General features: G+C 36.3%; 1 pseudogene; it reads left to right on the top strand.

The window, feature by feature from the left end:
• Positions 1-34,340: 34,340 nt before the first annotated feature.
• LOC140858022 (zinc finger BED domain-containing protein RICESLEEPER 1-like) lies at positions 34,341-36,353 on the top strand (annotated as a pseudogene).
• The last annotated feature ends 22,760 nt before the right edge of the window (positions 36,354-59,113 follow it).

The raw sequence follows: 59,113 nt of genomic DNA, 5'->3' as shown, positions 1-59,113 counted from the left end.
CCTGATCAAATCAGAGACTAACCCACCTTAGCGATTAGGTCAACATTTAACCTAATCGGGTCAATCCAAACTGAATCCAATTCAATTGGACTTGATCCAAAAATAATTACTCAATCAAATTGAGTTAATTAGTGATTAAATCACTAATTAAATCTCTCATAAATATTGAGTCCAAATTCGATGGGCAATCAGGCATCAGAGACCATCGATATGAAACCCTGATCAAAGAGTTCAAATTTCAAATTCAAAATTTGAAATTCAAAATTTTGACCCCGGTACCCAAAATGTGTGGAACTCATGATTAGAGAATCCTAATTCTCAATCATAGAGTCCTAGATAGATAAGACTCATAATCAACCATCAGATCAGAAAGGAACCTCTAATGTGTGTGACCCCGCAGGTTCGAACCTAAGCCGGTAGCACAGGAACCAATTTCTGTACTAATCGAAGTGACCAGCTAGCAATGGTACCCGACGATCGGATAGGTCGAATAATCGTAATCGCAATATTCAGAACCTACGTGAATATGGTTACCGTATAATTCATCCCTTTTGACCCCTGTGTTTAGGATGACTCAGGGTTAAACTGTCAACCCTGATGATACATCCGAATCGTGCTCAACTCAATTAGTCCTGTGACTCCTCACTAGGACTACCCTGGTCAAGGTTTTGCTAAATTGAAACACGACTGTACACAGCTCCTAAACTGAAGTGGTCAATCCCATCTTGACACACGCACCGACAAGTCAAGTACTTGACTACACCCAGCAACCTTCCGTCACTGAATTAGAAATTCAGGTAGTCCAGTGCCTAAGTGCAGTGAGTTGCTTGTAAGTCACCGTGGCGGTCTCAAGTCGGAGGGACATTTATACCCATATCCCATCGGAGCAAATCTTGACAGCAGAAATAGCTCCAGAGTTGGTCACGTTCAGTGCAGATGTACCATTACATTTCACCTGTATGCCATACCAGTGTCTCCACACTCTTTGGTTATGAGGACAACCAATCCATATGGCACACAATGACCTATGCTCGATAAACATTGTCATCCTTGGTAACAACGTATCATTTGATCACGAACATGTTTAAGGACTAAGCGACAAATCCTCCTTTGTCGAGTCTAAATAGTCCTAAGGACTTCACCACAACACAGGAGTTCATTAGAAGATGAAACATTTGTGATGAAAAAATACCAAAATAACTTTTATTTATTTATAATTCATGTACTAATACAAAAAGGAGCACAACCGTCAACACACTGACGATTGGCTTTGGGACACTATTCCCAACAATCTCCCACTTGGCCTAAAGCCTATCGGTGCAGTATCTAATACCCATCTTCGACTTGTAGTCGTTGAACTCCTTCACCGCAATGGCTTTAGTGAATGGGTCGGCCAGGTTCTCCTTCCCGTCGATCTTCTGAAGGTCGACGTCACCTCGATCCACGATCTCCCGGATGAGATGGTAGCGGCGCAGAATATGCTTCATCCGCTGGTGTGCCTTTGGTTCCTTCGCCTGAGCAATGGCTTCAGAGCTGTCGCAGTAGAGCAGAACTGGACCAACAAGGGAGGGTGCTACTCCGAGCTCAGTGATGAATTTCCTCAGCCACACCGCTTCTTTGACAGCATCTGACGCAGCAATATACTCCACCTCACATACTGAATCAGCCACAGTGTGCTGCTTGGAACTCTTCCAGCAGACAGTCCCACCATAAAGGGTAAAAATAAATCCTGACACACTCTTGCTATCATCGCGATCAGACTGGAAACTAGAGTCTGTAAACCCTATAAGTCTCAAGTCTGATTCACCATATATAAGCCACTGGTCCTTAGTATTTCTTAAATACTTCAGGATGGTTTTAACAACCTTCCAGTGATTCTCTCCTGGATCAGATTGGTTTTTACTCACTACCCCTAGTGAGTATGCCACATCTGGTCGTGTACATGTCATGACGTACATGATAGATCCCACTGTCGAAGCATATGGAATCTTACCCATACGCTCTCTCTCTTGAGGTGTTGTCGGACAATCCCTCTTCGAGAGAGAAATTCCATGGCCTATCGGTAGATAGCCTTTCTTAGAATTTTCCATGCTGAACCTTTTCAGCATAGTATCAATGTACGTGGACTGGGATAAGCCAAGCAACTTTTTGGATCTATCCCTATAGATCCTCATCCCTAGGATGTAGGAAGCTTCTCCCAGATCCTTCATGGAGAACTGTGACGATAGCCAAATCTTTATTCCCTGTAATGCAGGGACATCATTCCCGATTAAGAGAATGTCATCCACATACAATACAAGAAATACTACTACTGGACCATTAGCCCACTTATAAATGCAGGGCTCTTCTCCGTTCTTAACGAAGCCATACGTTTTGATCGTCCTATCAAAACGTATGTTCCAACTCCAAGATGCTTGCTTAAGTCCATAAATGGACCTCTGTAGCTTGCACACCTTAGACTCATCTGTGGATGTGAACCCTTCAGGTTGTATCATATACACCTCTTCGTCCAGCTCTCCGTTTAGGAAAGCTGTCTTCACATCCATCTGCCAGATTTTATAGTCCAGATGGGCAGCTATCGCAAGCATAATCCGAATGGATTTGAGCATTGCTACAGGAGAAAATATCTCGTCATAGTCTATACCATAACGTTGGCGATATCCCTTGGCAACCAGACGAGCTTTATAGGTCTCCACCTTTCCGTCTGCGCCCCTCTTCCTTTTGAAGACCCACTTACATCCTATGAGTTTTACTCCTTCGGGTGGGTCAACCAATGTCTACACATCGTTGACCTTCATGGACTCCATTTCGGATTTCATGGCCTCTAGCCATTTCTCAGAGTCAGGTCTCTGCATTGCATCCATGTAGGTGATCGGATCCTCATCGTTTACATCAAGTTCGACAGGATCACCATTCCGGACCAAGAAACCATAGTATCTGTCCGGTTGATGTGGTACTCTACCAGACCGCCTTAAGGGTGCATAATCAATGGGCTCCGGATCTGATCTAATCAAATCCGGTTCAGGTTCAGTAACATGTGTCGGTTTTTCCACCTGTCGAACTTCGTCAAGTTCGACTTTAGAGGCAACAGTTCCTTCACTAAGGAACTCTTTTTCTAAAAAGATTGTCTTAAGGCTGACAAACACTTTTTGCTCATCAGCAAGGTAGAAATAATACCCTTTGGTCTCTTTTGGGTACCCTATAAAATTACACTTGTTAGACCTAGGTCCAAGCTTGTCTGTAATTAAACATTTAACATAAGCCGGACACCCCCAAACCCTAAGGTGCGAGAGTACTGGCTTACGTCCTATCCATATCTCATATGGCATTTTGGCTACAGACTTACTCGGAACTCTATTTAGAAGGTAACAAGCCGATTCGAGCGCATATCCCCAGAGGGAGATCGACAGACCAGCAAACCCCATCATGGATCGAACCATGTCTAACAGGGTCCGATTCCTCCTTTCAGACACACCATTATGCTGTGGTGTTCCAGGAGGAGTCCACTGAGAAAGAATCCCATTCTCCCCTAGATACGTCAGAAACTCATTGGAAAGGTATTCACCTCCTCGATCAGATCGAAGAGTTTTAATACACTTCCCAGTTTATTTTTCTACCTCATTTCGGAATAGTTTGAACATTTCAAATGATTCCGACTTATGCTTCATTAAATAGACATACCCATACCTAGATAGGTCGTCTATGAAGGTTATGAAGTAGAAAAATCCACCTCTTGCACTTGAGCTCATGGGTCCACATACATCAGAATGTACCAAACCTAAGACTTCATTGGCTCACTCACCTTTTCCAGTAAAAGGTGACTTGGTCATCTTCCCAAGAAGATAGGACTCACAGGTTGGAAGTGATTCACAATCACTAACTTCAAGAATTTCTTCTTGAGCCAACCTGTTTATCCTGTTCTTATTGATATGACCTAGCCTACAGTGCCAAAGGTAGACTTCTGACACATTATCTATTCTAGAGCGTTTACCGAATTTTTGAACCACATTAACAAGCTGTGATAGTAAGTAAATTCCATTATTTAATTATCCAACAAATATTGTAACACCATTCAAAATGATATTGCAAATATTTCCTTTTATTAAAAAATCATAACCGTACATGACCAAAAGGCCTACAGAAATAATATTTAATAAAAAACTTGGACAATAGTGACATTCACTCAGAATTACATTACGAGAATTGATTATAAGACTCATGATTCCTAAAGCTAGAACTGGAACTTTGCTTCCATCTCCAACATTCAAGAACCTCTCGCCTTCATCAAATCTCCTACTGACCTGCAGACCCTGCATCGAATTACAAATATGATAAGGGCTTCCGGTATCCAATACCCAGGCAGTAGTATCACAAATCGAAAAGTTGCAAGGAGTTATCATATAATTACCTTGCTTCTTTTTTGGCCTGTTCGGGTCCAGGGAGGCAATGTATTGAGGACAGTTCCTTTTCCAATGCCCGTGCTTCTTGCAAAAGAAGCACTCCGCCTGGCTCTGGTCGTGCTTGCGCTTCTTGGTCTGACCCCGTGCTACTGTCCCAGCATGAGATTGCACCTTCTTATTTTTCTTCTTCTTATTCTTCTTCCCCTTCCCAAAGGGTTGACGACGAGAAGAAGACCCTCCCACTACATTCACCGACTCCTTATGGAGTTGGTGATCCTTCTCAAAGTTCTGCAGCAACCCCAATAATCCATGGTAGTTTACTGCAGGCTTTGTCATTCGAAAATGAGTAAGGAATGGGAGGAAGGACTTGGGCAAAGAATTAAGGATCGCATCCTTACCGAGCTACTCGTGCAGAGGAAAGCCCAATTTGCTTAGGCGCTCAATCATCTCGATCATGTACAGTACATGATCAGTGACTGAGGCCCCATCCCTCATCCAAGCATTGAAAATGGCACAACTAGTTTTGTTCCTTTCAACGTCGTCAGGCGTGCCAAAGGAGTCGTTCAACATTTGAAGCATCTCCTGTGGTTGGGCGTTCTCAAACCTTCGACTGAACTCGTCATTCATTGCTGCCAGCATAATACATCGAACGATGGTGCGGTCATTGAGCCACTTCAAGTAAGTGTCTCAGATCGCCTTACTAGCGTTCGGAGCTGGCTCCTCAGGTGCTGGATCTGTTACTACATAAAGGATCCGCTCATGCTCAAGGACGATTTTCAATTTTCGATATCAGCTATCGAAATGGGGTCCCATGAGCTTGTCATTATCTAATAATGACCAGAGCGACAGGGTAGTGGCCATAGCTGCTTAAAAAAAAACGAGACCTCTATTAGTACATAAATTAATACTAAAGACTTGGATTTTAGTCTAAAGTTTTTTCCAATAATTTTACGAACTGGTAGCCTCATCCTGCAATTCGAGTAATTACTTTAATTCCTTAATGGGTACTAGAATCCACACAGACTACACACGAGCCCAACTTTGGTTGGTCAACCCATGTGCATCTATGGGTAGGTTCTTAACCAGTTGTTTCTCTAAACAACTTCTAGTAATTGATTTTGCCCCAGAACCTAATCAGTAGGCTTTGGCCTCCACTGAAAAGATCTGGTAAGGTCCAACCATTAACATGACTTAATTTAGTGAATCGGACCAATAAATGATCAAGCCCGACTTTGGCCGACCAACCTAACCACCATCAGAAAGACTCAATCAAATTATCATATTATGAATAATAATTCCATTAGCCAATGAGCACCAGGCCTTTGGGCCTCCAATGATCATTGAACTAATGGACTCATTGTCACTCACTTAATGGGAGGCTATGACTTAATTATCATTATAACTTAATCATTTTAGGGACCTAATAATTTTGAGGATTTTATTAAAGAATAGTAGAGAAGAAATCATCCAGCCAATTTCAATCCTCCCACTGACTTCACCAAGTCAGATTAAAAAAAGATTTAATTAAAGCTGGCATTAGGAGCACTTAAATCAGTCACACTGATTTACCTAATGACATGGGTGAGCTCTAATCACCAAGTGATCTAATCAAAATCTAACTTACCAGATTGGCCAGGTAAGTGAGATCAGTGGTGGGGATTTGCCATTAACTCGTCAATGATCGAATCAATGCGAGTAGCTCCCGCTTAAGAACCACTGGTCAAAACTACCGAACTTACCTTAGACACCAACCGGTTCATTAGTTTTAATTTTGATCAACTTAGTAAATAGGGCTCCACCGCGTAGCCATGAATTAAGTCCATCTTGGTCTAGTTAAAGACATGGACCCATTCAACTACAACTATTGAAGTTGAGTCTAGAGTATCCTTGACCTAATCTAATTCAACTTTTGATTAGATTTGACCAATTACTCCATTTAGTCCATTTTTTAAACTAACCTTAGGTCTAACCCAATTATGGACCTAATTCATCTAACCCATTGACCCACAAGTTTATGCAATTATCTTAGGTCTTAATTCATAATTCTAGACCTACTAGACAACACTTAATTCTTTTAATTAAGTACTTGGGCTGATGGGTCAGGGTTTGGTATTTCGAAAATAATTTTTAAATTTGAAAGATTTTATTTTCTGTTCACCAAATGTGTTAACTCATTTCACAAACGGATCAGCACATTTCATAAACAGCAATTCTATTGCTCATTTCATAACAGAAAATAACTCAAAATAAATCATAAATTTTCTTTTAGATCTAATCTAACATATTCATGATAAATTTTTTAATTAAATCTTTTCGCTGCTTCATCGGCATGGGATATAATTGCATCGGCACCCCTACCGCCATAGGAGACCCCATCGAATGGGAAGAGAGGGCCTTTAAACCCTACTTTTCTCCTATGACCGGACGGCCATGGCAACCAACCCAATTAGATTACTTGCTACTTGGATCAAGTATATCTAAATATACCAATTTTAAAATTTAAATTTTGAATTTCAAATTTCAAATTTTAAATTTTAAATTTTAAATTTCAAATTTGAGATTTCAACCAAATTTCGAATTTTCAATCTTTGAATTTTAAATTTTGAATTTTGAATTTCAAATTTCGAATTTCGAATTTCAAATTTTAAATTTCAAATTTGAGATTTCAACCAAATTTCAAATTTTAAATTTTGAATTTCAAATTTCAAATTTCGAATTTCAAATTTCAAATTTTAAATTTAAGATTTCAACCAAATTTCAAATTTCAAATTTTGAATTTCAAATTTGAAACTTCTAACAAATTTTAAATTTCAAATTTTAAATCTTTTTGAATTTCAAATTTTGAATTTTAAATTTAAACTTATAGATTACACCTTAATCTACGCATGCATATGTATATCATATTCTAGAACCATGCTCTGATACCATTTGAAGCGAAAATTTAGTGCAGGGGCAAAATGGTAATTTTAAAACTTTTTCAAAATTACTATTTTATAATGGAATTATTAATTAATCTTATTAATTAATACTAATTAACCCTACACTAGAATCTTAATATGATACAACAGCATGCATTTAAATTTAAAATTCAAATTTGAATCAGTAAACGTTTTACAGTACTGTGTTCAGAACACATCACCTTTTAGCGGGTAGTCGATCACCGCAATCTGATCACCGTCGGGGGGCTTTGATCGTCACATCACAGCCACATAAATATCTGGCCTCTGCGGATCAACCACACGAAGCTCCCATCTGATCAGCTCCTCACGAATGCTAGTTCGTGATTTCACCCTTTTGATGGCAGATGTTGATCGAACTCCTTCGATCGATGTGTACCAACTTCTTGGATGCTCTGGATCATCTGTATAGTTGCTTGAGAGGTTGATGGATCTCTCCCTAAAATTTGGTGGACTCACGACACTCGTGGCACACCAATCTCACTTCCCGAACCCTAGGTAGAAACCCTAGGGTACACACCAAAAACCCTGCGCCTAATTTTCTCTCTTTTCTTTCTTTTTCTCTCGGAAGGTTTTGGACCTTCACCTTATGTAGAAGCCTTCCTCACGCCCCAAAGTTTCTCTCCTAAAATTTCTATGCACGTCCCACCTTTTTTCTCTTTTTAAAACAACGTCGAACGTGTCTTATCCGCATGAGAGGATAAAGACAAGAGGTTACACGTTTGAATTCAAATCAAATTTGAATTCAAACGAAAACCAACTTATCCCTATCCTTTTGGGCGTGAGAAGAGAAGGGGCATGGCTCTTTGTGCGTGGAAAATGTTTCATGAGAAACCTTTTCTCGTGTAAGTAATGTGGCGCACAAAATGGATAAGGATGAAAGGGCAAGTGATAAGTTATCCATTCAAATTCAAACATGCTTTGAATTTGAATGGCTAACTAATTATTTTATCCATCCATATGGCGCACAAATGAGGATGTGGAGAAAGGTTTTGCGTGAGAAAAATTTCACGAGAAGTTTCTTCTCGTGAATTCAAATGGGTGCAAGGAAGTTGGGTGTCGCAGGAAATTTAAAACAAGGTGGTTTGATTCAAATTGAGCCAACCTAGTTTAAAATAGGTTAAGCACAATTAGATCAGATTAAACCCAACATAATTAGGCTTAATTAGGCTCAATAAAATCCTAATCAAATCAGGAATTAACTAAACCTAACCCCTGATCAAATCAGGGACTAAACCACCTTAGCGATTAGGTCAACATTTAACCTAATCGGGTCAATCCAAACTGAATCCAATTCAATTGGACTTGATCCAAAAATAATTACTCAATCAAATTGAGTTAATTAGTGAGTAAATCACTAATTAAACCTCTCATAAATATTAAGTCCAAATTCGATGGGCAATCAGGCATCAGAGACCATCGATATGAAACCCTGATCAAAGAGTTTAAATTTCAAATTCAAAATTTGAAATTCAAAATTTTGATCCCGGTACCCAAAATGTGTGGAACTCATGATTAGAGAATCCTAATTCTCAATCATAGAGTCCCAGATAGATAAGACTCATAATCAACCATCAGATCAGAAAGGAACCTCTAATGTGTGTGACCCCGCAGGTTCGAACCTAAGCCGGTAGCACAGGAACCAATTTCTGTACTAATCGAAGTGACCATCTAGCAATGGTACCCGACGACCGGATAGGTCGAATAATCACAATCACAATATTTAGAACCTACGTAAATATGGTTACCGTATAATTCATCCCTTTTGACCCCTGTGTTTAGGACGACTCAGGGTTAAACTGTCAACCCTGATGATATCATCCGAATCGTGCTCAACTCAATTAGTCCTGTGACTCCTCACTAGGAGTACCCTGACCAAGATTTTGCTAAATTGAAACACGACTGTACACAGCTCCTAAACTGGAGTGGTCAATCCCATCTTGACACACGCACCGACAAGTCAAGTACTTGACTACACCCAGCAACCTTCCGTCACTGAATTAGAAATTCAGGTAGTCCAGTGCCTAAGTGCAGTGAGTTGCTTGTAAGTCACCGTGGCGGTCTCAGGTCGGAGGGATATTTATACCCATATCCCATCGGAGCAAATCTTGACAGCAGAAATAGCTCCGGAGTTGGTCATGTTCAGTGTAGATGTACCATTACATCTCACCTGTATGCCATACCAGTGTCTCCACACTCTTTGGTTATGAGGACAACCAACCCATATGGCACACAACGACCTATGCTCGATAAATATTGTCGTCCTTGGTAACAACGTATCATTTGGTCGCGAACATGTTTAAGGACTAAGCGACAAATCCTCCTTTGTCGAGTCTAAATAGTCCTAAGGACTTCACCACAACACAGGAGTTCATTAGAAGATGAAACATTTGTGATGAAAAAATATCAAAATAACTTTTATTTATTTATAATTCATGTACTAATACAAAAAGGAGCACAACCGTCAACAGACTGACGATTGGCTTTGGGATACTATTCCCAACAAACCTTATAGACTCTAAGTTTACTCAAAGTCTCATCTTTGGTTCTAATAAGATATGCATAACAATACCTAGAAAAATCATCTATGAAGCTTACAAAGTAGCAGTTTCCTACTCTAGTAGGTATCCTATTTGAATCACAAACATCGCAATGTAGAGTTCTAGAAGCTCAGTTTCATGTTCTACTATTTTGAAAGGTTTATGGGTTTGTTTGGCTTAAACACAAATTTCACATTTGAATTTGTGATCAATCTTGGATTAGGGATAAGATTGAGATTCATCATTCTCCTAATAGTATCTAGGTTTATGTGATCTAGTCTGCCATGCCATGTATCACATGATTCCACATTAAGTGCAATAGAGGAAGATGAAGAAATAGCAGGAGAAACAACATTCGATTTAAATAAATCTTCAGATACATAGCCCTTTCCCACAAAAATGTCTCCTTGAGTGATTACAATTTTATTGGATTCTAAAACAATTCTAAAACCTAGTCGAACAAGAAATGATCCACTAATTAGATTCCTTCTAACTTCTGAAACATGTTGTACATCATGTAGGGTTAGAATCTTTTTCAAAGTCATCATCAAATCCGTACATCCTTTCCCCAGCACTGGTGCCGTAGCTAGCTCTATTCTCTAAGGTGACACATCCTCCACCTGAGACCTGATAAGTGAAAAATTAGAAGCGATCAAAACACACATGCACATTAGCTCCTGAATCTAACCACCAATTAGAGTTTAGATGAGTCAAATTTACTGAAGGTACAAATGAAATTGATCTGAACTTGATCTTAAAGGTGCCTTCCTCAGTAGTAATCATATGCACTTGGGGCTTTTGTATACCAAAATCTCTTTTTCGAGGCTTGTACTCTTTTTTACGGTAGAAGCACTTGCTTGCAAGATAATTAGACCTTCCACAAATGAAACGAAAATACTTGCCTTCTGTTTTCCCATTCTTATTAAAATTTTGGTCATTAGGATTAGGACAATGATGTTGGAATGTGCGTTGGGCATTTTTATCCTTAAAGTTCCTACCCTTGGGCTTGAAGTTTTTCCCTCTATGTCTTGGGTTTTGGTTTGACTTTGGGTTTGCTCTATGAGGTTAACCTTAGCTTTCATTTGGTTATAGGGTTGGTCCTTGGCTCTAAATTGTTATTCTATCCTCAAGGAGTTAAAGACATCTCTAAGTGACATTTTACCTTGCATGCGCTTGAGGTGATTTGCAAAATTAGACCAAGATAGAGGTAGTTTATCAATCAAACATGCTACTTGATAATTTTCATCTAGAATTGTGCCTGACTCACTAATGCCTCAAACTAAATTCTTGAACTTCCTAATGTGGTCATTTATAGGCTTGCCGTCAATCATTTTAAAGCTATAGAATTGTAAAATGGTATATCTGACCATACCAGCATCATCATGAGCATAATGATCTTCTAAGTCATCCCAAAGTTCGTTAGCAGTTTTACATGTGCGAAATGTGGCACAAAGGTCAGTACTCAAACAACTAAGTATTCTATTCCTGCAATGGTAATCGATCTCTTCAGGAGTTCTCAAGAAGATTTGTGTAGTGCTTTGTGCTGAGGTACTCGGTGCTGTGCCAATTGCAATTTGAGATTGGGTGTTATCCCCTTGTGTTAGGTTTGAAGATTCACCAATTTTAGAAAAAAGGAAGTGTAATCCCTAAAGCTGAAAGTAAATCCAAGGTAGATAACCAATATCCTACCTGGCCTTACTGCTCCCTAAAGTTAGGTCTGCTTGAATACTTTTCAGGTTCAAGACTAGATTGATCGGCCATAAGAGATCTAAAGGATCAGGTTATGCAATGAGGCCAAAAATCTAGGAACAAGAATACAAGACATGCTTTCAATAAGATGCACATCACAGCATATAATATAACATATGTAAGCAAATATAACAAATACATGTTGGATAGTTTCTAACTATATTCAAAACTATATTTCTATCTTCTTTAAAGTTAGTCAGAATACAAAACTCTAATTCAAGATTTCAATATCAAAATCTGAAATTTATGATCAGAGTACAAGCAAATTTTTGTAAGAACAATGAACAGAATTTCTAGTTCTTTAACGTTTACTAAAAACTACTAATGAAGCGATAATTGAAATCTGCCTTGAAGAAACACTAGTAGAAAATAATCAAATCTGACTCCTTTTTTTTCTATATAAAGGTTATAATCAGGTTCTATAAGAACAATCAATGCAATTTCAGATTTCTAGCTTCTGCAAGAACAAATAGAGTTTAACTAAAAACTGAATTCTAGTTTGATAGAAATCAGTATATACAATTCAGATTTCAGATTCAAATACTTAACTTCTGCAGAAAATGTTAACCACCTTGACAAAGTTAATCTTTGATCTAGAATAAATTGAACTCAGGCTTGAAAGAAATCAGGAAATGAAAGATATGATTCAGATTTTGACTCTAATGCAAAAATTACTTTTCAGGTAAAGTTTAGATCAAAAATTTATACAGAAATCTGCTTACAAAAATAGCATCCAGCAATGTATAAGATGATGTAAAAATATGAAACTTTCAATAGATCTGAAATTTGGCCCTTTTATCGTATTTGATTGTTAGAAAAAACTTGCTGGGAACCTATATCTCAAACAAAGAATGAAAGGTTCTGTTCTAAAGATTGTAGAGTTCAAAAATGTGAACAGTCTTAAATAGAATTTAGATTCTCTTGTCAGCAGAAATCAGTTATTCCAATTTGCAAATAGAGAGAGGGTTTAGAGATTCTATAGATAAATTTTGATGAAAACAGGATTTAATTGAAGAATATATGGACACGTATAAACTATAGGTTCCAATCCGTAAACCAGTTAAACCAGTTTTAAAGTTCTACAGAAAATTGAAATCTAAAATAAATTTCTGCACTGATTAAATCCAAAATTAATAAAGATTAAAGATTGCGATCAACCAATCAACACATTATGATGCAGATTTATAACACGATGCGATAATACGATCTCAATTAAAATAAAAATGGCTAGCTTGGAGTTGAGGCGCGGAGTCGCTGTCCCAATATAATAAATGCCCCTTTTGTGTAGGGTAATTCGGCAAATCCTCATAGGGAGATACAATGAAGCCAAGGCTGTGGATTTCCGAAGCGGTCATGATCCAACAACGAGAATGGTTCCTCCTTTCAGCATCCAAGGAAAAGATGAAAACGAGTATGGTAGAAAAAGAGATTTAGATCTTCAAGCATCTTTTTCAAGAGGATAAGAGGGAAGAGACCAGTTTCTCATAATCTTTTTTTTCTCTATAGATGCAAATATATGGGCATGAAACGCTGCCTACTATCCTAAAAATAAGGTACGTTAGAGCAAAGGAGTGTTAACATTCTAAACGGTTACAAAACAGAACAATCACATTTAAAATAGGATAAAAAAGAATTCCAAAAATAGATAAAATTAGAAGGAAAGTTAAAATTTTTGAAACTTAAAAATAGAAACTTATAAGTTTCTAACACTATTGCCTTCATTGGAGAGAAGAAAATATGGATGAAATCATGAAGAAGTTAATCTAGTTGTCTTGCATAAAGGAGGTCAGCAATCAGAGAAGAGGAAAGCAAAAAATCAAAAAGTGGGAGCAATCGGAGAAGGTGAAAGCAAATATTCAAAAAATAGAGCTTAAGACTTCTTTCTATGATGACCTAATTGGTTGTAGAATATAAATAATACATAGGACATGTCAAGCAGTTTTTATAGAAAGATGAGAACCTTGAAAGGAGATTAGTTGCATATGAGCTTGCTCCAAAAATACAGATTATTGCCAATTTACCATTATCATTGAGGAAGCTTTCTGAAACTTTAGAATAATACAAGCAAAGATTACTTACTTCAAATATGTATATAGGGCATGAATTTTGCAGGCACAATGCCTTAAATTTCTGTCCATGAATGTAGTTAAAACCTTAATATTTTACAGAACAACTTCCTATTCTAGAAAAGCTTTCAAATGACCTAAACTTGGAGGAAGAGGGCCATGCCAGAATCTTCTAAAAACCTTTGACCGACCAAAAGAAGTTGCTTGCATCATAGTTTTTATTGTATTAAGAAACAACAAAGGTCCTTGGCTGCGCTGACTCTTTCCCCTTTATGTTATTTTCTATGTCATATTCCATGATTGCCCTCTCATTCTTTTCTAATCCTTCTATACCATATGTTCTTCTATATTTACTATTATACACCTCTTTCATCTCCACAGTTTGTCATATAAATGATTAATATCAAAAATACTTGATTAGAAAAACCATTTAAAAAAGTCTATAATGACATACTTAAATAAATACTTAAATATTCTCGATTTATTGCATCATTTAATATTTATATGTGCTTGATAACTTATAGCGAAATCCAAATTATATGGAACAATAACTCTACTATCAAACTTAATCCTATTTTTGATACCATATCATCCATTATTCTCTTATAGATAGTGATGAGCTCTTGTCGCGAGAGTGATCAAAAATAAAAATTAACCGACTACTGCTCCATAGAATAGGGTGAGTCAGGTCGAATCTATTGGAATATGATGCCTCGAGATTCGGTCCATAATAAATGTAGAATGAGATCCAAGATGACGAATAGATGCCAACGAGCCCAAGAACAGTCCAAACGGAGTCCAGACTGTCAAGATACACACGAAAGAAGCCCGAAAAAGAGACGAAGGAGCCCTTGGGTCGGCAAAGGCCAGTAGCGGTGTGGGCCGGGCCCGGCAGCACGGGCGCATGGCCCAGGCTAGCGTATGTAGGTCGGCTGTAAGCCACAGTCCATGGGCGTGCGTGACAGCTCGCACGAGAGCCCAACAAGCGGTGTACTGCGGTCCACTGTGGACCGCAATCGATGGGGACCCGCATGGATGGGGCGGGCATTTTCCTTAGGTTCTCATGGTCCATGATGGACCAAAGTGGTTTCTCAGACGATTTCCTGGGTGTTTGCATGATCAGACGGATGAGGGATAGTCTAGGGGCTAATCCAACGGCCAGGGAAGGTTCTGGTATTGATCTAATCACCAGGAAGCTTGATCAGGCATGATCAAGCGACTGAGGAGGATTGCGGCAGTGATCAGATGGTCCGTGGGGTTTCTAGGGCTTTCTTCTCTCTGAAAAAGTGTTTTAAGCCGTGGGTCATTCAATTGTGTAAGAGAAAACCTGCAAAGAGAGCTGTCGAGCAACAGCAAATCAAGATAGGATCTCGAGGGGGGTCTCAGCAGGAGATCGAGATGGGCGGTCTCGAGGGAGGTCTCGATAGAGGGGCTCAGGAACATCTCAAGATGGCATAGAGGCCGAGGCAGGCAATGCTGGAGTGCTGCAGCTGCACATCTTTCGTGGTGCAGGGCTGAGAGAGGCTCGGCGGTGCAGCAACCAAGGATGGTATCTCAGAAAAATAATCGGGAGTGTCCTAAGTTTGGCCAGGTGGAGTGGCCGTGATAGGTAGGGACAGGTTGGGAGCGCTAGGGGCATCTCAGGGAGATTGAGAGCCAGAGATCTCAAGGAGACCAGGGGGTCTCAGGGAGCGCCAGGGGCATCAAACAGTCGAAAGTGTCCTGGAACAGTGAGGTTGCCTAGAGACAAGCTGGGGCATGATGTAGCGACCAAGATCATCATAGTGTCCAAGGATGTCAAGGACCCTGGATCGGTAGATCTATGAGGGAGCCTTCTTGGGTACTTTGAGAGCATTGTATGAATGAGTGCTTTTGGGTTATGAGAGAGGATTGAGAGTTGAGATTGTATCTCCTCTATATTTTGTTTTTTCTCAGAAAGTGAAGCCTTGCATATCCCGTGGATATAGGCACTTGGGCTGAACCATGTAAATTGATTGTGTCATGTTTATTTCTTCTCTCTTGCTTCTTGCTGCAAAAGATAGGTATCAGAATCCTGCATAATAGTGTATCAGAGCTAGACGGTACCGACGCAGGTTGCAATAGTGGTGATCAAGATTAAAGATGGAGAAGACTGGTGCAATCAAGGTGGAGATCCATGCTCTCATGTACAAGAAGAAGCTATCCATCATGATAGATGCTGGTGGAAGCACAATTCGAGGTGAAGCTTCAGGTGGAGATGGATCGAACCCGAGATTCAGGTTAGAATCGAGCGGCCTGGCTCGACTCTCATATTTGCCAATCCATCAGTAGCAGGCGGTTGCCCCAGGGCATGGCAGCGGGATCATACAAGAAACTCTCAGAGTAAGGTGGAGGCTGAAAATTGACTCGAGATGGAAATTGTTGGAATCTAATGCCTTAAGATTCAGTCTATAGTAAGTCCAGGATGACAAACGGAGTCCAACAAGCCCAAAAACAGTCCAAACAAAATCCAGACAGCCAAGATATGCATGAAAGAAGCCCAGAAAAGAGATGAAGGGGCCCTCGGGCTGGCAGAGGCCGACGATGGTGCGGGTCGGCCATAAGACCGTGGCCTAGGTGGGCGTGCCGGGCCGACCACAGCCCACGGGCGCACGCGACAGCACACACAGGAGCCCAACGAGCGGTGTACCATAATCCACCATGGACCACAGTTCATGGGGACCCGCATGGATCGGGCGGGCATTTCCCTTGGGTTCTCACGGTCCACGATGGATTGGAGTGGTTTCCCAGGCAATTCCCTAGGTGTTTGCATGATCAAATGGATGAGGGATGATCTAGGGGCTGATCCAATGGCCAAGGAAGGTTCTGGTATTGATCTGATCACTAGGAAGCTTGGTCAGGCATGATCAAGCGGTTAAGGAGGATTGCGGCAGTGATCAAATGGTCTGTGGGGTTTCTAGGGCTTGTCTTCACTCTAGAAAAGGGTTTTAAGCCATGGGCTATTCGGTTGTGCAAGAGAGGACCTACAGAGAGAGCCACAAAGCAGCGGCAAATTGAGACAGGGTCTCAGGGGGGTCTTAGTAGGAGATCGAGATAGGCGATCTCAAGGGAGGTCTCGATAGAGGGGTTGGGGAACATCTCAGGATGGTACAAAGGTCGAGGCAAGGAGCACTAGAGTGCTACAATAGCACATCCCTAGTGGTGCAGGGCTGAGAGAGGTTCGACGGTGTAGCAGCCGAGGGAGGTATCTCAGAAAAACAATCGAAAGTGTTCGGAGTTCGGCCAGGTGGAGTGGCCATGATAGGCAGGGATAGGCTGGGAGCACCAGGGGTATCTTAGAAAGATCAAGAGCCAAAGATCTCAGAAAGAGCTAGGGGGTCTTAGGGAGCGCCAGGGGCATCAGACAGTCGAAAGTGTCCTACCTAAGGATAGGCTGGGGCATGATGTGGCAGCTGAGATCATCACAGAGTGTCTATGGGTGTCGAGGACTCTGGATCGGTAGATTTGTGAGGGATCCTTCTTGAGTACTTTGAGAGCATTGTATGGGTGAGCGCTTCTGGGTTATGAGAGAGGGTTGAGAGTTGAGATTGTATCTCCTCTGTGTTTTGTTCTTTCTCAGAAAGTGAAGCCTTGCATGTCCTATGGATGTAGGCACTTGAACCGAACCACATAAATTGATTGTGTCCTACATATTTCTTCTCTCTTGCTTCTTGCTGCAAATGATAGGTACCAGGATCCTACACAACAGAATCCCCAGGGACCTAAGGCAGTTGATTAGAAAGAAAAAAGAGAGTTGTTTGATTAATTTAAAGTTTTAAGAGCAGTAGAATGTTGGAAAGCGGCAAAATAGTAAAAGCAACTTAAATAAAAAATAAAGTGATCAAGAAGAGAAATGCATCTTAGGTTTCAGTTTCGTCTTTCAGTAAGTCAATATTTAATTCATGCAATCTTTCCATTAATAATATGCTATCTTATATCTGTTCCCTTGACCCAATTCTAACATAACCTATTCTACCGAGTATGAACCACATCCAACATGATCATGGCCCATCCCATAGATATAGATTATTTAGATGATGCAATCAAAGAACATGAACATAAATTAAATAAATCTTACAATTTATTCTAACTTGAGCATAGATCGTATCTTTCCGTATCATGATCTATCTCTTTAGCTATAAATTACAAAAAAATAAACATTAATGTATAATAAGAGAAGCATGTAGACAATAAATAAACAAACTTTATTGCTCCATAAAATGATAAAACAAGATCCAAAATACAAACTCTCATACTGAAGATTTCCCCTACTTCTCAAAGATTAGAAACCTTTAGCCCAGCATGGTATCAGTCCTCACCGTTGGCATTAGGACCTCCTCCCTATATGACATAGATGTCTCTTCAAATCCCTCTCTCAAACTCTAAAAAAAACTGACAATCAAGAAAAATAAAACTTTGAAGGCCATTGTCTCTCCCTCTATAGCCTGCGGCATTTTCCTTAAATAGGGTTCAAAACAGTGTCAATTATGCATCCAAAATGTGTCCAAGTTGCATGAAAATTGTGAAAACCTTGTCAGCCATCTGATCGAACATGTGGAAGCTTCTGGATCGTCGATCAATGCAAAACTCAGTTTGCCCGAATTTGCTCCCGTGCACCATGATAAAAGACCACCGGCACTATGCTGGTTGACTTTGAGTAGACCAGGCATTTCGAGGTCTATGGATCGGCTGTGAGCCGACAATTGTAGCTATGGACCATTGGCTGGGTTTTTGGATTGTGAACCACATATGGATCGTGTGGCTTGAGTTGGGCTGGTTTCTCCTTTTTATAATAATTTTTATTTTTTTATAATTTTTTAGCTTCGGGTCTTCATTTGAGGTCCAAGTTGAGTCTGATTTGCATTCAATTTTTTTCCTTTTAATCTACAAATCGAGCTATTTATATTAGCAATCATCTTTCTCATAAAATATAAGTAAAAATATTAATTCTTAAAGAATAAAAGTTAATTAATATAAATTTTGATATTTTTATTGAGATATTTATTATACTTATCACACTCTCCAACTTGAGCTTTGCTTGTCCTCGAGTAAAGTAGATAAATCAGGAATGTGCACCAACTCATCCTTGAATTGAAAGTTATCCTAAACATTCCTAAAGACAGCTGATATCTGGCCAGACTATTAAAGAGATACTTCATTGAATTACTAATTTAACCCAATTAGTGGTTGAGTATTAGCCATAAAAATTTTAGAGCTCATCTTTCACCAACTCTCTACTCCACTCTTTAAGTCCTCTAACTTAATATAAGCTGGGTTTATTATCTTCTTACAATTTAATCTCCTTTTTTTTTTTGATAGCTCTTTTATATTGCCCAATTTTTGACGTGAGACTCAATGCTTACTTAGATGAAGAGGCCCAGTTACTCAGTGGGAGACCAATGTTTAGAACCTGCCTAACTCTTCTTTTTTTTTATTTTTTTTATTATTAGATAAGGAGACTTTTATATAGCTCAACCTTTCCATCCCTGCCCCAATAAAGTAGATTCTTCATTGAGATAGGTGGGAAGAGGTCCTAAAATTACTCCAAAATTTAGTCTAGTCTAAACTTTTTATTGGGCTTTCTTAATAATTTGCTCCTTAGTATTTCTAAAATTATTTAGACCATTAATCATTCATTGATTAGGGTGCCTAGTTAACTTCAAATCGAGACAAAATTAAGATACACAGAGCTGATTATTTCTGACCTTACTTGAGGATTTAATTAAATTAGTTATTCAATCCTCTTTCCACTTAATTTTCGTTGTCCCTAATGGAAGAAGAGAAAAACTACAATAGAATGCAACAAAGAGGGATACCACCTTAATTGAATGTGCTTGTTGTTAAAGAGAGGTCCTTCCTTTTACTCCATTTGGCCTTGAAGGATGTTGATAATGTACTCCCCCCAACTTATTTGACAATCCTAAAAAAAAAAAAACTTAAAAAGAACTTGGTTATCAAAAAAAATGTAGGGTTGCCTTCCAGAAGTACTAAGTTTAACGTCTTCAGCCAGACGTGCAGAATCTCAAGGTGGCTCATAGAGAACCATTGCTTCTTCATCAATTTCGGTGGATAATTCTAAGAATGGTTTTAAACATTGTCCATTGACTTTAAAGATTGATCCATTACTTAGATTTTCTATCACTACCGCCCCATATGAGAAGACTTCTTCACTAAATAGGGCCCTGTCCATCAAGATCACAGTTTTCCTGGGAATAGGTATAGCCTAGAATTATATAAAAAAACTTTTTATCTAGGTGTAAAAGATGTTCTACTAATTACTTGGTCATGGAAAGCTTTAGTTCTTTCTTTGTAGATTTTAGCAATTTATAGGCATCATTCCTGATTTCGTCAAGTTTGTTCCTCTGTAATTTTCTTTGTTTCCCCAGCTACATCCAAATTCATATTCAATTTCTTGATTGCCCACATCGTCCTATGTTCAAGTTCTATGGCCAAGTGGCATGCCTTGCCAAACATAATCCTAAATGGTGACACACCTAAATTGGTCTTGTAAGCTGTGCGGTATGTCCAAAGTGCATCCACTAGCTTTAGTGACCAGTCTTTTCTACTTATGCTCACCATCTTTTCTAGGATCTATTTGATTTGTCGATTTGAGACCTCAACTTGCCCACTGGTCTGAGGATGATATGGTGAGGCCAATTTGTGAGTAATATTGTACTTCTTCATCAATGAAACAAAGGATTGATTGCAGAAGTGTGTTCCGTGATTACTAATGATAGCCTTTGGAATATCAAAATGGGAGAGGATATGTTCCCTAAGAAATTTGACAACAATCTTGTTATCATTGGAGCGATATGGCAGTGCCTCTACCTATTTGGACACATAATCCATGGCTATAAGAATATACTCATTCCCAAAAGATTTTGAGAATGGTCCCATAAAATCTATTCCCCATACATCGAAAATTTTCATAATTAAAATTGAATTCATAGGCATCATATCTCTCTTCATGATCCAACCTATTTGTTGGCACCTAACACAACTCTTGCAGTAGTAATAGACATCTTTAAATAAGTTAGGCCAATAGAACCCACTTTGGAGCACCTTGCAGCTATCTTTTTGGCTCCAAAATGACCACCAAATGCTTGGTCATGATAGAATGACAGAATACTTCTCATCTCATGGTTCAAGACACATCTTCTAATAATTTGGTCAGGACATTGTTTGAACAAGGATCATCCCAAATGAAGTGCTTCACTTAGGAAAGAATTTATTTTCATCCTGAGTGGTCCAATGCGTAGGGATCTCACCAATAGCTAAGTAATTGACTATGTCAGCATACCATGGTTCGATTGTCATGGACATAAGTTGCTCGTCAGGAAAAAATTTTCTAATTGGGGGTTCATTGGAAGGTGCATCTATTAATTGGAATAGGTGATCAGCTACTAAATTTTCTATTCCTTTCTTGTCCCTGATTTTTATATCAAATTTCTAGAGCAACAAAGTCTATCAGATTAGGCGTACTTTGGCATCCTTCTTTACTAAGAGATGTCTAATAGCTAAGTGATTGGTATACACAATGGTACGTAACCCAACCAAATAGGATCTAAATTTTTTTAAGACAAAGACAATAGTCAAAAACTCTTTTTCAGTTGTTGAATAATTAAGCTGCACGTCGTTAAGTGCCTTACTGGCATAATAGACGACTTATGACAGTTTATGGATTCTCTACCCTAGAACGGCTCTGATGGAGTGGTCAGATGCATCACATATGAGTTCGAAGGAATGAACCTAGTCGGGTGGGTGCATAATTGGGGCTGAAGTCAGTTTCTTTTTCAAATGCTTGAAGGATTCGAGACATTCAGGAGTAAACTCGAACTTGACTTCCTTCACTAAGAGATTCATCAGCAGACGGGTTATTTGGCTAAAATTCTTGATGAGCCTCCTGTAAAAACCAGCATGTCCTAAAAACGAACGAACTTTCTTGATTGATTTAGGTGGTGGAAGATTTGCAATTAGATCTATCTTAGCTTTGTCCACTTCAATGCCTTTCTTTGAAATCACATGGCCAAGTACTATACCTTCTTTGACCATAAAGTGGCATTTTTCTCAGTTAAGCACTAAGTACTTTTTTTTATACCTTTTTAAGACTAGTCTTAAATGGTGTAAGCATGCCAAAAAAGTAGAGCCAAAAATGAAAAAAAATTATCTATAAAAATTTCAAGAATCATTCGATCATGTCTGAAAAAATGTTGATCATGCACCTTTGAAAAGTAGATAGAACATTATACAAACCAAAGGGCATGCATCTATAGACAAAGATTTTAAATGGGCATATGAACGTAGTCTTCTCTTGGTCTTCTAATGCTATAGAAATTTGGTTGTAGTCGAAGTACCCATCCAAAAAGCAATAAAACTCATGTCCAGCTAACCTCTCTAACATCTGATCAATGAATGGTAGGGAAAAGTGATCCTTTCTTATGGTCGCATTTAGTTTTCTATAATCAGTACAGACTCTTCATCCAGTTTAAATTCTAATTGATATAAGTTCATTTGTTTCATTTTGGACTACTGTGACCCCAGACTTTTTAGGGACCACTTGGAATGGGCTAACCCATGAGCTATCCGAGATGGGGTAGATAATTTTCTTATCTAATAGCTTGAAGATTTCTTTCTTTACTACCTCGTTTATAGATGGGCCTTCTTTGGAGGTCTCTAGTTGGCTTGGCATCCTCCCCTAGGTGAACTCGATGTTGGACAATTGAAGGACTAATCCCCTTGATGTTAGCCATGGTCCAACTTAAGGCTTTTTGATTTTCTTTAAGAATGGTCAATAATTCTCCCTCTTGCATGGGGTCTAGGTTAGCTGAAATAATTATCGATAGGATTTCTGATGGACCTAGGTAGGCATATTTAAAGTGCTTGGGGAGTGGTTTTAGTTCTATCTTGGGTGTTTCCTCCACTAATGGTCTGGACAATGGTTCAACTGAAGGGTCCCATTTAGGTTCCATACTGACTGCAGCTACTTCATTGACCTCAAATTCTTCACAGTCTTGGTTCATCCATTGTTTTATGTCAAATTCTTCATCACTAAGGTCAATGGGCTCATAAACATTGTCCTGTGTCCAATTCAAATTGCTTATTTGATTTGTTTCAGTTAAATCAAAAATATTCAGATCCACAGACAAGTTGCCAAAGGAAAGTTTCATCAGTCCATTTTGGTAGTTGATTTGAGCATTGGCTATGGCTAAAAATGGTCTACTAAGTATGATCGGAATGTAACTCTTTGGGTTTGCTATAGGTTTAGTTTCTAGAATTATGAAATCCATCGAGTAGATAAAGTCATTGATTTTAATTAGCACATCCTCAACTATTTTTCTTGGGACTTTTAAGGACCGGTCTGCTAGTTGTAGAGTCATCTCCATTGGCTTGAGTTTCTCCAACCCTAATTTCTTATACATGAAATATGGCAGTATGTTAACACTCGCCCTTAAGTCCAATAGAGCCTTATCGATTAAGGTTTCTCCTATAATACATGAGATGGTAGGGGACCCTGGATCTTTGTACTTCACTGGCACATGATTTGATAGGTACGAACTCACACTGGCTGTTAGGAAGGCTCCCTTAAGAACATTAGTGGTCTTTTTCTTGGTACACAGATCCTTAAAATATTTAGTATAAGTAGGCACCTGTTGGATAATGTCTAGTAAGGAAATGTTCACCTTAACTTGCTTGAAGACCTCCAAAATCTTATCTAATTGGGCTAAGTTTCGATTGGGCCTAAGTCTGTTAGGAAAGGGTGCTACAACCTTAGTAGTTGGTCCATCAACTTTTGATAAGCACTCTGCTGGCAAATTTGGTGCTACATTAGGTTCAGATGCCTTGGGTTTTTCAGGCTGGCCCTAGTCAGACAGTGATTCAGATAGTGGGTCTTCTAATTTTTCTTCTATTTCAGATGCACTCACATGGTTATCTATTTATTTTTCAAATCTTAGTGTGTGAATGGCATTCAATTGGTTGATCTAGGCTCCTTGTTGTGGTGTTTGATTATTCTGGATTCTGAGGTTAGCCTCGGATTAACTGGATAATTTATCCTTTTCTCTTTCACTAACAGTGATTGCTAACTGACCCAACTATATTTTTAGATGGGCAATAGCTTGGGTATTTGAATTTAAAAGTTGTTCCGTGGTCTGCAAAAAGTCGATATGCGACTTCATCAGGACTTCTAAGCTTTTTTCTAGTGAATTGAGCCTTTGGTCATTTGGATTGTTTAATGGTTGATTGGGCCTTGAGTGGGATTGATTGAAAGCAAGTCTATTTGAGTTTGACCCTTGTGGCTAAGAAAAATTGGAAGGTTGATTCGGGTTGTCTGAATTAGTATTCTGTGATAAAAAAAAATTTGGATGGTTTCTCCATCCTGAGTTGTAGGTCGGTGCATAGGGGTCATTGCTAGGTCTTTGATAGACCGCATTCACCTGTGCATAACTATTGTCAGTTTGGTTCATGAGGGAAGGACATTCTTCTAATACATGACCTGGGTCACTGCATCCATCGCATATGGATGCAAACACTTGGTTTGCTTGGCGCTATCCTTGAAGTTCTAGGGCCTCAATCCTACGGATCAAGGTCGCTATTCTAGCCTCTGCAACTAGGGATGGTTGGACATGATGCATCCCACCTATTGATGATGTGGGTTTGTCAGGTTCCCTAGTTGCCTTTCACTGTAGACTCTTTTCTGCTAAATCCTCTAAAAATTATCAGGCCTCGTTAGGTTCTTTGTGTATGTATTGGCCCTGGCACATCAACTCTAGCATAGTTCTAGAACTCGAATCTAAACCTTCATAAATGATTTGGCACAACCTCCAAACCTCTATCTCGTGATGTGGGCATTGGCTCAGGAGGTTCTTGAAATGGTCAAGATATTTCCAGAATGACTCACCCCCTAACTAGTAGAACTGGTTCATTTCGTTCCTAAATTTGGCTGTCTTATGATGAGAAAAAAATTTTCTCAAGAATATCTTTACAAAGCCTTCCCATGTCAAGATTGATTGGTTAGACAGGCTATACAGTCATTTCTTAGCATTATCCTTGAGGGCAAAATTAATCAGTCTCAGTTTAATAGCATCCTCCAAGAGCTGGTGTATTCTCATGGCATCACAAACTTCCTCAAATTCTCTAATAAAAATATATGCGTCCTTAACCCCAGTGAATTTGGAGAGCATATTAATGATTTGAGGTTTTAACTCGAAGATGCTAGCAGTAGTCTGGGGTACTCAAATACAAGATGGTTGGGCTGAGTCCATTGGGTAGCAGAGGTCTCTTAGGACCTGAGGTTCATGATTGAGTTCATCCATAGTGGACTTGTTGACTACTTAGTCAAGGGTAGGGTTTGGTTCAATTTTCACTAATCATCCAGATTCCCTTTTCCAAGTTGCAATTTTTTTTTATTGATTTTTTATTATTTTTTATTTATTTAGAAAGAAAGAAGAGGTAGGAGAGATAGATGAGAGAAGATTTCTAAAGAAGGATCCTAAGGAGTCCTAAATTTATAGACGATAGAGAAGAGTATTTTAATTAGGGTTAAATTGTAATTACATACAAGTTAGCATAAAATAGACTCGCTATCCTAGGATTATCCTAGTTCTAGACAGTTCCTAATTGTTCCAAGACCGTCTTCGAGCACTCTAAGCCTAAGACCAACTAATTGACTCAACCAGATAATTGTAAGAGGTGGGAGGTCCTCTGCTCGTTGCTTTCTTTAGACACCAACTGAGTTAGCAAGATCATACAATGGAATCAATTGAAAACCACCTTCTTAAACCACTTACCTTAGATATCGAGCAATTAATCAATCCGAACCAAGTCCAATTTTAGGACTTTCTTATCCTATTGAGATCGAATATCCTAGGACCGACATCTAATTGATTTTAGATTAAGATCGACGTTATGCAGGATGAAGGATGTGATGTTTGGGCTAAGAAAGGATGATCAAATCTTCACCTTATCTGATTAATGGGTTAAGTGCCCTTAAAGTTAATTATGGAGATGTAATGCAAAACAAGTAAGGTGTCTAATTAAGTTAGAAATTTTATTTTTGTATTTTTGGTTACATCATTTTAGTTAAATGTTATGAGATGTCAAAGATTTTTTTTTAGGGTTTAAGGTTTTATCTTGTTATAGATATTTTTTAGGTTTTTGATTCTTTTGGTTTTGCAAAAAAAGTAAGTTTAAGTGATTAAGTCTAAAAAAAATAAATTTAACTAAATGAGAAAGGAATCTAGATTAAGGATAAAAGGAAAGAGAGGACCTAGAGAATCTACTAAAAGAGAAGTAAATTATTCGAAGACTAAAAGGCAAATTTAAATTGAGTAGAATATCAAATCTACTTTTAAAGGCAGGAAATTAAGGCAGTAAATTAGTTATGAAAGGCAGTAACAACTAAATATATAAAGCAAAAGGAAAAATTAGATTTTTTTTTGTTCCTAAATCAACTGTGCCAAGATTCCCGATGGTGCCAAAATTTAATGAGCTCTTATCGCAAGAGCGATCAAAAATAAAAATTAACTGACTACTGCTCCGTAGAATATGATAAGTCAGGTCGAATCCTTAGAGATCTAAGGCGGTTGATTAGAAAGAAAAAAAAAGAATTGTTTGATTGATTTAAAGTTTTAAGAGCAGTAGAATGTTGGAAAGTAGTAGAATAGTAAAAGCAACTTAAATAAATTATAAAGTGATCAAGAAGAGAAATGCGTCTTGGATTTCAGTTCTGTCTTTCAGTATTTAAGTCAATATTTGATTCATGCAATTTTTTCATTAATAACATGCAATCTTATATCTGTTCCCTTGATCCAATTCTAACATAACCTATTCTACTGAGTATGAACCATATCTAACATGATCATGGCCCATCCCATAGATATAGATTATTTAGATGATGCAATCAAAGAACATGAATATAAATTAAATAAATCTTATAATTTGTTCTAACTTGAGCACAGATTGTATCTTTCTGTAATCATGATCTGTATCTTTAGCTATAAATTGTAAGAAAATAAACATTAACATATAATAAGAGAATCATGTAGACAACAAATAAACAAATTGTATTACTCCATAAAAAGATAAAATAAGATCCAGAATACAAACTCTCATACTGAAGACTTCTCCTACTTCCCAAAGACTAGAGACTTTTAGCCCAGTATGATATCAGTCCTTCTCACCATTGGCATTAGGACCTCCTCCCTATAGCACTTAGATCTCTCTTCAAATCCCTCTCTCAAACTCTAAAAAAGATTGACAATCAAGAAAAGTAAAACTTTGAAGGCTGCTATCTCTCTCTCTCTATAGCCTGTGACATTCTCCTTAAATAGGGCTCAAAACAGTGTCAATTCTATGTCCAAAATGTGTTCAAGTTGCATGAAAATCATGAAAACCTTGTCAGTCGTCCGATCGAATGTGTGGAAGCTTTTAGACCATCAATCAGTGTAAAACTCAGCTCGCTCGAATTTGCTCCCGTGCACCATGACAAAAACCACCAGCACTGTGCCAGTGGATCACGAGGAGACCAGGTGTACCGAGGTCTATAGACCGGCTATAAACCCACAACTATAGTTGTGGACCTCCCGTGGATCGTTGGCTGGATTTTTGGGTTGTGAACCGCACATGGACCGTGCGGCTTGGGCTGGGCCGGTTTCTCCTTTTTATAATAATTTTTATATTTTTTAGCATCATATCTTCATTTGAGATCCAAATTGAGTCCGATTTATGCCTAATTTTCTTTCTTTTATCTACAAATCGAGCTCTTTGTATTGACGATCATCTTTCCTATAAAATACAAGCAAAAATATCAATTCTTAAAGAATAAAAGTCAATTAGTATAAATTTTGATATTTTTATTGAAATATTTATTATACTTACTAGATAGTAAATTTATTTTTATCAAAACTGTTTGTTTTTTAATTTTCTTAGAAGATATTTTGAGTAATGCTCTTTTGTCATGCATGTTGATCTAAGATTATCTAATACACATACTATGTATCATAAACTTCATAATATTTTCATATCTTGCTAGATTAATAAATTTGTTGGGTCATTATACATAAATTATAGAATCTATATCCATTGCTAGTGGATGTTTATATTCCAGAATCAACAAAAGTAAGATATGAACATACAGCAAAACTTGCTTTTAAAACTATTGTATAAAAATCTATAAATAGCATAAAAAATAAATATATTAGAATATTAGCTCTAGTTATATTAATAAGTAATAAAAATTTTGTTTTAAAAAACAACATCCTACCCATAACTATTCTTTCGAAATGCTACTTTTTCATAATATCCAATATTAATTTTTTAAGTCTTATTTTAAGAACTTTACCAACAATGTTAAGCCTATCTTCAGGTCTTTGATCAAAAATTAAATTTAAAGTAGCCTAAATTTCTGGCCATATGCATTATAGATAAATATGACGAATAAATAAGAATGTCCATGCTATCTTGAAATAGTGATAATATCCTGATAATTTTGAATTATATATCTAAGGCTATCTAAAACTTGATGAAAATAATTATTTTTTTGCTCATATTATCATCAGCATCACCTTGTATTATCAGTATTTTTTCATCATTAATTCTTAGCTGTATTGTATAAGTAAAAAATTCTCTCATAATAGTATATTGTTTAATGGCTGAATATTTATGTAGAAAGTCTCTATACTTGATGTCGATTTTAAAACCATCTTCACTGAATAAAATATAAAATCGAATACTATATAGCCATAAAGCTAGAATGCAAGTCATTAATGTATTTCAATCCTTATATTTTATATTCAACAATAATATCACATTGACAATCAACCTACTCAAGATTACCAATAATTAATCCTACTATTTTAGAAAATGAAGAAACACTATATTGTAAGGTATCTTTCTAACGTCTTCCTAATAATCTTAATTGCAACGACAAAAATTCTAATTGCTTACAACTATCTTTGGCTATTCTAAAAGTATTAGCAATTTGATTTTCATCAATAAATATCTTTATTAGTCCTTCTATAATTTCTCAATCTATATCCGAAGAGCCATCATCTGAGTTTAATACTTTTATTCTATTACTTTATTTTTAGTATCATATATATCTAATTTTGCAAATTTAGGTTTCTCTCTATTAATCAAAAGAAGTGAATCCATTCTATAAGGATTCTAGTTATTGATTCAAGATGCATACATTCCTGATTTATTATTAATTCATTATCAGTTTTGGCCCCTATTGATATAAATGCAAATATTGGATTATCTACTCTAATATTCTCTTGAAATTTTGAATCTCTTCTTCCTCCATTATAATGCAACAAGACATCTAAAAAAAACTGAAATTTCTTTCAGCAATGACCAATCTATTCTTCCTTCGTGGCAGAAAAAGCAAATGTAGGTCTAAAATGTATTACATAACTTACACATATATTCCTTGTATCAAAATAGAGCTCCACAAAATTGATACTAATGTTCAAGCAGCACAATATATTTAATGGTTTGTTAAATTTTCCTACACCATAAAAAAAAGAAAAATAATAGTATTGTTGTTTTAGTTTCCTCCCATATCAAAAGAATACAATAAGAAAAAAATATTTCATTGCTAAAGGACTTACTCCAACTTTTAAAGAAAGATATGTCAGAACTTTGTCGATCACATAACTACACATTAATTGAAATCACAACAAACCTAAACTTTGATAAATACTATAAAGTTGATAAATAAATATTTAATTTCAAAATTAATAGACTATGTCCTCTTCTATCGCTAGTGCTAGAGTTTATACAATAGAAATGTTATCCATAATAGTTCTCATCCTTTAGTTCTCAACAACAACACCTTGAAAAACATTTTGTTCAAGCATTACCATACTTACATTTCTGTCAGCATCAAATAGTTTATCTTGATTAAAAATTTCAAAACTTTTGTATGCAACAATATTTAAATTCCCTTCACTGTTCACTATGGAATGATAATATATGTGTATGAGTTTCATTTTTCAATAATAATGATGCTTAAACAATCATTCTTTTATGATAACCTCCGAGTTTTTTGTTGAGCAATAATATTCATTCTTCTTATTCTATTCTCCCTATATGTTTTTTCTGGATTCATTTTATTTTCTAAATAAAATATAATATAAGAATAAATAGAATAATTCAAGACTAAAATATATAGCAAAACTCTTGCTAATTGTAAGGCTTTTTTTCTTCAGCAAGAAGAATAATATAATAATTTCATAATCAACTAATATCAATATAGTATAAACATGTGCACATGAAAAAAATAGTGCAGAAAGCATGGAGAAAAATACTGCTTAATTATTTACTCTAACAATAAATGCCAGAATAAGCAAAAAAGTTTGTTGATATTTTATTTTCTTATTTAATAATGTAGGAATAAGGAGTAGAATATGGTAAATATCTTGTATAGTAAATGCATTAGACAAGTGGAGCTTAAACTATAGAATCACCTATAGATAACAATAAACCTCAATTTAGTCAAATTTCTTGATTGAGATATTTATTAATTTTTAACCGAAAATTGTTCCTACTAAATTAATTAACAATAAGCAACATCCAAGGAGGCTTTAATGCAATGTTATTAACCAATCACCCAATATATCAATAGAACAGTCCATAGAAAAACAGTACAATACCAAAGCACAAAAAGCTAGAGAAAATTGATACAATCTTCATGCATTGTCAAAATATTCTAGGATTTCATTAAACAAACAAAAATATATTACAACTAATTTTCAGAAAGAAAAACCAAAAGAAAAGAAAATATGAATTTTTCATAGCAAAGAATGGGATACAAAATATGAAAGGGAGCATCAGCAATTCTTACAAACAAAATGAGAGCCAACGTACAAAAAAGGTAGATCAAACACTCCTAGATAGTAACCTCACCAACTGACGATTTTGAATCTAGATGGAACATTTTTCTATCCTACTTAATTAACTTTCTTTTCTAACTCGCTATACTGATCCATTAGCCTTTTGTATCTATCGACTAATAATTATACTTCGATTGCAAGTATTTATGTTCATACTCAACATCTTCATGAGTATTATTAATTTTTTCATATATATAATTATAATATTTCTTATGTTAGAAATTGAAATCTTTGACCTCAAAATTAAGTTTCTTCTTTAATCTAGTTATCACAAATCCTACAATAATTTTATCTGACTCACTCTGATCCCTCCATGAATGTCACTAAATTTTAACAACCTCAGATGGCTCATCCTCTTGCTCTAGCACAATTTCTATGTATGATCTTAAGGAGCCATCATTTAGAACCCCCATTCCATAAATTGGCTTAGGAAGTCCTAGTCTACCAGTCATTTCTTGCAACATGATTTTTGATGATATTTTGACTAATTTTATTTTTGCAATTATAAACAACAGCAAAATTAGTTATCCAATAAAACCTAAAAATAGTGCACCATATTTTTATTCTTAACCCATAATTCAAGAAGACAAAAAATATATTTTTAGCATGCAATCTACTATTTCTATTAAGTTATGTTATTACTTTAGGTTCATCCCTCAAAATAGCTTTAATATATGTTTTATCATATTATACATTCATTTATAGTAGATGGCTAAAAAAATATTAGAACAAATCATAGGAAAATCATGGGAAATATTAATTTTGTAACTTGATCATTTTACTTTAATCACTTATTTTTTTTTAGAAATTTGCTTCTTCATTATTTGTTTTATTAGGAAATTTAATACACTACTCCACCAATATTTTTAAATATTTTAAAAATAAGATCAAATTATTCTTCATGCATGATATTTTAAAATTATCAAAAAACTTTTTATTTATCAAAATGTAATTATAAAGTTATTTTATCAAAGATTAATTTTTCACCTTTTCTAATCATTTAAAAATAATTTTTTAGAACATTATTTCTATGCTATTTGTTTGATTAAGAAATCTATACAATATTCCAATATTTTTAAGAAAAGATTAAAAAACTTGTATTTAAATCCGGCCTTCTAAATTTATCAAAAAATCTTATTATTTACTAAAATATAATTATAAAGTTTTTTATTGAAAATATAGCAAGCAACTCCAAAATTAGAGCATATAATTATAAAATTTTTTCTTAGTGGTAAGAAGATGGCACAAATAGCCTGTATAATCATAAAAAATAAAATAAAATAAAGAATAAAAAAGACTAACAAAAAAAAAGAGAACAACCATTGTGATCAAATAATCTTTTTAAATTAAATTCTAATTTAGATGTGGTCACATTGTCTCAACATAATTTACATGACCATATCATAATTTATAGGGAGTCAAGATATAGTCTCATACTGTAATGACCACACTATGCTCCCACTGTACACATGTATCAACTCTCACTCATACCTCTTCTCAAAATCTAATTCTATTTATTTCCTGCCAGCTTTTTGATTTCTTCATGAAAATACCCTTTCACCTATTACTCCTCTCTAGGGCTTGATGCCAAGGCACATTTAACAATCCTCTTACCCTTCCTCTTATTCTCCCCAATCCTCTTCTTGGTTACAACCTAAGGCCCCTATCCCCAATTACTATCTTTGCTCTCTTCTCTCTGACCATCTTCTCTATCAAGACCCCAACTTCCCATCATGTAACTCCCCCGTTCCTCTTCTTCCCCATCTTCTTCTCACTGTTCATCTTCAACCCTAGAACCTTAAACCTTCATTCCTCTTCTTCCCCATCTTCTTCTTCTCATTTCTCTCCTCCCCTAGCACCCTAACCCTTCATCCCCAAGACACCACTTTCACTTCTCGTGCTAACAAGTCTCCTCTTCTCCCCATTCCTCCTCTTCTCCTCACTCCTCTTCTCCTCTAAAACCCTAGTCCCCCACCTCCTAAATACCACTTCTACTCCCACTTTCTACCCAAAGAATGAAAAACCCTAAGCCCATGCTTTTTAATCCTAAATCCCTCCTCTTCTTGCTGTTCCTCTTCTTCCCATTCCCCACTCTTGTTCTAACCCCACCCCCCACCCACCAAAAAAAAGGAAAAAGCTAACCATTCCTAGATCCCTCTTCTTCTTCTCCACCGGCTCCAATCTCTTCCAATTCCATCACATTCTCTATTTTTCTCCGATCGACAACTAAACTCCCCCACATCAACCTCACTCAACAATCTTCTTCGAATCCTATCACTGGCAATGGCTCGCTTCTGCATCCTCACTTCTTCATTGTCCTATGCCTATGCGGTTAGGGGTGGCAATTTTTGATACGGTGCGCAAACCTGACACAAATACGATACAAAAAAATCTGATTCCATATTGAGCTTATGCGGATTTGGATCGAAAATAGATCAACACAATTACAACCCGCAAAATTCATGAAAAAATTTGATTCTGGTTGACTCGCGAATCGAAATAGACCCGCATAACCCATTTAATATTTTTATAAATTTATTGAAAAAAAAATTGTTTCTATCAAGTCCATAACAATCTAAATCTTAACAATATCTAACCATTCTAATCTAATAAAAATAAAATAAAATAAACACAACCCCCACCCCTGTGCCGCCATAAACACAAACTCCTCTCTCTGCTTTCTCAACTTCTCTTCTCTTCTCATCACTGCCACACCACCATGCCTCTCTCTCTCACAACGATGGTGCTACCTCTACGGCATGATTCCTCTCTCTCTCTCTCCCTCTCTCATATGCAATTCTTCTCTTTCACTCTCTCTCTCATGCAATTCCTCCCAAAGCAATTCCTCTCTCTCTTTGTCGCACCATCTCTTTCACTCAGCGAAATCAAATCCAAAGAAAGCCCAAAGGAAGCTATATTCTCTTAAGATTGTAAAGGTGTATTACTATGTTTGGATCCATTTTTTCTTTTCTTTCCTTTTTTTATTTGATGGTCACTGCAAAGGTGTGCTACTCTCTGCATTGGACTATTGTTGTGCCTTTATCTTTTATCTTTGACTCTTTGGGTGCATTTGCTTCTTACTTTTCTTTCTTGATATTTCTATAGTGCTGAACCTATCACCTAAAATGTCAAAGCATGTTATGATATTTTTTTGCGGAGAGTTAGCTTCTATGAAAAGACCTTCTGGTAGCTTATACCTATCTCACAGTGCCAAAGAATTTTAAGCTTTGCATGATCATATAGTTAATTTTTGCATACTGTTGCTGCTAAATATTTTTTGTGCTTTTTTTTTACTTTGTAGTTCTATAAAAATCTTTTTTTAGGATTTCTATTGTCAATTAAATATGAATTGCTTATAATGTTTAGATTGTAAACCTGACCAAGATGTTAGCCTTTGGTTTATATGAGTTGTCAATATATTTATTTGTGTTTCGTTTAATGTAGATGGCTAAAAGAGTAGGGGAGTCTTCAAATAACATTGAGGAAAATTAAAATATTATGGGAGAAGAGGACCACATTGAAATTGAAGAAGAAGATGATGATATTATTGAATTGGCAGAATCAATTAAAACAAAAGAAAAAGATACTACAAAAAGAAGGTGAAAGCTAACCTTGGAAGTGTGGATGCACTTTGAGATGTTGTCAGTGGGAAAAGATGGAAACAAAAAAAAATGTAAGTGCAAACATTGCAGTGTAGTTTATGTTTGCAACAGCAGCAATGGAACAGGTAATATGAAATGACATATTCTGAATTATGTTAGGAGAGATACAAGAGATGTTGGCAATTGTTGATATCTCAAAGTAGTTCTGCTACCTTAGTGAATACTTCCTCTAAAATTAGTCCTAAAAAGTTTAGACAGTTGTTGGTATCTTGTATGGTTATGCATGATTTGTCATTTTCATCTGTAGAGTGGGATGGGCTTAGAGTTGTTTTTCAATACTTAAGATCGGAGCTGAAATGATAAGTAGGAACACTTGCAAAGTGATTGCATTAAAATGTTTTAGAGAGAGAGGGCTAGGATAGAAAATATGCTAGCTTCTGCAACACGTAGAGTTAGTTTGACATCAGACTGATGGATTTCAATGACCACAGATGGATATATTTGCTTAACAGCCTATTTCATTGATAAGGATTGGCATTTGCAAAAATAAATACTTAACTTTTCTTTTATGCCTCCTTATAATGGAATATCACTTGCTGACAAGATTCACACTTTTTTAAGTGATTGGGGCATTGATACCTAATTATTTTCAATTACTTTAGACAATGAATCATTAAATGATGTTTTTGTTGATATGTTAAAAACTCAGTTGAACTTGAGGCAAGGATTGGTATGTGATGGAAAATTTCTTCATCTTTGTTATTGTGTTCATATTTTAAACTTGATTGTTCAAGATGGATTAAAGAAGATTGATGAGTCTATCCAAAAGATTCATGAGAGCATCAAGTATCTTAAAGGTTTCCAAGTTAGGAAACAAAAATTCTTGGTGTGTGTTTCTCATAGTTCTCTTGATTATAAGAGGCGTTTGAGGCAAGATGTGCCAACTAGATAAAATTCTACATTCATTATGCTTAATAGTGCATGCTACTATTTTCATGCCTTTATGTATATGGCGTTGAGTGATTCTAATTTAAAACATTATCCATTAAGAAAAGAGTAGGTGAAGATAGAGAAAATTACTAAATTTTTAGCAATATTTTATGAGAGCACACTTATGTTTTCTAGCACAAAGTTTCGTACTTCAAATTTATATTTTTCTACTATCTTCAAAGTTTACATGCACTTGAGGGAACAAATGTTGAGTGAAGACACTTATATGAGCAATATGGCAACAAAAATGCACTCCAAATATGAGAAATATTAGGCTGATTTTAGTGTTTTGTTAGCCATTGCTATCATTTTGGATCCAAGATACAAATTTAGCTTTGTTGAATGGTGTTATAAGAAAGTTATTAGTGATGATTGGGTTAATTGAGTATCACATGTCAAAAATAAGTTATTTGCTCTTTATAATGAGTATAGTAGCATACATGTGCCAACTCCAAGCTCATCGGCATCAACTTCATCAACTATTAGAACCGGATTCCAAAGCCATTTTGGGCAGCCACAGTCAAGTATTTCTATTAAGATGGATGACATTTTGAAGGTATATTAGTTTACTTGCTTCTAGTTTATATCTTAGTAGCTTTTGTTAATTTAGTTTCTATGAATTATTGATTTCTAGCAAGTAGTGGTTGTGAGTTGTCTATGCATGCATTACTTATATTTTATACTTGCTATTCATATTGGTTTTTATAGGAGTTGGATGACTTTGAGAGCTATGAATCCAGTCCACAAAAAAATTAGCTTGAGCTTTACTTGGATGAGCCAAAGGTGAGTAGAAATGCCAAGCTAGATGTGCTTGCTTATTGGAAAGCAAATCAATTTCGATATCCTGAAGTAGCTGCAATGGTAAGAGATATATATTCTTGCAATATCTACTTCAATCGTTGCTTCAGAGAGTGCATTTAGTATTGATGGAAAAGTACTTGATCAATTTTAGAGTGCGTTGAAACCAAAGAATGTGGAAATAATTGTATGTCTTAGTGATTGATTGTATAGAGAGAAAGGTAATAAATTAATAATTTTGAATTTGTTACTTAATGCGATTGTCTTTTCTCATTTTATGAATTACTTCATGTTTCTTAAATTCTTGTCTTTTATGATTTTTGTAGATAATGCATTGGTGACACTTGAAGAGATGACAAAGGATTTATTGGACATGAGAATTAGGGATGATGATAAAGAGGAGGAAGATGTTCTTGAGTGTAGAAATTCCATGAAGACTTGAAATGAATTGTGATCTTTATTATGTTTGTGATTTTTAATATTGTGTATTTTGAAGTGGAAGACTCGATGGTTTAAAGAGAAGACTTGTGGTTTAGTTCATGGACTTTTGTTATGTTGTGTTAGTAAACTATATTATTGTGGCTTTTGTGAACTATTGGTTGTTATTTGGGGTTTAAACTTTATTGATTTGCGGAATTTAAGTAAGGATATATTTGTGTTAGTAAAATTTAGTTACTCTTATATTGAAATAGATTTTGATTAATGATTGATGTAGATTTTTAAATGTATTTATAACAGGTATGTTTGCATCACCCTGTTATGGTTTGTGGCTAGGTATTTGTATGGCTCTTTGTGCTTGCATTAATTTATACATACTGATATTCTTTTATAACTTAGCTGAACTCCTAAAAAAATTAGATTTATTTAATTTTTTTAGGATTTTTATATCAATTTTGTTAATCATGTCATAAATGTGTCATGCTCGTGTTGACCCAACATGATCTATTTAATAATCAGATTATGCGAGTGACCTATTTAATAAGTAATCCATGTACGAGTTATGAATCTCAATCCATTTAATAATTGTATCGTGTTCATATTTAGGTTATATGGGTTGTGTCGTAAATGGGTGGACCCATTTACACCCATCAATATGAATTGCCGGTTACCCACACCAACCTCCCCCATGGGGACAACCACCACACATGTATCCCTATATAGAATATTATACATTTTTTTAAATTAAAACAGTCCATGTGTCTCTACATAGAGTATTATGTATTTTTTAAAACTAGAGCAACCCACGTATCCCTGTACAAAGCATTATATATTTTTTTAAAAAAAATGGGAGCAATCATTGTCTACCATGTATTTGCTCATAGGGGCAACACTGACCATCCCATTATATCAATTATGATTGACATAGGTCTAATAACTGCTAAACAAATATCCAAGCCATTGAAATGTGCCCAGTCACTTAATAATATTTGTCTTCCCTTCCTATCCGCCATGGTGGTTTCCATTTTCCATTCATCCTGTAACTATTCGTACTAACAGTCTCCATTCCCCAAGAACTGCACTCTTCCCCACCCATTCACTACAATAGCATCCATTATCTATTCAAACCCATCCCACAGAGTAGCAGTAGTCTCCATTCTGTTAACTTAAAAGAAAAACATGCATCATATTGGAGATTTGGTACCAATTGTTGAGGCAAAAAGAAAGAAAAAATAAAAAGAGACATAATCAAATACATGGATCAGTCCAAGGCTTACCTCTATGGGGTATGTAAGACTTTACTATGAGAAAAAAAATAAATACAAAAGGAGATCACACACTCTCAACTCTCATATACAAACCCTCTTTCTCAACAAAAAGCACTCACCTCTCACCTCTTACAAAAGCTCTCAAAGAAATTTCAAAGGAGACTCTTATAGGCCTATCATACTAGGATCCTCTGATGCCCTGGACACTTCCTGCTACTCTAAATCTCTATCTCTCGGATGCTCTCAGTCGTTACTTTCTTTGTTCCATAGGGTGCTCTTTGCCTCTTAGCCCGTTTGCCCCTGTTAAAAGGGCCCAAATCCCGATCCAGATTGACATCAGGCCTTCAAAAGGACTCAAATACCTTTTTCAGCTGTTGGATCTCTCCTAGAAGCTTCTCTGGCCCTTAGATCGCACAAGATCGTGTGTCTGCATGTTCGCAGCCATCGGATCGCACAAAGGAGGGTTGTAGACCGTGATTTTTGCCTTATGGATCAGGGCAATCCATGCAGGAGGTATGGGCCACGACTTCTTCTCATGGTCCACCATGGACCATGTGGAGAGTTTGAAACTGGGCGCCCATATTGGGCTAGCGTGCGCCTAGGCCTCATGTCCCACAGGACTACACGGATTTACGGGCTGCATCCTGCTGCGAGCCTATGTGCGCTGCATCTTCGTACCTCCGCATCATGCACTGCATGCTGAATTTGCTATCCTAGTCTGTTGGGCTTCTCCACCTTGAGTTTTTTTCTGTGGATTAAATTCGAGGTGTCGAATCTCAACAATCTCCATCTCGACTCAACATTCGACCTCCACCTAAATTTGAGAGCTTCTGGATGATCTCGTCCCCATGCCCTAGCACAAACACCTGACTACTCATGGATGGACAAACATGGGAGTTGACCCAGGCCGCTCAATCCCATCTCTATCATGTGCTGTGATCCGTGTGACCTGAGACCTACTCGGGATAGCCTCCTATGGCAATAGAAACTTCACCTTGCGACGTTGCGTATCATTCTTCTGAGTCTCTCATCTCATATCCGATCCATCAACTCCTGGAGCTCCACCTCGCATTGAGCTCTCACTAGCTCCTGAAGCTCCACCTCACACTAAGCTTCCTACCAAGAGATAGTGTCCTCCATACTTTCTTCCCTTCATCAAAACTCTACTGTCACACATGACCTTCAAAATTTCATCATTAGCTCTCTAGCTGTAGCCATTTGAATCCAGTCTGCTCAATGAAATTAGATTACTTCTGAAGCTGGGTATATATCGGATCTCATCCAACTTCCTCACTACTCCATTTTGTATCTGTAAGCCGACTGTCCCACTGTCCTTAATCTCACAACTCGATCCATCCAGTAAGTGAACGGTGCCCTCATTATTCTTTAAGGAGTCAAACAACTCCTCTTTGCATAATGAGAACAAGTAGAATCTAAAATCTACTGAGAGAAAGAAGTAGATACCTCATTGATCATCAAAAAAATATCATCACTTTCTTCTGTATTGCTACTTGCCATCGCCACAATAGCCTTCGTCTAATCTTTGAACTATGGGCAATCTCTAACTCAATGCCCCAACTCATCATATTTGTAGCACCTGATCTTGCTTGAGTCCATCGTCTTGGACTTGGACCACCCACGTTGTGATCTTCTGCCGCTTCATCTTCGGCCACTACCATCTCTAGTCATCACCAAAGCCAAGTCACCACTTGAACTCAAGGCTCGGTTCTCCCTTCTAAAAATATAATTCTGGAGTAATGCCGTAGTAACCTCATCCATCTTGATAGTGCTCTTTTCTATTAGAAGAGCAGTTATCAAAGACTCAAAAGAAGGGGGAAGTGATGCAAGCAAGACCAATGCTCTGATCTTCTCCTCAATCTTCTCACAAATGCTGAAGAGATCAGTGAGGATCATCTGAAAGTTGCTGAGATGGTCCTGCATGCTCTATTTCTCGCTCATCCATAGCTGGTAGAACTACTTCTAGAGGAAGAGAGTATTAGTGAGTGAGTTTTCCATGTACATCTCTTCGAGCTTCGTCCACATCATCATCAAAAAAGTCTTGCCAAGCACATGGATCATTACATCATTCGTCAAGTACAAGCGAATCATGCTCACCGCTTTCATCTGAAGCCACCTCCAATCCTTCACCTCTGTAGTAGTCGGCTTCTCCTTATACAAGAGAGCATCGATCAACTCTTGTTGGATGAGTATATCCCTCACTCTTATTTGCCATAAGGAGAAATTGCTCTTTTCATCATACCGGTTGATCTCCATCTTAATTGAACCTGACTTCTTCATCTTCTTCAATCTTGATTAACACTACCACAACCTGAACAACCACATACTCTGGTACCACACAGCTCTGATATCAATTGTTGGAGATCTGGTATCAATTGTTAAGGTAGTAAGAAAGAAGAAATAAAAAAAAATACAATCAAATACGTGGATCAGCCCAAGACTTACCCCCACGGGGTATGTAAGACTTTATTATGAAAAAGAAAACAAATACAAAAGGAGATCACACACTTTTAATCCTCATATACAAACCCTCTCTCTCAATAAGAAGCACTCAGCTCTCATCCCTTACAAAAACTCTCAAAGAAATCCCAAAGGACCCTCTCGTAGGCCTACCATACCAAGATCATCTAATGCCCTGGATGCTTCTGGCTACTTCAAGTCTTTGTCTCTCAGATGCTCTCAGCCATTACTCTCTCTGTTCTACAAGATGCTCTCTGCCTCTCGACCCATGTGCCCCCGTTAAAGGGTCCAAATCTCAATCCAGATCGACATAAGGACTCAAATACCTTTTTCAGTCGTTGGATCTCTCCTACAAGCTTTCCTAGTCCTTGGATCACAGTAGCGTGTTCACAGCCATCGGATCATGCAAAGGAGGGCTATAGACTGTGATTTTTGCCTTAAGGACTAGGGCGGTGCATGCAAGAGCTGTGGACCGCGACTCCTTTCTGCGGTCCATCGTGGACAGTGTGGAAAGTTTGAAACTGGACGTGTGGGGCGTCCGCCTGCGCACCCGTGTGCGCCTGGGCCATGCATCGCATGGGCCCGCACATGCTTGCAGACCATGCCCTGCTGCGGGCGTGCATGCGCTGTATCTCCAAGCCTCTGCATCGTGCGCTATGTGCTGCATCTACTGTCCTAGTTTGTTGGGCTTCTCTGCCTTAGATTTTTCTCTATGGATCGAATTCGAGGCGCCAAATCCCAGCACATCCCAACCCTATAGCTACCCTCTTCCCTATTCTCAATAGTATCCCTCCCTTTTATATATAATCCAGCATGGAAAGAGGAAGGTTGTTATTTCTTTGGTAGCAAACTCTTGATGTTTTGATAGAAACAAACCTCGAAGAAAGAAATGAAACAAACCTTAGATCGGCAAAATCCTTCCTTTCTCAAATGATGCATCAAGAGAAGTGAAAGGCTGCAGCATACCTACATCAACCCTTAAACAATCTGACGACTTCAAAAATGGGAGGATAAAATACAACAAAAAAATCGCAGCCTCACTAGAAGTTTCAGTAGGATTTTTGCACAGTCCAAATCTAGGCACGATCTGAACAGCAAAATATAGTGGAGCAAATTCAGCCACTTGAGTTGATCTACCCCATGCCCCTATATATTGAGGTGATTGACCCTTTCCAATACTAAAGATGCCCCTACCAAATGTATGGTGAGACTGCACATGCAGTTTCTCATTCTAATCACATGTAGACATCCTTTCTTCCTCCATTCTTTTTTTTTTTCCTCTTTTTTTCCTTTTCAAGCTGGTGGCCACACCACCACTCGGCACAAATATTGTTGTTCTTCTCTCCTCTCCTCTTTAACAATGATCATAGCATGTTTAAAAGGAAAGGTGGCATATGCAACACCAGATTACCCACAAGATGAAGTAGAGAGAGAAGATAAAAAGGGCTTGCAAATAGATGACATATAACCTTTGTTTCTTTTTGAATAATATAGATATAGATAACTATGAGTTACTTTTATCTTTTCTATTTTTTTTACAAAAAATATTAGTATATTTGGCCTTTAGCTTCTTCTTGAATTAATTCAAGTTTTTTCTATAGTTTTAGTTCATTAACTGAAGAACAACCTACATAAGTCTATGATGGTGATATTGCATCAAATGTTTTGTTTTTAATTGGGAGAGTAGCTCTACCTATAGCATGTGCATTTTCCTAATAATAATAAAAGTATGTACAAAACATTTACATGGAACTTCAATGCCGAAAAATCAAAGGCCAAATAGGAAATAATTTGATAAGGAAAAATAATACTACAACACTCTTGTCGACCAGTTTATAGTAGTGAATCACCCACTACAGTGAAAATAGTAAAAGACGATGCTATTAAAGTTATTTTACGACGCTAATAAGCATCGTTAATAAAGTTTACAATGCTTCAAAAAGCATCACGAAAGCGTCGTCTATGCAAGAGTGGAGACAAAAAATGCCGACGCTTTTTAAAAGCGTCGTTATTTTTTAACGACGCTTTAAAGCGTCGTAAAATTCAATTATAACGGTGCTTTTTAGCGTCGTTAATGACAACGCGTCCTCCACTCTACCAAGATGCTTTTTGAAGCGTCGGCTGTTAAGTCTTTAGCGACGCTTATAAGCATCGTTAAACTTTTTTTAACGATGCTTATAAGCATCGTTAATTTTCTTTTAACGACACTTTAAAGCGTCATAAAATTCAATTATAACGGCACTTTTTAGCGTCGTTAATGACAACGCGTCCTCCACTCTACCAAGATGCTTTTCGAAGCGTCGGCTTTTTGGTCTTTAACGACGCTTATAAGCGTCGTTAAAATTCTTTTAACGACACTTATAAGCATCGTTAAAGGTTTTAAAAGAAAAAAAAAATATAGATTTTATATACAAAAAAAAAAAGAAAACATACATTCCTGTATAAAATTATATCAATTATTCAAACATAAACCTGTATAATCACCACCATTCACACATGTACAATCACCACCATTCACACCAAAAGCAAACTTAAATAGCAAATTTAACTAAACCAAAAGATATTATTTTATATAAATAAAAATAAAGTACTAATCGTCCATTACAATCAAGAGTAATATAAATAAATATAAGAATACAATAAAAATAAAATAATATCAACCCGCAGGCAGATGGTCGTCGCTGTCTCCACGTGACGTGCCGCTGTCTCGATGGGTGCCTGATGTGCCAGGAGCCTACAAGAAACATATCAAAAGCATGATTTGCATATCTATAAATAAAAATATATAAATCATTAAATTAATACAAAAATATATATTTAATAATATGTGTTTACCTGAGATGGGCCATACATCTCTAATAAAGATGTAAGCCGATCAATCTGTCCCCTCATGGCCTGCATCTCGGCACGGCTCTGTCGCATCTCCTCCATCTCAGCGGCACGACTCTGTCTAATCTCCTGTATCTCCACCTCGAGTCTGCGAACGCGTGAATCCTGAGCATCTGCTGCAGCATGCTGCGTATATCTACTAACCTCAGATAACTGAGTGGGGGTGACTCCTACTCCATAACCCCTCACTCGGCCGTCGCGCTCTGGTCCCATCAACTCTGTGAACACCTCGACCTCGATACGGCTCTGCTGCGTAGATGCTGCGGACTCGTCGTCACGCTCCACAACGAGAGATGTAGCCCTCTCCTGTATTTATTTTGAAAACAAAAGTTATACATTAATAGCTAACAAAATTAAATTAAAATCATTGCAAAAAATAGAATATTAATAATGCCGTACATATAAATCTCTCGACTCATCTCGAACAAAAGTACCATCCTGATGAGTATGAGTCATCCGGTAAAACTCCACTTGACCGGGTTCCCTCCCATGCTCATCCACCTACACAAATAATTTCAATTTTAAGCAAACAGTTATAATAATTTAAAAAAATATATGAGTATCATGATACAGACATGGTCCACGATACATAATGATATTAGTTATATAAATATTTCAACATAAAAATTAAAAGTTAATTATGAAAGTTTAAGGAACATACAAACTCCTGTCGGAGTCGTGCATAACTCTTCGACCCCGATGTATGAGGAGCAGACTGAGCTGCTCGTGCAGCTCTACCAATAGTAGAATAAGTCTGTAAAATAAAGTAAAAAACTTGTTATATGTATAATATATAATAAAAATCAATATTTTTATAAAATATTTAGAAAAAAAAGATAATGAGCAGATAATATACCTGTGCCCTCTCGGAGAACCAATAATGAACCAACTCCATCCACTGATGAGGGGGTACATCAGGAGGACAATTCCTAGCAACCTCCTCCTCTGTCATACCCTGTCTCATATAGTCCTTCTTCAATTGTGCTCTATATTCTTTTCATTTGCGGTTGAGAGACTTCATTACAAAATCATGAGTGGATGGAGGGAGAACAAACTTGCTCTATAAAAAAAAAGTTAAATGAAATAAATTATATAAGTGATTAACAATTAATATACAGTATGAACATCAATTCATTACCTCTATAACTCAGAGGAGCTCAACTTTGTACGTTGGAAGCATGTCATTCCATTTTGCATAGCCCAACGGACATAGCTGAGGCCTCCGAGCAACAGTCCCCAAAAATGAAGTCAATAAGCAGGCAACTTTCTTAATTGGCTGACCTAGCTGATTGCACTCCACAATAATTCTCTCGCCCTCACGCATCTACCACACATCTCGTACTACTGTGGGTCCGCGTCTGGGGCGTACTCTCCCGGATCCGTCTGCAAAAAATACATACAAGTAACTATATCATAAATATACATAAAATGAAATAAAAATAAAATTACATGAAAGATAATATATACCCTGCACGTGTATCTCATCATATGGCTGATGAACAAGAGGATCGTGCTGTGCTGATGATGAAGGACAGGGCTCAGAATGCTGTGCAGCTGAACTGACCTTAGGCTGCTGTGCTGAAGAAGACGTACCGGCCTCTGTCTGTGAAAACTAAAACTGCACACCAGCATATTGTTCCCTGCGATGCATGATGTCACCTAGCATTTATATAAATAAAAGGTAGAATCAATTAATATATGGAGTAAAATAACACAATAATTAATGCAAAATATATACATCATAAATAATTATTACCAGTAACAATCAAGCAGTAGTGTTTCCTTCAAATTCTGTTCTAACCAACGTCGTCGTGGCATTTAAATCATCAGCTGGCACAAAATTGTAGGGCATACATTGTGTATAAGTGTCATCATCATCATCCTCCACTTGGTTTCCCATATCATATAAGTCTCTAGGTTTTGTTTTGATGACAGTAAACCAATCTTTATCTTTTGCGTCTTGTACATAAAATACTTATGGAGCTTGAGATGAAAAAATGAATGGGTCATCCTTCAATAACACACCAGTGTGTATCAACCTTGAAAAATTTATAATTGTAAATCCATTTGCATCTTATTTCAAACCCCTTTGTGAGTTTATGTCTATCCAATCATATCTAAATAGTACTACTTTAAATTTTCCATAATAATCCAACTCATAGATATCTTTAAGTGCACTATAATAGGATTTTCCATCCGCTTCCACCATAACACCGCTATTCTGTATTTTTCTAAATTTCTCCCATTCTCTAGTATGAAATTTAAAGCCATTAATTATGAAACTGTTATATCTATTCACAATCTTGTTAGGTCCTCGAGCAAGAGCTATTAGTTCATCTGAATTATTTGTCTCCATCATCTTTGATACCTAAAAAAAAATGATATGACGAAGTACTGTTGAGTTATCTGATATTAAATATGTATCAAAAATTAATATATCCCATAATTAAATATAAATCACACCTGATTCGAAAGCCACATAGGAAATAACTCAACCAACCATCACTGTTCAATCCTTGTATTAGGACGAATGTTATGATTGGCTCGTCTCTGATAAATTAAAAATTCACTGCATAAAATATAAATATATCATTTAGAACATTATATCTAATATAAAATTTAAATTTTGATGTCATTCTTTAAATATAGTAACCTGCGATGGTCAGATATTATGTCACTATGAAGTAACACATAACGATGTGCTTGTGCTAAGAATTTTTGATCAAGTACAATACTTTCAGCTCTTCCCAAGAATTTTTCAGCAGTTAAGAACTTATACAGTTCTGCATTCTCCACAAAGTCATTATGCCATTGAGGTCGACTAAAAATAGTCTCTACACCTTGAAGATATCTTGAATAAAATATCAAACATTCATCCACAATATATGCTTCAGCAATCGAGCCTTCGGGATAGGCTCTATTTCGCACATAATCTTTAAGACGCACAAGATACCTTCAAGAATTAAATATTTATTAAAATATCAGTATGCTGTTGTTTCTAATAAAATTATCAAAAGATTTAAGGTTTACAATAATACCTCTCAATAGGATACATCCATCTATAATGTACCGGTCCACCAACTTTAACTTCTGAAGCTAGGTGAATGAGCAGATGTACCATAATAGTAAAAAATCCAGGAGAAAAAATCTTTTCCATCTGGCAAAGTGTAATTGCAATATCGGATTCTAACTGATCAAGTTCCCGAGGATCAATAACTTTGGAACATAATGCCTTAAAGAATGACGATAATCGAAGTACAATTGTAACAACTTGTTTCGGCAATGACGATCTTAAAGCTATTGGAAAAATATCTTGCATCAATATATGACCATCATGACTTTTAAGATTTGAAAGTTTTCGATCCTTTAGATGCACACATCGTGAAATATTTGATGCATATCCATCAGGTACCTTGATACTTTTCAAAACTCCCAAAAAATTATCCTTTTCTCGAGCAGACATTGTGTAACATGCAGGAGGCACATAAATTCTATCATTAGCAAGCATTTTAGGATGAAGTTCCTGTCGGATATCCATTTCTTTTAAATCAAGACATGCCTTCATGTTATCTTTGCTCTTTCCATCAAGGTTTAAAAATGTTCCAAGTAAATTATCGCAAACATTCTTCTCTATATGCATGACATCAAGATTGTGCCGAATAAGATTATGTTTCCAATAAGGTAAGTCAAAAAAGATACTTTATTTTTTCCATAAATATTTACTGGGCTGTTGTGTAGATGCTATCTGTGTGTCTTCCTCATTTTCATCATCGAAATAATTGTCTGGATCTTGAAACACCTCTGCATCTATAGTACTGATACTGACTTCCTCTGGTAACCCTTCATGCACTAAGCTTTCAACATCATCCCTTCCTCTTTTTTTAGAGGACTTTGAGTGCTTACTATAGCTGTAATTGATGCCATCCATTTGTCTATGAATATCAGTTCCAGAAGGTGGAATAGGGGCACATCCTAATTCTATAGTACCATCAAACAAATCTTTCTGAAATCGAAACGGATGATTTGCTTCCAACCATCGACGATGTCCCATGTAACAAAATTTATCTCCATGTTTTAACCAAATTGAATATGTTGAATCTCCACAACAAAGACATGCGACCCGTCCCTTTGTACTCCAGCCAGATAAATTGGCATATGCTAAAAAATCATTAATAGTCCATAACAAAGCTGCCCGTAGTTTAAATGTTTGGCCGTTGGAAGCATCAAATGCATCAACACCCTCCCACAACTGTTTTAATTCCTCTATTAAAGGCTGTAGAGAAATATCAATATCATTGCCTAGACCCTTATCTCCTGGAATAACCATTGACAAGATAAGTGATGATTGTTTCATGCACATCCACGGTGGCAAATTGTAAGGTATCAAAACGACTGGCCAAGTGCTGTAGGTAGAACTCAGGGTCTGAAATGGATTGAAGCCATCAGAAGCTAAGCCAAACCTAACACTGCGAACATCAGAGGCAAAATCAGGATGCCTATCATCAAATGCTTTCCATTGAAGACTATCTGCTGGATGTCTTAACATTCCATCCTTTGTACGTCCTTCATCATGCCATCTCATTGATGAAGCTGTTTTTGATGATGCATAAATCCTTTTCAATCTAGATATAAGAGGAAAGTAACGCAATACCTTGGCCGGTTTCTTTTTACTCCGCGTTGCATCCAATTCATTCAGTATATCATCTCGATCTTCTTTTTGTGTTATCCATCTTGAAGATCCACATACATTGCATGACTCTTGATTAGCATTTTCACCCCGATATAACATACAATCTTTCGGACAACTATGAATCTTTTCGTATCCAAGATTCAATTCCTTTACTACTTTCTTGGCTTCATAATACGATGGTGGTAAACGAGTGCTTTCTGAAAATGCATCCTTTAATAACTTGAGCAGCATGGTAAAACTCTTTCCAGACCATCCATTCAAATATTTTATATGAAATAAATGTACAAGAAAAGAAATCTTAGAAAATTTCATACAATCCGGATATAATTCTTCGTCTGCATCTTTTATTAAGGTGTGATAACGAGCTGTCTCATCATTAGATGTATGTATAGGCTCCTCAACATGCATACGTTCCGTATGCATATATCCATCAAACATCCCAACTGTTTCTTGTATACTACTGGATTCTCCTAAATTTTGAACACCAAATCCAAAAGCATCTGTGATCAAACCCCTTATATCATCATATCTTGCAGAATTGTCTTGTAGGCTAGTGGATCCAAAATAAGTCAGGGGTTGGTTACATGATGATGGCAACATAGATTCTCCATGAAAAATCCAGTCGGTATAACCTCTTAAAAAACCATTCCATGCCAAATGTTCTTCAACATTTTGTGGATCTAAAGAAGAACTATTTACACATTTCCGACATGGACATAAAATCTTTTCATTAAAACTACTTTTCTCCATATCAAATTTAATGAAGTCATGAACTCCATCTAAATATTCTTTACTATTCCTTGGTTTATTTATCCAACTTTTGTCCATTGTAGGATAAAAATGACCGAATTTGCAATTTATCTAAAAATAAAAAAATTATACAATCTATATTAATGCAATGAGTAAAAAATATCAGTCATTTCATAAAATTCAAAAAAATAACAGCTAGATAAAGTTTACATAGTAAATGCTTGCTATCATCAACTAATAGGTAAAGAAGGTCCTATCCCATTCAGAAAATACATTAATTCTATAGGTCAATTATAGAAATCAAATGATATGTAACAAGAGCCAAAAAAAATTTCGACAGCATTTTTCCTTAGTTCTCCCGTATAGGGAGAACAAAAGAAAAATACCATCTGAAATTTTTTTCGAACCCTTAGCATACCATTTGATTATGGTAATGACCTATAGAATTACTCACATTTTTCAAACTGTCTATACTGGACAATCAATTGATCAATGTACATAATTTTTTTATCCATACAAAAATAAATAAATGTACGGATACAATAGAATATGTACATTAATTAAAAGATGGGTCTATGCTTCTATGCAATGCAATTTTGTTTAAAATTAATTCATAATTAACTTGATTTAATACCTGATATTAACTTGGGGAGTAATGGACAAAGAAATTTGGCCCAGCTTAATCCAGATGCTTAGTCTTCATCAACCACGAAGATAAGGATAACGTAGGCCACACGATATCAGCGTCCAGCCACATAACGAGCGCCACATGTCAGATAAGTAATCAATCAGGATTCATGAAACTATGAAATTATCCATTCATCAACCATGTATCACAATCTTAATTAATTGTACTATATATTTTCGGGTGAACCTCATAGAGAGATACTAAGAGGGTGTGGTTGTAAATTGATCTAGCTCTATATCATTTATTTTATGCTATACATGTTTACCATATTTGATAATTTAGGAGAGGTGTGGATGAGGATGATCATGACTTATACGTTTGCTCCACAAGTATATATGAACCAACCATCATTCGATATTAGATTTTTTATTTGTTTGTCATTATCTTTAAAAAATCTCAATATTATTCTGGTTATGTGCTATTATGTGCTGCTTTTCTGTTCTTTTTCACCCCTCTTTTTAGATCATGAAAAACTTATTACACCAACCAGATAGTGACCCACTCAGTGTTTTATGTAGTTAAGCCAATTTTTATAATTAATTTTTCAAATCATGTCGAAACAATCTTTAAAGTAACTGTTGCATTGATCTTTAAAGAATCTTTAAAGAAATTGAAAATATAGAATGTTAAGAAAAGTTTGGTACATTGATCTTTAAAGTAAGATCAACAAAACTAACACTACAAAACAAAGGTTAGGGAGGTCTGGTGCATTTATCATAACACAATGCATGCTCAGCACACACCAATATAGAAAGGTACACAACATTGTTACAAGTTACACCACCAGAATGCCAAAAATGCTACTGAAAATATTTTTTTTTCTTTGTGCACAGGCCACTTTTAATTGCTTCCTAGAAGGAAATACACAGGATCTGACTAACCAGGCATGATTCTTAAACCATCTAATTAATTTAATACATTAAACCATGCTAAGAACATGTGTTCAATACTTATAAATGGGGCATGCACATGCAGAATACACTACACAACAAAGCCTCCGATACAGATTAATATATTAGCAATGCATTGGAAATACTGCAGCAGGCTCTTCTCTTACTAAATTTTGCCGTAAGAATAGAACGTTGCATTGTAGGTTTTATGATGCTTCTAGCTTAAAGAGCTTCAGTGACATAATACATGATATATTTGGGCTATTGCAAGAATTTAAAGACCGTCAATCCCAGAAAGGTATTATGAACGGTGTACTTAGACAATGTCACCTTTCTACCCACATAGATTTAAGTTTTACACATTGCAAAAAATATATTGCTGGTAGTTGCATATGCTGCAGATGATGCTGATTTGTCGATGTGCTCTACAATAAGCATCGCTGCCCTTTATAAATTTAAGAAAATACATACATGTTAATGATAAAGAAATGACAATATAAACCATTCAATAAATAGATCAATATATATAATTAGATTCTTAGACTCTTCTAATACAAAGCTGCCGTCTCGATTGGTATGAGTCATCCTATATAACTCAACCTCACCAGACTGCCTCCCATGCTCTTCTATCTATAGAAAAAAGTGTATGTTACATGATATGTGGTCCATATATTATATATGATACAAGATATAACGTTATACAAGATCGATAGAAAAAAAATATACACATTGCAGCATATTAATGTATTATATTCTTTTATTATCAATTATGTAAAAGTATCATTCAGCTAATATCCTGCAAACACTATCTTCATGGAATTGTCCTTAAATAATTAATAGTTGAAAGCATAACTATAAAATAAGATATAAGAAAACTAGGTCTTTGTATTCTTTCTAACAGGTAATGTCATATAGTTCAATAGGTATCAAGCAGCAGACAGCAAGCAAACATGATAGCGGAAGATGACCATCGCGCATAAGAAAGTATTGACAAATGCACCATTACAAGTATCCCACATACTATTTGCATTAGCATCTGGGAATAAGCTGATAGGATAAAAAACCTGCAGAAAATAGTAAATAGGTTAGAGTAATCAATTCATGTTTTCTGCTTTTTCTCCTTTTCTTTTTGTCTTCTTCCTCTTCTTTCTTTTTTGAAGTCAAAGTTGTCCATTGAACTCATATTTGTTTTTTGTTCTATATTTTCTTCCTTCATTTTTTCATTCTTTTCCTTTTTCTGTTGAATTCCTCTTTGCTCTTAGTGTTGTTGAGTCGTGAAATACCAGTCTTGGGGTAACAATGAAGAAATAAATGCATGCACATGTTTCAGCTTGGGAGGATCCAACTTCAGCCATTTAACATGTTAATCTTGATGGTAGAGGCTCCATTGTAAGTTCTTAATAGGAGAGATAAACAAATAAGTACATAGCACAGGAGAAAGGCTAAATACAGGAGAAGATGGCCTGCGGCTTGGACCTGTTGATGCAGACATAAAAACAGCATAGACCAACTAGTAAGATATTGAGAAATGGATGACTTCCATTTGGTTAGCAATATGAGCAGGACTATGGAGCAATTAGGATTGGAAAACCAAAACATAGAATCTATTTTCCACCGACGTTAAATCCCAATAGGATAGAAGCAATGGCAGGTATCGAAACCACTGTAAATCTGTAACATCCCATGTAGCTACAATAATCCATCCCAAGGCACAAGGCTGAATGAAACTAATGTCGCAGTGTAAAAACCCAAGAAAGCACAATAGCGGAGCGGTGGCGGCAGCGGCTGTGCTAATGGACGGGAAGAGGCCGAGGGCGGAGATGATGGGGAAAGAAGGATAGCAGAGCGGTGTGAGTCCATGGTTCTAAAAGCTCCTAAGAAGAAGAGAAGAGGAGGAAGAGATCTCACCTGACCACGGGAGCGAGGGAGACAAGGGCGAAAAGGCGGCTTGGGAGCGCACGGGAAGATTGGGGCGGTAGGGCTGTTCTGAACCAGTGAACCGGGCACTGAATCTAGAAGCCCGTTCGATCGCCGGGAGGGGGGAGGGGAGGAGGGCGGGTGCGGCGTGGACGGCGGGTGCGCTGCCAGCGGCGGAGATGGGGTTGGCGGAGGAATGGGTGGAAAGGGGCGGCAGTAGATAGATTAGGGCACGGGAGATTGGGACTATTAAACGAACCTAACGACGCTTTTTAGCGTCGTTAAATAATGATGTAAAAAAGCGTCGGTATTTTCTTTATTTAACGACGCTTTTGCTAAAAGCGTCGGGGTTGACAGTGCTCAAATTTTACGACGCTTTTAAGCATCGTTAAAAACGATGCTTTTTAAAAGCGTCGGCAGGTCAGCGCAACCTGCCGACGCTTTTCAAAAGCGTCGGCAAAAAAAGGTCGGTAATATAAAGTTTTCTTGTAGTGACCATTTCTTAGACATAAACTGCATACAGACTCAAGACAATTCTCAGCTAAGATTGACTAAGAAACATAAGTAAAAGGATGACATTGCAAGATGCGAGGGGACACTGCTTTGAATTGACACGCTACAAATCCAAAAAAAAAAAAATCATGCGAATGCAAATGTTGAAGTATTAACAGATTGAGTTGAAAAAAATACCATTGAATTGGGAGCCAAATCCTATCCTTTTTCTTGGTGAAAGCCTTTTTATCTAGTACCAAGCCTTTCTATTGCAATCTTGTATTGCCTGCTAGATAAAATTCAGCCTTTTCATGGAGCACCAATCCTCTTGAAGTGAAACATTGATTTGTTTGGGTTTGGACTTATTGAAGTCATCGATGACTTCAATATATGCATCGAAAGTGATGGGCTGGTGAGAAGTGAGTTGCATGCATGGATTCATGGAATTTTGTAATAAGAGAGAGAATTGAAGATCAATACTCATTTTAACTTTATTACAATAATTATTCTTATTTTTAATTAATCTAGTATTGCTTGGAAAAGATTTTTTTTTTTTTTCTTTCTCTGTGGTTGATTTTGTAATAATAGATGATTTTGGGTTACAATACCAAGCGCTTCTCATCTTATTGGTTACACTGGGCATCCTTTTTGATAAAATCCTATCATATCATGATAAAAAATCTTATAAGAAACCTGGGCATTTTGATAGATGGACCTATTAGTATATGCACCACAAGAGCCCTTTAAATATCCAACATGGGACTATTCCAGCGTTGTAGAGAGTGTCTTAGTAAAATATCTCGTATAATGCTTGCTAGGCATGGGTTTGGTGACTACTTTGGTCATATCTTGTATCAAGCAAAGTCCTATTAGTGATTTAATATCAGTAAGAAATGTAAGCTTAGTGCTCTAGTCTTCGGTATCTGCATCCCCTATAAGAATCTTGGCATCCATCGCTTATGAAAAATGGGCATCATTTGATATTGATATCGATCCTCCGGTGAAGTCCACCCATGGAGTATACCACGTTGTGCTTCAAAGTTTGAGAGAGTTTATTATAGTGTTGCGAACTCTAACTTTATAAGTTTTTGCATCATAAAGGATTATTTAGTGCTTTCTAATATTATTTTTCTAGCGATATTCTTATAATTGGTGTCTGTTTGTTGTAGTTCTGGACCTTGAATAGGCTTTCTACATTGGATTGTATCGTATTACAAAATATCGAAGCTAGGTGGGATTTTTTATATCGTCTTAGAGGTTCAAATCATTTTGGCATGGTTTTCTCAATAATTTGTTGTACCTATTTTCTATTTGTGAATCAAATTTTTGGATTGTGATGGCCAATATTATGAATATTTACATGATACTAAATTACAAATTAGATCTAGACTAACGTCAGCAATTTTTTGATTCACTTATCATCTAAAAGGTTACATGAAGGAACCTAGATAATAAGGTCACAAAAAATAATTCCTAGCACTTTACTAGAAATAAAATTAAGATCTAAATTTTGAAGACCCTAAGACATCCAAAAGATGCTTCCAGAAGCAATATCTACAACTCATGAAACTTGACCATATTCAAACTAGAAAGATCGTGAAGAATAAGAAAAAACAATAAATTTGACATTTATTTGTGTAAAGTTCAATTAGCTTTCTGTAAGTTTTAGTTCAAACTAATGTAATTTTTTTTAAAGTATTGGAGTACCACACAAGCAATTCTAAATTGATGTATGGTGTATTTGCATATATTCTTCTAGTCATATATTCTATTCATATGTCAAATTAAAGAGATCATGGCTTAATTGAATGGTTGCAACCATTATGAAAAGCTGTAGAATTAGAACATCTTAGCATTCACTACTCAACTTACAAAAGCATTATCAAAGTATCTCTTTGGGCTTGTCATGTCAAAAAATAGTTCACCTGCTTACAGTCATCAGAATTCTCTAGCTGTAATCACCTTTGCTGAATTGAGCATATGACCACTTTAAGAGGCTAGAGTCAAACCAACTAACATGTAAGTAGTCAATTAGGAACAAATTAAATTAAAAGGTCTTCATATAAAAGCAACATTAGTCCATATAATGGCAAGACTAAAGAACCCAAGTCACTCCTATGTCACAAGAAAAACTCTGTGAATTTATATAAAACTATGTGATTAGAAAACAATCTTATTATGTTGTAAAATACATGCATCTATAAATAATAAAAAAGTAGTGTGCACACAAGTGTGAAAATCTATTTCCAAAAAGATGTATGTGTAGTGCCAGAAATTGCTCTTATTAATAGAATCAACTAACAGCATTGTCATGAAAAAAGAGCTGCTAGGTATTCTACTAGAACTAATAGGGAATCATGGAAAAGTTTTGATGCATTAAAATGATTATCATATGCGTTAATAGCACATGCAATGGAGATGAGCCATGTTAACAAAAAACTACAAAGCAAAGAGTCAAGATAATTGATTTCATAGGTTCACAATTTTGAACCTTAGAGTATTGCAAGAACATTAGCCTTAAAAATAAAAATAAAAAAAAGAAGTCATGATGCAACATGAAGCAAATAATCAAATAATTAATTGTGATACAAATTACCAAAACATTGAAAGAGCTATTGAAAAAATTTACAGAAAACATGGTTCTTTTATTGGAATAAAGCTATAAAAAAGAAAGAAGCAATTCTAAATTATTGAATTTACTGATATCAGAAGTATGGATGAACTAGTGCCTTCATAACAAGGAGCATCCATGCAATGCAAGTGAATATGATGGTATAGTTTCTCAATATGAGAATTTTAGATAATAAAATGATTTGCTTCCACTTAGTTACGAGATAAGTTATCCAAGCAATCTTTTAGGGTTAGAATGTGAATAACCTTAGAAGTATGTTTGCTCAACTAGTAACTAGCTACCATACACAAGCTCCCATAAAGTGGAAGAAAGTGCTTGTAAGCTACTTTTTCTATTTTATTAATGGCATTCTCATAAATATCTTATCTTGGAGCCAGTTTGACTAGCTTTGATTACTAGCCAAACTAGCTTTGATTACTAGCTATGCGTAGCTAGAAATAATCAAATTTGATCAGCATGCTCTCCTACAATCTATGCTCACCATCCTAAAATTTCAGATCAATTGGACATATGAAGCCAATTTTATTAAATGTATAAATTTAGCAAGTCATCTAGTTAATCTAGCTAGCTAGTTTTCTCCTTTGAATTTTAAAAAGAGATATCACATTGTATGCATATTTTCTTTTAAAAAATCCTAGTCATTCATAATGGCAATCCTAAGAATCATTGGCAATAAAAATTAACCAATACCTACATGACACTTAGCATAAATAGAGCTCATGAATCATTAGAAATCTCTACAATTAGAAAACTCTACAATCTCTATCTCTAGCCCATCATTCTATTCTCCAAAAACTATAAGCACCCCTTATAAGAGGAATGACAGATTCTTCTCTTTGTATTCTAGAGCTTTAGCTTATAATATAGGAGAAATTGGAAAAAATATGGGAATCTCTAAAACAATCCCTCTTCTTCTCCCATTCTCTTAGATAAAGCCACCAAATCTTTAGTTCAACCACCATCCTAGTAGATCAAGCTTTCATTGATTCCATTTTACATCTAGCAAACAAAAGGTCAAAAAAAAGGCAAGCGGCAAGATAGTGGTTCCTCCAAGGGCCTCTTCCAAAGGAGGAAATCTTCAACTATGTCTTTAAATTTGATTATTTTATATGGAATTGATGTTTGCCTTATGATATCATGTAATTTATGTTTGAATTTTACTTTAATATATGATTTTTTTTTTAATAGATCTTGTGTTGTATCTTTAACTTTGATCCTATCTCAGACATGTAGTCTATTAACTTAAATATATCTGCTTTGTTTTCTTTATTTTACATCAATCTTTTTCCAAGATGGTTGGATAGAGCCAAATACATTCGATCCCTACACTTTTGTAAGTTTAAAAATATCACTATGCAAAACTTAGATTCTAGCCACCAAGATGAAGCTTGATTAAGATCTGAACTAGCTCATTTGCACATATGCACTGATTAATGCTACCTAAAATGGTGTTTATTAGTGGCACTTGATATTTGCCCTACAAAAAAGTGAATATAGACCTTGTCTCTTTTAGAAGTAGGAGAGTGGTAACCCTTCTCCTCTTGTACCTTCAACCATAGCTTTGTAGTATCCATTCTTCTAGCACAAGATTTTCTAATTTTTCTTTCTTTTATTAAGAAAATGACTCCAATGTCTTCCTAGCCCATGACCTTGTTGGCTTGCCCACTCATGAGGATATGATGACTTGTAGACACTTGAAGGAAAAGAGGGCTAGGGCATGATCTAGAAAGGTTTCGAGCCAACATGTATCTTAACAGCATCAATGCCCTTGCCAACCTTTTTGATCCATCGCTATTTTCACCAATCGATCGCTCAATGATGGTATACAATTCCATGCATCCTATAACATCATCATCCTCTTCTTTGATGGTGTCCCTCACTATGGGGGCATTTAGTATGAGATGATTCACCTAGGTCAAGGGTGATGTGGTGGAGGTGATAAGATCACCATATTTAGTTACACCATGGTAATCTTACATGATAGTGATTTTAAATCATCCTCACTCTTTAAATCACCATACAACGTGGTGATAAAAAATCTACTCTTAAAGGTGGACATCCAACATCATTCTATCATGGTAATCTTATATTAAAATACATTAACCAAAATATCTTCACGATCGAGAGAGACTTTTGAGAAGAAAAAACTATTTTTTTGCCCAATATTTTTTCTGCGCATATGGGTGTGTAGTTGAGGCATCTTCTCCATAAAAGAGAAGGAACGCACAAGGATACTTGGGGTGTCATCTCCATGGAAGAGAGAAAATCTTTTCTTCTCTCATCATGCTAATTAGAAAGCAAAAAAATCTATTTGATTTTGTTCTAAAATTTTAATATATAGCCTCTGGCTACTTTTTTCTAAAAAAATATTAAAACTTCTTTGAGTTTCTGATTGTATGACCTTGAAATAGTTTGGCAATCCAAAAAAAATATTTGTTGAAATCTATTAGAAGTATACGTACTAAACACATCTTTCTAGAGTGTCCATTTAGTCGACTTCTTTATAAGACTTCAAAATTTTATTATTTTAGATGACAAACAAATATTAGGTTCATGTTTCTAGTTGCATCTAGTTAAATACTATATATTTTGTCAATCTTCGATCCATAACTAAAGTGCCACTTTTCAAGTAAATGTTATAGCTAGTCAACTTGTTCGGTAGATAACATAAAAAAATCCATCTGAGATATGTCAAGGATATTTTTGGTATTATATGATCGGTGATTTTAGATTTTCATGGTATATCAAATAAGTTATTTGTACATACTCGGAGATCTTTAATCACTGCACTATGGCAATCAAACATAGAGATCTTAGATTACTAAGGATTAGATCATCCTAAGATTTGGATCACCAATGATCTTAGATCACCGTGGTGATCCAAGTTGGGTCACCAAATGCTCCCTATATGGTGAAGCATCTGGCCATCAATCTCATAATTATATACTTCATCAAGGGCCACAAAGGTTCTTTGAAAAAATCCATCAATGACATCATAGATTAAGTCATATTGGAAAGGAAAGATTACTTGATAGACTTATTTGAGATTTTTTGAAGAGGAGGCCATCCAAGTGTGATTGGGACAAACATAAAAGAGTGTTAGTGTCTCTTTCCTACACATGGGAACCGAACATTTCTTATGTTGAGCTACTATTTAAGAAACGATAAGTTTGTTCCAATACAAAATTTTGTTAGACCAATTCATTATATTTGGAATAAGTTTTGATAATTATTTCTCGAATCTTGTCAGGAAGCATTTTTGGAGTGACCTTAAATTCCAGATACCAATTCTGGTACAATTCTCTGATGAATGTGCTAGAAGATAACCCATGTTTCGCGATGGGGCTTAATGGAAATAAAAAATAAAATATTTTATCAATATAAAGATTTTTCATATAATGTAACTGCAATACCCCAACCCCAACCATGCACATTTTAAAGCAGGTTTCAAAAAAAAAAAATAGAAAAATAGAGAAGACTCTCGTAAGAGTCTTCTCTTCCATCCAACTCCGAATTGGAGTTAGAATCCATCATCAATGTTGTCCAAAGGTAGCAACCCAAGAGGGGGGGTTGAATCAGGTTCTTATAAAATTTTAATCAAATTTTAAATCTTACAATTATGTGCAATTAATTGAGCTAACTTAAGTATTGGTGAAGTGTATGCAATTCAGTAGTGAAAATAGGATATGAAGATTGCTATTCAAGAATTATGACTACGCAAAGCTTGAATGTAAGAAAGGCAAATAAGAGAAAGCACAACACAAATACACAAGATTTTATAGTGGTTCAATGTAATCCGCACCTACGTCCACTTTCCAAGTTCTCCATGAGAATTTCACTATAATCTCTCTGATTATAGTGTGTTTATTTTTTTGGACTCACAAACAAACCCAATTGATTTTTCAAAATCACCAACCAAAACCTACAATGTCCAATTTCGAACTTGGAGGGGCCTTTACTTCAAGTTTC

This window comes from Elaeis guineensis, chromosome 5 (genome assembly GCF_000442705.2).
Source record: "Elaeis guineensis isolate ETL-2024a chromosome 5, EG11, whole genome shotgun sequence".
In the NCBI taxonomy this organism is placed as follows: domain Eukaryota; kingdom Viridiplantae; phylum Streptophyta; class Magnoliopsida; order Arecales; family Arecaceae; genus Elaeis; species Elaeis guineensis.
Note: the sequence above shows the minus strand (reverse complement) of the source record. Positions and strands in the feature narration are given on the sequence as shown.